The sequence below is a fragment of the Dipteris shenzhenensis genome, chromosome 31 (genome assembly GCF_047967505.1).
Source record: "Dipteris shenzhenensis isolate YYH24624 ecotype China chromosome 31, Dip_SZ_1.0, whole genome shotgun sequence".
Classification (NCBI taxonomy): domain Eukaryota; kingdom Viridiplantae; phylum Streptophyta; class Polypodiopsida; order Gleicheniales; family Dipteridaceae; genus Dipteris; species Dipteris shenzhenensis.
Window position 1 is genome coordinate 36,399,635 of NC_141626.1, and position 72,089 is coordinate 36,471,723.

Genomic DNA, 72,089 nt, shown 5'->3' on the forward strand with positions numbered 1-72,089 from the left:
TGTCACCTTTTGAAGGGAGGGCTAACCCTTTTCCTTTAAGCACTCTCCCTCTCTTTACATGAAAGACTCTTGGGCCCATAGGGTGCCAAGGGATATTGCTATTCTTTCCATCTCTCCCTACTAGCAGAAATAGCGCCTGTGTTAACCATATTAGAGCCTTGGGGCACTAACTCAATATGTAATATGTTACTACCGTCGTCTAAAATCTAGGGTATGGGGGGACAAGGTCCATATTATATAATATGCATGGATTTCCTTTAGAAAATTCAAATATGCAAGGGAAAAATATGAAAATTTCATTTTCCCCCTCCCACAAAATATAAGGTATATACCTTGAAAAATATGCAAGATTTTAAGATTTGTACATATTTTTCATGATATGTGAGGCCCAAGGGGGGGGTATTTTGGATGAGGGGGGGTTAAAAAAAAAATACACTAAAATTTGAAAACCCATCTCCTTTCAAATTAATGTAACTTTTTCATGTGTTACCTAAATTTCAAGATGTAAAGACATATTTGAAGCTCTTTTAGTGTACAACACAACCATGTTAATTTGAATAATTTCTACTCATGGCATATTATTAAACTCATCTCATACTCAAGATCTTGATAGTTTTTCTTATTAAATGGAGTTAGCACCCCAGGATTAGAGCACTTGGGACAAACCTAGAATGAGGAGGTGTTTTGTGACTGGCTCCCTAATAGCGCTTGTGTTAGCCTCGTGCCTCCAAGGCTTAGGCTATTTGAGACTCAAACTCTCTGAACTCCTCCAAGCCTTAAGCCATTTGTGGCTCAAACTCCATGTACGAGGCTCAAAACTTAGAGTGGCGAGGCTTAAATCTCACGAGACACTTAACCGTAGCTCAGCTGGAACATACAACTTGGCAGCTGGAACATATAACTTGGCAGCTGGTGGAACATATAATTTGTGCAGGTTGCTTGCAATCTTTGGCCTTGGGGTATTTGGGGCTAAAACAACCTGAGCTTGTACTATGCTCCTTCCATGGCTATAACCGTTGAAGTAAATCATGAAGCCTAATCACCTCTAATCGCTGATTACCCTATATTCAATGACTATACTTTGTGGACGTTAACATGCATTAATAGGGCACAGAAATCCACACTATTTTCGATTTAGCATGCATAACAATATTCCAGTGATGCAATGGAAGCACTAAGTGGATGGAGATCATTTATGGAGTGAGCCATATGCTTTGTTACAAAGAATAACTCCATTAGAGGAAACTTGATTTGTTATTGCAAAGAACAAAGCACTTGACATAGATGAAATGAAAGGCTTAACTATTTAATACTTCAAAAGTATGACATAAAAATATCATGAGCAGGCAATAAAGAATGGGGAGATAATCAAGTCAATTGGGGCACTTGTCAAATCTTTACCAAAACAAGAAAATTTAATGAGCAATATTGAATACTCTGAATCTTTTTGTCCAGAAGAAGCTATGGCACCAAGATCCACATTGGATACAAATATGTCGATAGATGAGGAAGAAGCTGAGCAATGCCTTTTACCTCAGAAATATTGTGGTAGGAAGGGGGTTAAACCCTTACCAGAGTTTATACCATTTGATGAGATTGAAGAGGCTATGCTTGTTGCAGTGTGGGCATGTGATGCAGATTCAAAGTTAGATGAACAAGGTGGACCAATTTGGGTGGCAAAGGTTGCTCAGGTAGCAAGGGATCATAAGGTAATGCCTGTAATGTTCACAGCTTTATCGTATGAACCAAAGCCTTTGAAAAGTCTCCTAAAAGAATACATAGTGAAATAATTGTATGAGGGTTGCTTACAAAAGAAAAGTGAAGGAATTCCAAATAAGGAGGGCTTGATAGAGATGGAAGTGAGTAGCGTTATTCATTACTAGAAATCAAGGACTGGAAGTTACAAAAAGAATCATGTTTATGATGGCTCAGTAGCTTTACCTTTGTTGCCATCTTGAAAGCATGTGGCAACACAACTTTGGATACCATTCTCAAATTCACAAGGTTGCTTTTGAGATCCCATGTTGAGACTCAGCGAAGCGGGTCTTTAGCCCATCGTAGATGGGTCAGGTTACTCATCTCGAAAAAGTGTGCTTGCAAACTGCCTCCATAAACTCCTAGAGCATTTTCAATCACGCTTTCATTGATGATAATCTTATGATCTTGATAGACTAGTTGCCCCTCCTTCACGTTCACCTCTTGTACCAACCTGGTGAAGTTTTGGAGAGCATCCAAATTGGGCTTTTGAAGAGCGAGAGAGGAACTCCCATATGTCAAGATTTCAAGATCAAGGGAGGAGAGGCTCTCGCACTGTGCTGTAGAGGGGGAGAAAAGATTGTGTGAGAGCTATGTGAGGAGCTCCCGGACTGTGCAGGGTCCATTACGAGAGGGGATAGAAGTTGCAGGAAGAGTGCAAGGGAGATAGAAATAGTCATGAGGGATAGAAGATGAAACAATGAAGGAAATGGAATAGGGGAGGCTTGAGTTTGCAGTCCAATTGCAAGGGAGAAAGAAATGGTTGAGAGGGATAGAAACACAAGTCATAAAAAATGACAACAAAATCATGCAAATTGCAAGTCAACTCCATTTTTGGAAAAAAGCCCAAAAAATGTGCATTTTTTCAAAATTAGAGGGACGAAATATACACTTCATGTCAAAGATTTTTAAAAAGTAGTACTTTTATGAAAAAAGAATGCATAAAATATTACTTTCATTTTACTGAAAAACCCAAAAATGTCTAGTATTATCAATTGAAAAAAGTGTTCTCTTCTTTAATTTGAAAAACACGACAAATTACAAAGAAGAAGAAACTCCTTCATTCAACTAAGAGAGTCGTTAGAGATTTTGCTTTAAAATACCAATTGTTTTTCATACAAGTGCCCATATATTTTTAACTCAAATCCATATACAAGAATTTCTACATCCTTTAAATCAAGCATGTCCACACATTGATGAATTCCTTTTTTTTTTTAAAATCTCGTTGCTTAAGCACCTTTAGATGATATGTTCCTTTAAGTCCATTGGTTGAAAGAATTTTTTAGGAAATCCACTTCTGCATCTCAGGGCTATTGAGGATACAAAACTTATTGAATTTCTCCATTTGCTCTTCGCTCACTCTTCTTTCAATCCCTTTTCCTTGGGGGACCTCGCCAATGATGCGATCATCATTTTTGTTGTGCCAAGCTTGCGGCATATCAGGATCCGTGGATGCAAGAAACTCTGTGATATATACTAATGACTCTTGCACAAGCCATCCCTCTGCCATGCTTGCTTCCGGTCTTGCTCTTTGTCTTACAAACCCCTTTAAAGTTTTCATAAACCACTCGAGAAAAAACATCCATCGATTATGAACGGTACCTGCTATAGCCACCTCATCAACTATGTGCACAAGCAAGTGGACTTGAGTTGTCATAATGCTTGAGGGAAAGTGCTAATTTATAAAATGATGCTACTTTAAGTTCTAATACAATTTGATGAAACATTTTAGTGCATTGTCTAACAAAACAACTTTTCTTTTTTATACACAGTTAATTAAATGGTTGAATTTTAATACATTTTGACATTAAGATGGGTAGGTATATATGAAGTCCACGACCATAGAAGAGGTTTATTCAAAGCAAGGATGTCTTGAATAAACAAGGATGTCTCTAGATTTAGATAGAAGCCCAATGATCCAAAAGGTCAAATTATAAACAGTCTTAATTAGTACAGTTTATTATTTACTATGTTTCGGTCTATTGGTTCGGTTGAGAGCTCTAGCCTTTGCAAAAATATATCTTTTAGTTTAAAAATGCTACATTTGGAAGCATGAGTATGCTAGCAATTGTATTTTTGAAAAATTCATGAAGTTTTGGATTTTGGAATCCACTATGTTGAGACAAGCATGAACATAATAATTTTTTGTCAACAGAACAAAAATTCCATATGAAAAAAGATGAATTTTGATTTATGAATGAACAAAAATGTCATTGAAAAAACTTCATCACGTAAAACTTTCATTGATGAAAAATTTCCGTGGGCGGGAATTTTTTTGTGTCAACGAAAATTTCAATCCGCTGACAGAATTTTTTTCTATCAATGAATTTTGGGATTCCATAAATTTTTTCCGTCGATGGAATTTTTTTCTGTTGATGATTTTTTTTCCATTGATGGAAATTTCAATCCGTCAACAGAAAATTTTTCCCGTCGATGAATTTTAGGATTCTTGGGATTCTAGAATCCCGTTGGATTCTGAAATCCCAAAATTCATCGATGGAAATAAATTTCCGTGGACGAAAATTTTTCGTCCATGAAAGTTTTACGTGATGAAAATTTTTTCCTTCTACTAGAATGACATTTGCATTCATTCATGTTATAAATTTTCCTTTTTTCGGATGAAAAGTTTGTTTCATTGACAAAAATTTTTATTCCTTCAACTTTATCACAACAAAATGGATTTCAGAATCTAGATTTACATCATTTTTAAAAAGGACAATTGTTTTCATCTTCATGATTCATATTTAGATCAAAATAAAGTAAACCACTAAATTGTACTACTCACAATCGTCTAAAATTTGAGCGTTAAGATATTTGATTTTCTTTCTACATCTATCGAATTATTTTCTTTCAACAAGCCTCTTCTTTATCTATGGACGACATATACCTACTTATCTTAACACCACATATATTCTTTAATTCAATGACAAGGATGAACTTCAATGATTGGGATGAAGTTTTCATAGAAGAAAAAGCACATTTTTGTAATTCTAAGTAAATAATGTATTATGCTTTACTTAGACATGCATGAATTATTAGTAGTTTCAAAGAATATTAGATTGTATCATTGATCTTGTTTTTTTCAATTTGTCATTTGATGTGAAAAGTAGAAACTTTTTCATCTTTCAATTAGCAATGTGTACATTTTTCAAAAGAAGTTTGAAACTATGCTTATTTTGTAAAAGTTATGAAAATAGTTCTCATTAATGTCTCCAAAAGATTGTAAAATTGATCAATATTTAAGACTAGTGAAAACTCATAATAGCCTGTTGCAAACGACAACTCATGACTCATTGTCATTTTTCATGACTTGCTATTAGAAGATGAAACACTAAAGGAAATGGAATAGTGAAGGCTTGAGTTTGTAGTCCGATTGCAAGGGAGAACGAAACGGTCAAGAGGGATAGAAGACAAAATAGTTAAGGGAATGGAATAGAAGTTTTTAGCCCGACTACACTGTCCAAGTGAGAGCCACCGTGGTGGTTGTAGGCTGACTACACTGTCAAGATGAGAGCCACCATGGTGGTTGCATGGTAACGAGTGATTAGAGATGGTGGGATCTACGATTCCTAGCCACGTCTATGATGGCAGCTAAGACCCACCGGACTGGCAATTAATTATTAGCCATCGCAATGGCCCGTGCTTACTCACCTTCGAGTTACCACCACTAAGCTTGCATGCATGCTCAGGGGGTTCACCTTTAAAAATTTTAGTGTACCATGTGCATTCAAAAGGACGGGTATTTTAATCCAAAATTTTTAAATTTTAATAAATTAATTAGTTAATTAGATTCATAGATTAGTAAACTAATTAGATGAATTATTTTGACTTGTTAATCAGTTAGGTTAGTCAATAAGTTCAATTAGACATTATTATGATTAATGTATTTAATTAAAACCTAATTATGTAAATTTAATTTAATTAGGTTTAATTAATTAGTTAATTAGATTAATTATATTAATTAAAATAATTTAATTAATTGATTAATTATTTGAATTTCATTAACTAGATTACTTAATTATTTAATTGATTTCCTTAGTTTAATTTATTGAATTAACTTATTTAATTAAAATGTAATTACTTAAATTTAATTTAATTAGGCAGATTAGTTTGATTTAGCTTGATTTGTTTAGGTTACTAATTAATTAAGATTAATTAAAATTTTATTAATTAGATTAGTTTGATTTAGTTAAATTAATTTGATAAATTAACTATACTAATTAATTAATTAATTAATTACATTAATATAAGCAATTGATAATTAGATTCATTAAGTAGATCAAGTTATCTATTTAGTTAGATTAATTACTCTAATTAGATTAATTAAGCATGCTTCCTTAGAAGGTGTGGCTTGAGCCACACCTTTATTTAAATAGTTCTAATTCCAAGAAAAGAAATCAAAATCTTTTTATTTTAAATTGAAAACAATCTAACATATGGCATACACCATATGTTGTTTTAGAGAAAGCTTCCTTTGAAGGTGTGGCTTAAACCATACCTCCATTTAAATATTTCTAAATTTGAGAAAAAAATTCAAAATAATAGCAAAATTTGAGGGTTTTTAACAGAACTACAAGAACAGGAGGGGCTTATTAATTCAAGTTTTGGAAAAAATCATTTCGTTCATAAGTAAAGAGGGGTATTTTTATTGTGGAAGAAATTTTAGTTGAGGGTTTTTTTTAATACCCTTTGAGCGCACGTGATACATAGGGTTTCTTAGTAGTGCACCCCCCGAGCATGTATGATTACTATACGAGTGCAGTAAATTACCAATCACCAGGCTTGCATGCTCAAGAGAGTACTAGAGTGCATGGTAATGAGGGACAAGAGGTGATTAGGCTTCATTATGTACTTTTGTGGGGATTACTTCCTGGTGGTGGTGGCTCTCATCAGCCACGTTTGTCATGGCTATGATTCCACCGGACCGGCAGTTAAAATTACCAGCCATCGCTCACCCACCAACGGTCTTAAGCATGCATGATCACTATGAGTGCAATAAAAATTACCACTCACCGGGCTTGCATTCTCACTAGAGTATTAGAGTGCATGGTAATGAGTGATTATAGCCATGTTTGTCTTGGCTACGATTGCACTGGGTTGGTAGTTAAAATTATCAACCATCACCCATCACGAGGCTTAAGCATGCTTAATCACTATGAGTGCAGTAAAAATTACAAGTCACAGCGATCGCATGCCTAGTAGAGAACTAGAGTACATGGTAATGAGTGATTAGAGCTTCATGATTTACCTTTGTGGGAATTACTGCTCGATGGTGGTGGCTCTCATCAGCCATGTCTGTGGTAGCTAAGATTCCATCGGGCTAGCAGTTAATTACTAGCCACCACCGGAGTGGCTTGCTCACCCACCACATGGCGTCTGCTTCATGATTACCAGGCCGTCATCTGGGCTGGTGTCTAAGATTCCACCGTGGTGGCTTGCAATTAATATGGATGGAACCCCAAGCTCCAGCCACCATGGTGGCTTGAACTTTATAATATATAAGATCTGTGGCATTTGGCATTTTACTATGTTGCTCCCCACACCCCTCCTCCAGCTCATTTCCACCCCTGCTCTACTTTCCTCCATGCTCCCTCCAACAACTCTCGTCACTCATCTGCTCCCCTGCTCATTTGTTGCTCACCCACTCATCTTCACCATGCATACTACCACTGCCCCTCGGTGCTTTAGGATCCCGATGTTATCTACCTTCTCATAAAAGGTGATTGAGTTGCACTCACCTCGAGTAGAAATGCTAGCACCAGTGGAGACCATTCATTCCATAGTTGATTCCCCCACATCTGCATGTCACCACCTTAGATGACATGCTCATAGAGGGCCTCTTTATGGCTGTGCTATATGGGTTCCCCCTAGATGTCGATGAAGGCCTCAATATTTTCAAAGAAGAGTACTCTCAACTTGTTGGGGGGGCCATAATCTGTGAGTCGTGGCAATATGCATGGTCTTCGGCCTCTCCATCGTATCCTCCTTTGGTTCCCTAAAAGTTTTTCTTGCAACAAGTTAGATTGGAAAAAAATTGAGTTGTACTTCTACTTATAATACAGACTAAATTCTTTTGGGATTAACAAGGCTACATGCAAGCTTTCTAAAGTGTTAATGTCTTTTTCAAGCTATGTATAACAAAGTAGCATTGACTATGTAATGTTTCCATGGAATCTATTGTTTCTCTCGGGAAGGTGAATTGCCGAATGCTCGTCGAATGAAAGGATGTGCATGACAATGTAATAGTCCAACTTTCCAGATGTTTATTTTTTCTATGTTGTCAAATGCAATTGCTTTTACCAAATCGTGGGTGGTATCTTGCAACTCTTTGTGAGCACAATCTAAAATGACCCATGATCTTATCACATCTTGAGAATAACTTATTAATATTTCTTCAAAAATCTAATGCATGGTTAGTTGAATAGGTATGCTCTAATTATAGAAAAGCACTTGGTTTAATCTCCATGACCCAAGAAAGTAATAATCTAAAGTCCAAAATTTTGAATGGAGCCTTATTGAAAAGTGAATCCATTAAAAGGCACTAGAAAGCTTGAGGTTTAAAAGTCTTTAACCATCATGCGTGTTGCAAAGTGAAAATTCCAAAAACTAAATACCCGTCTCATAGAGAAATACCGTAACAAATACCTCCAAAGAAACTACTCACTAGAATAAACCTAGAAGGGTGAGTAACTCTAAGTGTAGGTCTTTAATGCTTCATTGGCTTCTAAGAGATGGAGAACTCCCCAAGATAGTGCCTAATCATTTTAGGCCAGAACCATTCATCTACATAGTAGAAACAACCAGCACAAGTTACATAACCTTCCCTACATAGGGATATACTAATAACTTACCTTGATTTCCTCATGGTTGGATGTCATATTACAAAATATTTGGACTCAAAGAGGGATGTTATGGTTGGATGTCATAACTTACCTCGATTTCCTCATGGTTGGATGTCATATTACAAAAGATTTGGACTCAAAGAGGGACCCTTTAGAGAATTACTAAAATATTAGAGGGCTGGATAAGGGAATATGTAATCATCATCAAGGAGATTATGCCATGTGGACTTCTTTGTAATAGAGGCTAGGGTAAACTCCATTTTTTTCACAAAAGTCCTAAAAAAACATCATTGGTGCTTCACAACAAAAAATTTTCTTTGATAGGCCTAGCCTCAACATATCACGCCCCCTTATTTCCTCCCATCCAAACTATCGCCTAACTAGAACTATGCTCACATTCTCCAATTCAACCATTTGGCCCATAACTTTGACTTGGAACCAAATCTGTTGATTTATCTCTTTTCTCTCTACTTATCTCTTTCTCTCTCTCATAGATCGAGGGTGTGACCTATCTCTATGTGAAAGGAGTAGGAACACCAAGCCAAATTATCTGCACATGAATGTGTTATGATTTTTGTATCTTCACCTCATCTTCACTGTCCTTTTGTAGTATGTAGAACCAACTTCACAAGAGGGGACACATACTTTCAAGGTAATAAAGTGATTTCACCTTGAAATTAGATAAATTTAAATTTGTTTCTTCTCACAATTCTCTCTTGGAGAGAGCAAAGCATATGCAATGTGGGTGGGTAGGATTTGAGGAAGCAGTGTGGAGGGAAGTTACCAACCAACGAGGGGCCACAATGGGGGAAACAATTCAACAAGTAAGAGGGAGTTATGGATGTAGGGCCAAGCATAGGCAATAGAAGATCGTAGAGGAAGCAATAGTGGATGAGAGTGTGAGTGCAACAACACCTCCCTTGATTGTTGTTGTTGCACATTTGTGAATCCTTTTACATCGATAATGCTATGAATCTGCAAGTTTGAGGCAAGTCTTATTGTGAATGAGGCATCTTGTACTATAGCAACATTCACATTACTCTGAAATTCTTGAAAGCTCGTGGCAATAGACCTAAATTGGCTTCAAGTTGGAGTAGCTATTTCTACATGTTGAGATAACTATTCCTACGTGTTGAGAAAAAGAGAACGTGCAATCATCATTCCTATAATGGTCAAGCTTTGTAGATTGGAATGATAAACTTAAAATTATGTTTCATGGACTCCCTAATTTGGAACAAAGATTGGTGTAAACAATATGCAGGTGCGAGAAGGAAAGATGCCATAAAGACAGCAAAAAGGACACATTCATGGACAGTCCACTCCAAGTTGCAAAATATGATGGATATCTTTGCTTGATGCAAATGATGAAATAAACCCACTCGTTAAAGACATGATGCTCTTCCATAAAGAGGATAATTTAATCAAGCTTATCCTATTGACAAATTCCTTAGACTTTTTTACCACTTTTGTACAAGGGATATTTTTTGTGCCATGTGTCCCTAGTAGAATTCGCATGCCTTATCAGAAGGCCAATAAGGAATTTTCTTTGGAGTGGTCTAGATGGCTCAGCAAACATAAGAGCCTTACCACGTGGGAGGGAGGCCTCAATAAAATAGATCCATATTTACAGAGCAAAGATTTATCATGCAAGATTGTGGTCAAAGGACTCTTCCCACCAAGACAGGAACCTTGATGGATTTTTTCATTAGATGCACACAGTTCTACTCACCTTCCATAGGTGGAGATTGGATAGAGAGTACCGGGTGTATTTTTACCTTAGCCCATCCCAAGGTTCCATCCTCCCCTCTTATGGATACTCTCCTAAAAGCTTGGGCCAACTTCAACAGTACTCTTCTGAGAGTCCCTCCTTCTCTAGAAGAGATTGATAGAAAACTCATCATGTGAAACAATAGTATACTTACTGAGCACGGTAGACCACTTGGCCTTCTCATTATATGCAGTGGTCCACATGGGATAGAGGTCATGCTTGCTCTATGGGCTCTTATGAAGGTCTTCAAAAGGCTCCCAGATGATTGCAGATTTTAGTTAGTAAGTTACCTCAAAGGGAATCTAGGGAGAATTCAGTAAATTCATGTAGCCATACCCTTGGATTGGGTTCTTCTAGATGATAGGCCATTCTCTTTGGATACTTGGCTAGGGGCCTTTACGAGAATAGGAATCCCACTTGAAGTCATAGTACTTTTATGTTCTAATAGGGATGCCTTTGTCTTTGATGTTCATTCTTAGGATGAGCTATACAAATCTACAAAAGGTATACTTGTGCATTTTCCAATTCAGTCTGTCAGGATTGCAGGACACCTATGGAGCAATGTTTCTTGGCTTCAGGATGGTATCTAGACCCTATCCTATGTCACATTCCCTTGGGATCATGAGAGTTTGGCTCTGTGGAGATGTGCCCATACAATACTTGCCGAGGAGTGGGAATGGATTGAGGGCACTGAGTGAACAACCTTCCCTTCCTTTGATAGATAGTTAGTAATGTTAGGAAGTTTTAGCTTGGCCTGAGAGGCTAGAAGCCCAACAGAGCTCCTCATTAGGAGAATTATCAAATTCCAACTAATTTGCAAAAATCTTTTCGGAAGAAACTCTGAAAATCTCTCTAGAATGGATAAATGACTCTTTTCTTTTGTCTTTCTATTCATGGAGGGATTGTAGCAACCATTGGAGATCCAGGCTCGAAGTACACTCCACATGTAATCATTTTCTTTCTATTGAGCAACCTATTCAACATTGCTTATGGGATTGGAACCCAGCGACGATAAGTTGGCCTGGGATTGCTAAATAAATAAAGCATTGATCTCTAGTGGCAAGTCTATTCAACATTGCTTATGGGCCTACAGACAGGCAAGGATCATTTGATTAGGGTTCTCCTCTTTTCATGACTAGGGACTTAGTAGCTTGTCTCTCTCTTTCTAGGCCTCAATCGAGTATTTAGAGATCCAGATACACAGAGGCAAGATGGTTCATAGGTCCACCCTGCACACACATTGGCCAACATTTGGATAGATACAGTATATACTTTGGTGGCCATTTAGGGGAGCATGCAGGGGTCATTATGGGCAGCATCTATCAGCATGACTTTTTTTTAAAGAGTGGAGTGGTTCCCTATTCAAGGTTGAGGTGGAACTTTTAGCCTCCACCATGTATTTTCTCTAGCTCTTTTACACAAGCTTGATTTTTTACACGATCTTGATTTGACCCTATCATGGTATTCATTTCTTCATACCTCGCATGATGTAACTTTTCACCAAGCATGCTCTCGGAGTTTCTTTCATACCTAATAGAAATCCTTTCTTTTTTTAATAAAAGAATATGCACATCTTAAGTTGGTCGCACTCATGGAAACAACTCAGGAAATAACTAGATTCGGGCAAGTAGCTGTATTGACTGGAGAATATGTTTTAATTTAATTTTGTAATTCTAGCATATAACTACACGTTTTGATTTCAGTAATTTAAATAATGCACATAGCACTTTGCATTCAGCATATAGCATTTGGCATTATGCACATAGTACTTTACATTTAGCATATAAACACATATTTATATGGGGGAGAGTTGGCATACTTCGTCTCCAAAAATCATAAAACCAAGGAGTTCACCCTTTCTTAGGGTTCATTTTAATTTGCATTTATCACAAAGAAATTTGAGTTTTGCACATAGCAATTTGAATTTGGCACATAGCACTTTGCATTTAACTTATAGTACTTTGCATTTAGCACATAACCACACATTTGTGTGAGGGGAGATTTGGCATGTTTCCTCTCCAAAAATTATAAGACCAAGGAACGTGCCCTTCCTTCGGTTCAGTTTAATTTTCATTTAGCACATAGCAATTTGAATTTTGTATATAGCAATTTGAATTTGGCACATAGCACTTTGCATTTGTCTTAGAGTGCTTTGCATTTAGCACATAACCACAGAGTTGTGTATGGGGAGAGTTGGTACACTTCCTCTCCAAAAATTATAAGACCAAGGAACTTGCGGTTTCATATAGATTTGCATTTAGCACATAGCAATTTGCATATAGCATATAGCAATTTGAATTTGGCACATAGCACTTTGCAGTCGGCAATCAGCATAGAGAATTTTGCATTTGCATTCAACAAATAGCACTTTGCATTCATAATATATGCAATTGGCTAGTCTACTCAATTAAAAGAAAAACCAATTGTATGGAAGAAAAATTTACCTTTTCAGCAATTGAGAATCATGGGAAGATGAGGATCACAATTTAATTGTCAACATAGCAAAGAACAATTAGTGAGAACTAATGGTTCTTCAACTCGTTGTCCCTTCATGTAATGTTGTTACTCTTGAGCTGCATTTTATAGGTCCTTCATCTTATTCCCTTGCTCATAAATGGCTTGCATTTATAGGTCCTTCATCTTATTCCCTTGCTCATAAATGGCTTGCAATGTATCCTAGATGCTTTCTAGCCGATGGTCACTCTTAACGACACCGATTAAAAGATTTAAACTATTCATGCAGCCTTTCTGCTTCTCGAAGACCCTGTAATGTTGGCGGATACTACACAATGACTTGCCCTAGGTGACCCTCCTTTCCGTGTGATGATTTTGGCCCATCCAAAGTATGAGAAATATCTTAATTTATACAAGGATGAAGGAAGGGGAAAGTGCAAAGGGTTGAATGTAGAATCAAGTCAGAAGAAAGGAAATATGAAATGCTAGTAGAGGTGCATACGATATGAGAATGCATGATTCGCAGAAAAAGAGGTACGAACCGTTTGCATGGTTCTGGTACGAGCAGGCACCAGATTGTAATTGAGCACCTCCTCGGTGGGATCAAGTGCAGTGATGGTGTCAAGAGGCTTCCCTTTTTTCTGAATAGTAAATTCAAAAACTCGGTAAAATGGCCGAAAACACCCGATGAAACTCCAAATCTCCCATTAGCAGCTAGGGATTGCTGGTAGATTTGTGTTGGATTTCGTTGCCAATACTACCTCTACTACCAATACTACTTGTGTTGGATTTCGTTGCCAACACTACCTGTACTTGAGTTCGAATCAAATTACTCAAATGCTTAGACTCCCAAATTGTTCCCATCGATCCCTACCATAGTATTTCTTTGCTTGACCACCTCCAGAAACGGCCAGATTACAAGGCCTCGCTTTTGAAGAAACGCAGATCTTGAAATTCCTCGCGGCTAAGGCTCTTTCGAATGATGGGGACGAGGGAGAGCTTGACCTCATCGTGAAGTGGCTTGTCGACCAGGAGGATCGAATGAGGAGCTTCTATTACGAAGGACTTCAAGCGGAGGGCTTGTCTGATGTAATTTGGCATGTGGTTTTAGATGCTCCATTTGTGGTCGCAATCCTGCATTTCTTCTACAAGGAACATTCTAAACGGTCGAAAGACGACCAAGATCGACAACACAGAGAGAATGTTTAGAAACCTAGCCGCCTACGAAAGTCACATGGGAGACAAAGTGGATGTGTTTTCGTATTTCATTTTATGGATTACTTGATCGGTACTCTAGATGATGTAGATCTGCTAGTGGGAAAGAAGATCATTAGGGAGCAACAAGCACGTTGCGGGGATGTGGAACGAGCTATGTAGCTGGAACATGGTGTCCATGCTCTCGCAAAAGCATAGCGAAGTGGGTCAAACGCCGGTATCTCGCAAAACCGTGGTGGTTGGCGCTTTCTTTGATTTTCGCCTTACTTCGGCTGGTCATGACGTTCGTGATAATCTTGTATACCATTCTGATCTACTATGTCAAGGAATTGCAACGATGGCACTCATCGAATCAACACATATTGGTCGCGTAATATCCGATTCATATTGTCGCCGATGATAACTTTCAGCAAAATCTCTCTCAAATCTGGCTACAATTAGCAAAATCTGACAGTGTCTTGCTAAATCTCAAACTTCGTGTTGATGTCGTGGACCATTTTGACCTACTATAAGGAGATCCATGAAGCAGACTGAGATGCTTTACATTTTAATACTGGGATGAAATACTTCTATCCTCGCTAATGGAAAGAGTCTAGAAAGAGATGTAGCAAAATGGAAAGATGTGCATCCAACGAAGAAGACAAAAGATGGAGATCTCTAGCACAACGATGGAGATAGCAGTTTCTTGCGTATGGAGACGAAACGGTATGCTGTGAGATAGGGATTTTCTTGTCATTAATAAAATTACAATTAATATTTAAAATAAAAACACGTGGCTCAAGCAGAAGGAACTATTTCATTTCATGGCACAATGCTACTTGCCTAAAAAATATATCTTAGTGCCCCAAAATTGTATATATCTTAGTGCCCCAAAATTGTATATATTTTTTCTTTGAGAGGTGTTTAAGGTGCCTTTCATTTTAGTAATACAAGTAAATATGTCTAGGCTTCATTTTCTTGAAAGAATTCTGAAACAAGAATAACCGCAGAGCAGCCAACTATCCATTAGATTGGGATTAAGGAAGACACTAAAATTTTGAAAGCATAATGGTTTTAAAGGTAAAATACAAGTCTTGAATCTTTTACATATACGTCAGTAAACACTTGTCGGCTACTCATGCTTCTTCTCACACTGCTAGTGTGTAGAGAAAAACTCTCTACGTAGAGTGACTTTCCTTGTTTTCTTTTACCTTGGGATTTCAAGGGTCACTAAAGGTAAACGAGAGAGTTGGGTTTTCCCAATAAAGCAAGGGGTATCTTCGAAGAAACTTCATGAAATTTTTTTCAAGGCACAATGTATTTCTTCAGAGTTAAATCCATTCTCTGTCACAACAATGTTTGGGCTTTCTAATGGCACCACATCATCCTTTTGATAGCTGTGACTACCACGTAAAAGCCTATCACATCCACCTTCAACAGCATCCTTCAAAATTACCGTTCTGTGAACCCCTGAGAGCAGCTGCTCGTAGTCTGTATCTCCAGTTTCCCCTACAAAAACAAATGAACTACGCATATCTGTTCCCCATCGAACAAACAAATACCTGCAAGAGAGAGCACGATTACATAACTCGAGAATGTTAAGAATAACAGTATCCATCTTGGGTTCAATAGAAAGCATGCATATATTTATGGTTCCCATGGTACCTTAGAGCCTGTGCCCGCGACGCCAGCAGCGGAAGAATATGCAACTTTGATTCATTCCTGCAGTAGATTGCATGGCACCTTAATCCACGCATTCTCAGTTTCTTGCGAAGTTCTTCCACGTTTGGAACCTGACCCACAAGCCAAAAGCTGGATGCTTGTCATCGTCTGCAAATAATTAGGATTACAGTTACACAGATTCACGGACATCGCAGTTAAACCCATTGCTTACTTTTGTGGGATCTTTGACTTGATAGGCAAGACAGTGGGAATTTGAGTTCTTCTGGTCCTCGATGAGCACATTTTCTCCCCTGTAACTTGTCTTCTCTCCTCCATCAACGTTCAATAGTCTAGCCATGGTCTTTTTTAAGCCATCCCCACCCCATCTGTACTCAATGTGTGTACTATAGTCTGGATCTGGAAAAAACTGTGCTTCCAATGTACCTGGGTAATAAAGTTCACTCCCACTACTACAAACCAGTGCATCAAAATCATTTTGTAACCCACCTGAATTCAGTACGTCTAAGGATTCCTTTAATGACAAAGCAGTAGATAAGACAAAACCCGGTGGCCGTGATAACTGGTCATGCCGTGCAGATTTCATGATTTCCCTTATTTTCAGCACTAAAGTAACACCGGGTCTTCCTGAGGAGCTGTAGGAGTCAACAGCTATCACAATTATCTTTCCCCTCTTCCGAAAAACTGGAACTTTGGTAACTATATTGCCACTACTCAAAGAAGACCTTTCAATATTAGTAGATTTCTTAAAATCGTTCTGCTCAACTGGTGCCTCCTTCCTAATTTTCTCTAGTTCATGCTTCAAGTTTGATGCAGAAATGCTGCTGTGTCGCATGGCCTTCTGTATTTCAAGGTTTTCAAACAAATCACTTCCTGGTATCTTATCATCAATAGAAAGCCGCAAAGAAATATCATGGACGTCTCTTAAGGAGTCTCCTTGTGATTCCTCGTCCATTTGACCAGTGATGCCAGCTTGATCCTGCCAGTGAGGATGTCTCATCCTGCAAAGGGCAATGCGAGACAGGTAAGTGCGGCAATGCTGCGGCCAGGAGAAAAAGTGTATGTTTTTCAGTCCATTTTGCCTGCATTCTGCCCATAAGTTCCTATCTGAAACCAATCTCAGCAAAGCATCTGATATAGCCTGCTGATCATGAGGGTCTACCAGCAAGCCATTACCCAACACCTGAAATGTAAAATGAACCATGAGAAAGAACTAGATATGTTGCAGAATATGTTAGTAAAGCAAGGAATGAAAAGACACTGATGATGAGATTGAATATCCTAGGACTGTTTTAAGGATTTACTACATACTCTGTGGATATGTTGCAGAATATGTTAGTAAAGCAAGGAATGAAAAGACACTGATGATGAGATTGAATATCCTAGGACTGTTTTAAGGATTTACTACATACTCTGTGGATGTCTACTGGACCTCCATTTTGGGTTGCAACTATCGGTAAACCATGAGCAGCTGCCTGCAATGAAAACATAAGGTTAACCTTTTTACAAAAATTAACTGAGATGAAAGGCAATATGTGAATGGACAGTGATGCTGTATCACCTCAATGAGGGTGAGACCAAATGGTTCCACCAAAGCAGGGTTAATGAACACGCCCTGCTCAACAATCACAGCATGATTTCAGTTCATGGAGCTGCAGAAATGCCCATTTTCCCCTCCATTCCTTCTGCTCAAAGAGAGGAAACTGTAACTACATACCTTGGTTCTCGCAGCAAGGCGATATATGTCAGGCACATCTGACTGCTTGTGATGCTTGGGATATGCCACTACTCCATAGAGATCATACTTATCAACAAGCTTCAGGATGGTAGTAAGAACAACCGCATTTCCTCCTGACATTTCATCAATATCATGGCGGTTGCCCATGATTAATGTCTGTGAACAACAGGGCTAACAAATGTCAGGAAAGAAAAAAGAAAGCTTTCTTGTGCTCTCTACCTGAGGGAAAAACATCTAAAACTGTACTCCAAAATCCAGAACAATCACTAACCAGGTTGGCCAGATCCCTGAGTGGCTTGCACTCACCAAAAGCTTTCACTAGTGCGGTTATATTCTTTTTGGGGTCTGGGCGAGCAAGCGCTAGAATCATTGGTTTATGTGGATTGTTTAAAAATCGTCTGATCTGAAAAACGAAGCACCTATTAATTAGACTTTCTTTTCATCCCAATTCCTTTGAAGATGCTTAAACAAGCGCTAGAATCATTGGTTCATGTGGATTGTTTAAAAATCATCTGATCTGAAAAAGGAAGCATCTATTAATTAGATTTTCTTTCCATCCCAATTCCTTTGAAGATGCTTAAACAAAAGAAGATATCGTTACCTCTGACCAGATGGGAGGTTCTGTTTGCGGTGACACTGGGTCTCCACTAGATATGCTTGATTCAAAATCAATGTCTCCAGCTTCTCCAGAATCTGGGGCAAGAACATGACTGAAGTCCATCCCTGGGGGGATTACCTACAACAAAAGACAAATCACATAAGCTGTGCTATTTTGTACTCCTCTACTGGAGACAGCAGAAAGCATTCATAATTAACTCACCACCATGCGTGGCATGTACCGTCCATGGCAGCTCACACCCCGTCTTGTTCTTGCCCTCATAATTTTTTCGAGTTTCACATCAAAACCATCATATAATCCCCACTGCTCCTCAATTTCCTGGTGTGTACTCGTGATAACAAGCTCAGCGGCATCAAGTGAGAGTTCTTCTCCTTCAATGCGCCGCATGATCCTGTAAGTGGAATTGATGTCTTGTTTGGATTGACAGCCCTGCTTAAGCAGCTGCTCCATCTTGTTCCGACCAAGAGAGTGCCCAGTGAATACCATAGGAACATTCAATGCACCCGATAGTAGAGAAGCAATGTCCCCTGCATCAGCATAGTGACCATGGATAACGTAGGGCCAAACATGGCGTTCCCCACCATTGATTTGATCTCCCAGCACCTTCGCCATGTTGAATATATGTTTCAAAGAACCATCTACAAATTCTTGAATGTGGGGCCATAGTAATTCTTTGGGAATGTATGCATCACGTGGTCCACATGGAATACGTACAATGTAAGCCCCACTACTTTCACCCTCGCCACTTACATCTGCATCATCAGGTGTGTGTATAAGCATTTCTGTTGGTTCACCATAACTCCAATCCACATCTGGTGATGCAATTTGTCGTGTCAATAAATCCACTCGGTAGACCTCCGGCATCATTGCCAATGCCCTGGCCAATTCTACAACATACTTCACCTGTGACCAATTATTATGATCCTGCTGAGAAAGGATGGAGCTACAGCAAAGACCATTTAACATGAATTTATAGTTGTTTTTGTTGCATACCTGACCACCAGTATCTGAATCTCTACCCAGCTCCATATTCTCACCCCGAACAAGGCCATGCAAACTGGAGGAAAGTAGAATGCTATTACATATATGTCTACCTCCACAGTGATAAATTCACAACTGAAGACTATACAACACACAGATTTGTGACCCAATGTCTGTGCCTCTTTTTGTTATTAGTGTATGCAAAAAGGGAATAATGCTGAGGCCCGCATTTCCTGCCTCCTTTCTTTTATACAAACTAGAGAGTTCAAGAGATACGGTAAAAATTTGGTAATTGCCCTCCATTGCTCTTACAATAGAAAGCCCAATGGCATACTTTTTCAATTGGGATGAGAGTCTAGAATGTTCTGTTAAAATCAGTTCCTGGATCATAAGCAGATAGCAAAGAATATGTAAAAATAAAAATTGATGTTGAACATATTTTAGCACACAATAAGGGTCTAATTTTACAATGCACATGCGGATTCATAGTCAAACAGTTTAGTGCTGAAGGACCATTCCCTTTCCACCACATAGCATTTCAAAATTGGAGCTATCATTACTAGTCCAATATATAGTCCATACATTCACCCTTCCAAGTTAAGCACTTGACAGTCAAAAACTGAGGCAGATTGTATTATGCACTTCGATCGAGAAAGTATATTTGCCAATGCCTGGACGAACATATACATAACTTGAAACATTTCTTGATCACATGGCGGAAAAGCACAAAAACTTGCAAAATTGAGCAGCGCTAATAAATCAAATCAAATAATATGAAGAGCCCCTACGGTAAAATGAGTCCACCGAGACAGTCAAGAGAGACAAACCATCTGATTAACAAGACACCAGGCTGGTTAGATATGATGGTTTTCCACTTTCTGCGCCTACCCGAAACCTATTACGTTGTCAACGTTATACAAATTCTTTTGCTTGATCTATTAGTGTAGCCACCAAAAATATACGAAGTTGTAGATGAGTTCGTATACAGCTATCACATTGCTGTTGATTACCAACACAGCTAACAAGACTCCAGGTATGTTGCTTTAAAATCTTGACTAGGAGCAGCAGCATAATTCACGGAACAATCAGTACGGTTCTTGTAAATAAGAAACTGGATTGGCCCATTATTGGCACATGTCATCGTATTCTTTCAGACCACAGTTAAATCAAAGCTGCAAAATTGTCTTCCACGTACAAGTTTTGGGAAATATTGAATCGAAAGCATGTGGCAAAATTTGTAAGATGATACAGATAGAGCATATATAATACCTTATTAAAACTATATACAAACATTTGGTTCTTTCCGGCTCCTCATTTGGCATTTCAATATCTGAATAGTTTCTGGACAACTTTAAGCCGGTCAACATGGACTCTGTATCCAACTTCTCCCCTTCCGATAGTTCTTCTGCCAGTTCTTCTGTGGCATCTCTACGGCCTTGTTCCCGTTCCGCACGACGGCAAGCCAACCTTTGCATATCTTCCGGCCATTCAAGCTGCATCACACAATTGCAGTATGGGCATATATTTCAGTCTGGAAATAAATCACCGCAACTTGCGTGGAGCTTATGTCACATCAACATGAGAACAGATCAATGAAACGGATGTAAGACAGAGTTCAGCCTTCACTATATTGAAATTGGCTGCAGTGAAAAGACTCAAAATACAACTCATTGTCCATTCGCTCCACGGTTGCGAAAAAGTTCTCAATATGATACTTACGTCACAGTAACAAAACGAAACCATCAGCTCAAATTATAAGAAAAGTCGGTTAGAAATCTCGTGCCGTTACAGAGACTCGGAGACAATTGAAAACATGAAACATCTACAGACATCAGCTTACTAATATGCAAAAAGTAGTAACTCAAGCAACATTCCTCGTGCCAGGTAATCTGATCGACCAAAGGTTACGCGCAGTCCACAAACTTAAAAAACAGACCTGTTTCTTTCTGCGAGTCAAGTGCCAGATTCTCCAACACAGATTCTCCATCCGGGTGTTTCGCTCCTGAGAATTCCTCATCGCAGTGGCCTGAAATCATTCTTAGAAATTATTCTTGACGCTCCACAGGACGCATCTGAAACGTCATAGCTTGGGTAGCGTAGAGGCACAGACGTTGTAATTGACTTCTAACAAGCTTGCATACCTTCATCCATGTGCGATGAAGATCACGCTCATCGTAGCCAGTGACTACCTCCTTGACAAAATATTTCGTGGGACTGAAGCTGCAGCGTTCGCGCAAAGCTATTGGCGAGCGATTCTCGTCAATTCCAGCTCCAGAGTCGAGGATGGCCTCAAGGTATCCATTGATCCATTCGTTACCAGCCATGGTGGCAGTGCTATTCCTTAAACTGCAGTCGAGTCTATGAGTAGAGGAATGGTTATTGAAAACTGTGACAATATTCAAGCAAAGCTTGCTTCGCCGATACTCCTAGCAAGCTTTGCCAGCCTCCATCCAGAAGCTCTGTCAGTGTACTATATTGGCTTGTCAATGTAGAAAAACGTGTTGTTGCGGAAGGAGGGTGGCAAAAGCGAGCAAGCTTTTGGCTAAAAGAAGAGGCTACCCATGAAAGCCGCTCCAGGTTGGTGCACCCAATTCGTAAAGGAGCTTGCGCTCTAGCCAGCTCTCTTTTCCACGCTAGTTTCTGTTCAATCAGTCCGCTCCACCACCCACAGGCTCCAGCTTTTCAACCCAGCACGCAATGCCCTCGCTCTTTGTTTCAATCATCCGCCTCCAGCTTTCACATCATCACATGCATCCCCTCGCACTCTCACTTAACCGTCATCGAATCTCCGCCCACACAAACTCAACGGTAGCTCGGGCATCCCACCTACGCGCAGCCAATATTCCACGTCTCTTTGAACCCAGGCTTTTCAATCGCACACATATGGGCTACGGCATGAAAGACTGCGGCTTTTTACGGAAACACAAGAGTTCCCGTGGAGATCCCCCGCTCGCTCGCTCAATCAATCAGCGCGCTGATACTGGCGAGCAGGCTTTTCACGCACGGAGGAAAATTCCCTTGCTCCGCTAGTCAGTCAGCGCGCTGCAAGCTGCAGCATCAAAAGGACGCGCTCTTCAAATCCATTCAGCGTTGAAGACAAGCTTCAAAACAAATAATCAATTCAGAGTTGCATAATAACTTCAAACTAGATCGGAACTAAATCATGAGTTAATGTCAGAGCGTGATGTTATTTAAGAAGTATTAATTCTTAAATAGAAAATCACACCGAACCTCCTTATTTATCATGACCTTCGTACTTGAGGACAATGAATCCTTTCTTCTCTTTGGAAAAACCAGAAATCAAAGGCTCCTCAAGGAGGCTAAAAGAAAGATGTTTCTTCTTCGCTCCCTCACTAGGTACAATCGTCTTGCACCTACTTACTTTTCAGTAAGTGAATTCTTAACTAGGCTTGTGGCAAGTAGCCTTTTCGTCATGGAGCACATAACCTATTTTGTTAGGTTTTTAAAGGGAAAAAGAGAATGAGTAAAATTGTGGACATGAAACACGACATAGAGTCCATTAGGACCCAATCCTTCCTGCAAAGGTCATGGGTGATGATTTATTATCGAGTTGGCGATGTCTGTAGTGTCTGTGCCTCCAAAAGTGGCGCATCCTTTTGTCGACTTTTACTAATGCACGCGCGCTGGTAGGATAATTGCAATCTGCAGCACTGATGGAGCACACAACAAATTACAAGAAAGCATCATGTCTTGATGCGTGGAAGTTGAAACCTTTACGAAGATAGTGATGTGGTTTAATCCCATAAATACTTGGGTAAAGTAGATGGTAGTTGTGAACACTACAAATTGTGATTACGGCACACAAATACGACAAATTGTGATAATTCCACTTGAACGTGGCACAAGGCTTTTATTCATAAAGTATCTTCTTTAAGGACTTTCCTTTAGCAAATCCATGAACAAATTATTGTACAATCATCTCTTTACTATGATTCTTTTCAAGAATATAAGGGAACTATTATATCAATGGGAGAGCAACACACTGTCTCTTTTAAAGGTATCACTGGGACAAAAAATTTGTATGTGTTTCAAGGTACCAGATATTGTGCATGGAAGACAAAGATGAAATTGGTCCTTCAAAGTGACAAGCTTTTGGGCATTGTCAAAGGCAAAAGTCAACGTCCTGTTCAACCAATTGATGAAAATGGAAATCCACTTGAGCTAAGGATATTTATAATGCTTGGATAAAGGCAACTGCAGAATGGAAAGAAAAAGATCAAGCTGCTCGAGGATTAACTCTATATGCTCTCAAGGATTCAATTTTGATGGATGCAAAAAGTCTACAACATTCGCATGAGGTTTGGAATTATTTAGAAAAAACTTTTCTTAGGAGGACTACTCAAGAAGTGCTTCATCTTTGAAATTATCTGTCAAATTTGGATTATAAAATTACTAACTCTCTTGATGACTAGTGCATCGAGAAGTTCAAATCTATTTTGGAGCAAATGTCTACTGCAAGTCCACATGTTCCAAAGGATCAATTTTGGATAGTATCACAACAACACAAAGTAACTATAGACGCACTTGGTAGACATGCAAAATAGCGGGTGCGTCTATAGGCGTTGCTTGAGTAGAGGAATTACAAGCGCGTCTACAACTCGTCTATTTGCGCGTTTAAATAGCGCGTCTATTTGCACGTTTAAACTGAGAAAATACAGGCCCATCTAACATCGCGTTTATCAGCGCGTCTATTTGCGCATGTATTAACACGTCTATTTACGCGTTTAAACTGAGAAAATATTGGCCCGTCTAACGTAACGTTTATCAGCGCGTCTATTTGCGCGTGTATTAGCGCATTTATTTACGCATTTACACTGGGAATCAGACGCGTATTTAGACGCGTATATAGACGCAAACCAGAGAATACAGAAAGAACACCTATTTTATTAATTTTGGACTTTTTCTGTGTTTTTGGATGAAGCCCAAAAATCCTTCCCAAATGAAAAGTTTACTTTGTGAAAATATTCTTCCCAAATCAAAATTTTACTTTTTGAAAATATTCTTCCCAAATGAAAAGTTCACTTTGTGGCACTATCATATTCACATAAAAATATTATTTTTTCAATCTATACTTTTGCACCAACATGCAAGAATTTGAAATAATCCTATATTAGAAATTCTAGCTATATTTAAGTTATTTGTTAATTTAATTATTTTTAATATTTTTCCTTGACGTTTTTCCTTGACGTGATAAATTTATAAATCCATGAAAGCAGACTTAAATATTTCATGAAAATAACATTGTCACTCGCAATATGCACAAAATTTTTAAAACTTTTAATAAATAGAAAAAAGACATGATGCCATAAGACCCAAGTTTTGTATTGAACCAAAGAGGTATAATAGCAATTATAGCTATTATTATATGATTACATTGAGAGACTTTGCTCTCAGCTAGAGTCTTTATATCCAAAATGATATAGATTGAACATATGTTTACAATTTAAATTGTTGCTCTTAAAGAGCCTCAATTCGTGCCATCTACATAATTTGACTCCCCATTGTCTTATTGCTCAATGTCACGACAGTCCCTTGCCAGGTGCCATCTGCATAATTTGACTCCCACTTGTCTTGCCAAGCCTTGCCCCTTGGGTGCATTGACTCCCCATTGTCTTATTGCTCAATGTGATAGTCCCTTGCCAAGTGCCATCTGCATTAACTCCCTATTGTCTTGCCAAGCCTTGACCCTTGGGTGACATCCAGTGCAAAATATAGGTGCCATCTACATTAACTCCCACTTGTCTTGCCAAGCCTTGCCCCTTGGGTGCATTGACTCCCCATTGTCTTATTGCTCAATGTGATAGTCCCTTGCCAGGTGCCATCTGCATTAACTCCCTATTGTCTTGCCAAGCCTTGACCCTTGGGTGACATCCAGTGCATATTTTGACTCTCATTTGACACAGGAGGTGATGACTCTGATTATAATTGTCTTGAATTGGCTTCTTGCCTAGTACCCAAATAAAATCCTTCAATGGACTTCAATACAAAGCTTTAATCATGGACATTCTTCATTTGCACTGTCTCCTTCTACTTCCTCCATGGCGAGCATCCTTAAAAATTCGTGTATATGCAAAATAGTTTGCTGTGGTATTTTTATTTTTCCTTCTACCTCATATCCCATGCGCTTCTTTGATTTCTTTGCCCTTGAATTCCAAGACACTATGATTGTCTCCATCGAAACTTGAGAGACCGCTTCATCATTTGGGACCCACTCCTTCATTATACAATGTGTTGTTATCCATATTCTCCTTCTTGCCCTTTGGCTCATACCATACCGCTGTAAATGTTGTAGCTCTCCCTTGGTCATCTCTTTGCACATCAACTACTTTTGCAACCCAAAACTTCACATTCTCATATTCATCATCCGATGGCCAAACCACAATAAAACAATCGACCTCTATATCTACTTGTGGCATAAACTCTCTCTTCTTCGGTCCACAATATGGATGTGGGAGTAATGATACAAATTCATTTTCAAAGACTGGAGCTGGGCACAAATTGTTATGAACATTTGGCCAAAACATATTGCATTCTTCCTTGACATCCTTTGAGCCTCGCATGCTCTCAAGGTCCTTTATTAAATTTCGTGTCTTGTTAATTACAGTGGTAGTGTGTTCTCTCCAAGTAGGCTTCGAATCAAGATATCTTCGGAGCATTTCCTCTTTGTATGTAATAAATGCTTTTAATCCTTCTATTTCACAGTTAGACCTCTCATTGAATTCTTGTATAGGAGCCCATGTTGGATACCTTTCCTTGCTGGGAATTGAAGTTAAGAGACTGTAAGGTTCTTCACGTTCCCATTTTGTATCATGAGAATACTGTTGCCATTGCATTACGGGTTTTTCATCTTTTTAAAAAAAATGAAAGTAGTGTGGATTGGTATGACCTGTCAATGCATCACCACCCGTTTGTATGAAAGGTAGAATGAAGCTCTTCCAATCATACATTCTTTCGAGCCTCTCACATACTGTACTTCCCTTACGACCACCAACTTGCCTGCCACATCTTCTTACCAAGTCATCTATTGTCTCCACATCCTTGCATTTAAGCTCCCTTGAGACTGTGCTAAAAACCTGATCGATATCCTCATGTGTATGCCCAACATACAAAAATCCACATTCGACCTCATTGAAGATTTGATGAGCAACTAGCATGGAGCAGAATGCAAACATGAGTACATTCTTATTTTCTCGCCAGCAATTATCAGCTTGTATTCTCAAAGTCGGTGGTAGGCGACCTTTTTCTGCATGTACATTGCAAATTGGCTTCATAATAGATGTTACAACTTGATTGCTATCATGTAGATGCAAGGAATCAATCCATATATTTGCAAAGAACTTAATTCCATGCACTAACACTCCACATAGATGTGTCCTTAGAAAGTGCTTTCCTTGTAATTTAGGTGGAGTGGCAACAAAACAAGGCAATGTTGTTGTATTCTGATCCATGCCATCTACAATAAGGCACATGTAGTCATCAGGATGCAAAATAGCTTGCTCCTTCCAAAATGCATATTTTTATCCGGAATGTTGAATAAGGTCATGATGAGATTTTTGTTTTTTTTTGTATAATTCCCTTTGATTTGGACATCACTACTACACACGGATCCTATTGCGACGTTTACGTACCGACGTTTAGCGCCCGCTTAGCGCTAATCATCGATATAAAAAGTGGGTTTCGTAAATCGTCGCTATATAGCGACTGTTGCTGAAAGTCGCTATATAGTGACACTGAGACAAAATATTATAGCGACGTTTTTACAGAGAGGTTTTTTTTTTTTTAAAGGCCTTAAAAGTTAGTTTTTTCCAATGACAAATTTTTTTAAATTTTCATACATGTTTGAGCTCATAGAGAATAAAAAAATGAGAGCATGTACATCAAGCCTTTGAAGCTCATATATTCATGTCCAAGTTTGAGATGAGAAAAATCAAATAAGAGCATTTACATCAACTGTTTCATCTTGAGCCAAGTCTAAGGCGCCAAGCAAGTCTATCTCCAACTCTATACCGAGTTGATCTCCTATATCATCATCGTACTCTAGCATCGTACGTTCACCTAAAGGTATTTGATCATCTTCTTCAATAAAGCTTAAGTGTGGTGATTGATCTTGATGATTGTTGTCTTCTTCGTCAATATCGTGATCTCCATCCTCCTCCCGTGCGATGTCATTACGCGCATCTTCCTCTTGGCTCATATGGTGATCTACATCTTCTTCGCTAGATTCATCAATTGGATCCGGCATTGGTAGTGGCATCTCCATATCCACATCTCGATCTTCAAAAATTTACTTACTTCGTGGTGCAACTTGGATCACGTACCACCATCTTGGATCAGAACGATCCGGATGAAAAACCACCTATATTGAAGATGGGTGCCAAATGTCGTCAATTATATATATATCAATGGACTTTAAAAACGAAATCTTCAACTAATTAAATCATTAGTATGCACCTGCTCTGCACCTGCTCACAGTGCTCGGGAAGAACAAAAGTATCACTTTCATTGGTCCAATGTTTGGTGGAGTCTATTGCAAAGAGACCGCTACTATCTTTTCTCACTGTCGCATGGGGACCGTTGTAAGTAGTTCTAAACCATTTTACATCAAGAATGAAAATAGTAAATCGTCTGAAATCAATTTCATAGATGTCGCGTATGGTTCCACAATAATCCAACTGTGAGGAGAGAAGATTGGTATCCGAAGCACTTGCTCGGCTATCTTGTGTGAAGTTAGCCATGACTCCACAATCATACGTGACTCTCTTTGAATCGATGTGTTCCACGTGAAAATGTCATCCATATGACCATAATGCACTGTACTTTTTGTACTGTAAAAGAGCATCATTAAAACAATGAAGATGCACCTATTTTATAGCATATATTGCCACAAATAATTACTTAATTACGTCAAGAGATAAGAAACTTACATGCACCATACATCCAGATGATAACTCTCGCTCGCGCTCGTTTATTGTCTCTCCATCACGTTCGGCTTTAGGTAGAGCCAGTTGTAGCCAATCAAGTGACATGTGAGTAGGGAGAAGAGCCAGATCTCGTGGAGATGGTTGTGATCGCCTGTACATTACTCTGAATCTCGTCCTTGCATTTATTCTTTCTGCTTTGGCCACTTCATATCTCTCAATCCACTTCTGCATCTCAGGGCTATTGAGGATACAAAACTTATTGAATTTCTCCATTTGCTCTTCGCTCATCTTTCTTTCAATCCCTTTTCCTTGGGGAACCTCGCCAACGATGCGATCATCATCCTTGTTGTGCCAAGCTTGCGGCATATCAAGATCTGTGGATGCAAGAAACTCTATGATATATACTAATGACTCTTGCACAAGCCATCCCTCTGCCATGCTTGCTTCCAGTCTTGCTCTTTGTCTTACAAACCCCTTTAAAGTTTTCATAAACCGCTCGAGAAAAAAGATCCATCGACTATGAATGGTACCTGCTATAGCCACCTCATCAACTATGTGCACAAGCAAGTGGACTTGAGTTGTCATAATGCTCGAGGGAAAGTGCTTCTCAAGCAAGCATATGGCTTTGATGGATTCCACCCTAGCCTTCTCGATGCTCGATATAGAGATCTCTTTTTGAGATATCCACCTATTTCACATGTCCATGCATATGTAAGATATTTGAGATATCCACCTATTTCACATGTCCATGAAGAAAATACATAATGCGATTTGATAGTAAGCATACCTCACAATACCACAGATCTTGAATATAGCATTTCTAACATCTTCTTGTAAGCACCCTTTTATTGTAATTGGGAGGATGAACTATCAAAGCAACAATGAAGTCATGTCAACAATATAACATAATAATAATTACGCTAACGCATCACTATTATCGGTACACTAATTCTACTTAGAATACCTGTAAGACCTTGTGCCAATCATGGGACTTGAGCCACTAAGCTTATTGTCCTTTGAAAATGCTCCTTTCAAGCAACGCATGTACCCTATCGGTGTTTGAAAAGAGGCAATGTCTGCCTTGACCGCTGCCTCCTCCCTCGTAGAGAGGATCCACGTTGCTTTCGGGAGGACAACTTTTCCCGAAGCATGCACTTGGGGCCACAAATGAGACATCCTATTCATAGCACGCAAGTCTTCTCGCACTCCTCTCGAGTCCTTGGAACCAACCAAGTGTGCTCAAATAGTAGCCCCCACATTCTTGAAGATATGCATGGGATCCAAGAGATGATTGATTTGTAACTGACCCCAATAAGGAAGCTCGTGAAGATTGATAGCCTCTTCATACGAGGAGGAGGTTCCTCTCCATTCGGCCTCCAAGGTTGAATCCAATCACTTGCCTTCAAATATGATGGTGGTGGATCAAGTTGACCTCCACGTGCGAGATGGTCGAGCGGAAGGTATCGAGCATGACCTTCATAAACATTTTTCCTCATATGTTTGGAGTAGCGTGCAAGCGATTTCAGAGCCGGTCCACAAACAGGACAGGCATGGTACCCACTTGTAACAAGTCTTGCACGCGTGCATGAATGTGTTAGTACAAGACATGCATGCAAAAGAGAGTAAAAAAAGCATAATCCCTCATTGTACATGTAAAGACACAACCACGTACCTGCGCACTCTCCATATCTTGGGTAGTCATGCATGGTCCACATCAAGATACCCCTGACCAAAATATCATTGGTATGTCTAGGAGCTCTGGAAATATCAGAGACCTGCACTCCTCTCCATAATATCTGTAACTCCTCTATCAAAGGTGCCATGTACACATCCATGTTTTTTGCCTTGTACTTTCCTGGCACAAGTAGTGCAAGCATGAGGTGTCCCTGTTTTATTGTTAGCCATGGTGGGATATTGTAATTCGCCATGACTATGGGCCATGTCGACCAAGATGTCAAGCGTAACCCGAAAGGATTCACGCCGTCCATGGCTAGCCCAAGATGTAAGTTGCATGGCTCCCTCGCAAAGTCCGGCCACTGATTATCTATGTGCTTCCAAGCTGCACAATCTGTGGGAATCCTCAATGTGTCATCAGTGGACCGACGAGATGCATGCCATGTCATCAACTCCACTATGGATTTGCATCGAAACATGTGTTGTATTCTTGCAATGATGGGAAAGTGTCTCAAGACCTTTACCGGTATTCGCTCACCCTGCAAGTCATCTCTATATCGTTGTTCCCCACACTTTGGACAACTAGCCAAATCTCCATGCTCACGACGAAAGAGAATACAATCATTACGGCAAGCATGGATGGTATCATAATCCATACCCACCGTTGTTAGCATCTTTTTCGCTTCATCTCTTGATGCGGGCATGGTATTTGGTGCAGGCAACATCTTCTGAGCAACCTATGACAAAGACAGTATCCAAATGATGATTCTCAAAACAAATAATATACAAATAATGAGTCAAATTAATGCAAGGGCTAACCTCATTAAGGCTAAGACACTTGTATCCGACCACCCATATTGTACTTGTAGATTCAAGATTGAGAGACAAGCACGTAGTTTAGACATCCTAGCACCCTCGTACAATTGTGTTGATTGCAACTCTCGCATTTTGACCTCAGACTCTGACATCACGTGTACATGGGATGTAGTGCCCCTAAAAATGCTATCCATCATGTCGACCATACCCTCGTTGTCATCCGAGAGACTATAGTCTTGCTGAAAGTGAGAAGGTATATGTGTACCCTCGTCACCCTCCTCATCCTGTTTTAAGATTTCGTGTAAATATAAGATCTTCTATTTCCTGGTATACAATAAGATTGCGAACTTAAATAGCTTTGACTTACCGATGATCCATCAACATGTGCAACACCAACGGGGGGTACTGGTTCCGGTTCCTCCCCATACATCCGCAAGTGGCGCATGATAATACGACGTTGATGTCGTACTTCTCGCTTGCAATGAGTACAATGACAGTATAACCTTTCCGTAAGCCACTTCATGCTCCCGGGCGTTGGCGCATCATCGGACAAGCTTCCACTCGTCCCTTCCATCTACACTTATAAAATCACAACATAAGCATGAGGAGGACATATTGACAATTATAAAAAAGCATGTTTGAGCTTCTCTTGATGCCACATCAAAAAAATGACAGTAAGCGTCGCTATATAGCGACGCTTTCCTCTGTTCCGTCGCTATATAGTGACGTTTTTAATTAAAAATGTCGCTATATAGCGACGGATTAGCGTCGCTATATAGCGACGCTATGTGTTAAAACCCGAAACGCTAAACGTGTGGCGTTTTGTTCATACCATTCCCTAATCTCTCAAGTAAGCAACCCAGAATCTCCTCCCACCTATTTTCGATGACCTCCCACCTATTCCAAGCAACCTCCCACTCTATTTTCCACTCCTCACCCTTCTCCTACCTCTTGTACTCCCTCTCTATCCTTTTCCCTCTTTGGTTTCTTGAAAGAAAGTTCTTCAAGAGGTGAGTTTGTTTCAACAATGTAGGTTGTTTGTTTGTTAGCTTTAGTTTTGTGAGTGTTTCTTCTTGTATTGCTAAACCTGTAAACTAGTTTTCATGCTTGTTTTGAAAGGATTGAAACAAAAAACAAGATTTCAAGAAAGAAAGAAAACTCACCTCTTTTTTCTGTATTTCTCTTCCTTCTCTTTGTCCTTGTCTCCTCAATCTCCTCCTTTCCTTGTCTCCTCAATCTCCTCCCTTTAAGAAGTTGCTTTTGTAATCTCCTCCTTCCACTAACATCTTATTTGAAAAAATGGGTTGTTTTCTCTCTTTTGTAGGGCCAGTCCACTACACTGAGCGGGACATACTATTTCAGGTAAGTGCTTCCTCTTTTTTCCATTTATTATTTTTGTTATTTGCATTGGCCTGCAGCTAGCGCTTAAGGCGCTAGCTGCAGTGATGGACGTAGGAACCCTCTCTTCCCCTCCCACTCTTTCCTTCTTCCCCCTTCTCTTATTCTCTTTTTTCCCCCTTCTCTTTTTTCCCTCTTCTCTTATTCTCTCTTTCCCCCTTCTCTATTTCCCCCTCATCTCTTTTCCCTTCTCTCTTTCCTTTCCCTCTTATTCTCTATTTCCTTTCCCTCTTATTCTCTTATGCTTATGCTTCTCTCATTCCCCCTTCTCTCTTTCCCCTTCTCTATTTTCCCCTTCTCTCATTCGCATAAGCTCATACTCATGCATGAGCATAAGCATAATATTCTCTTATGCTTATGCTTCTCTCATTCCCCCTTCTCTATTTCCCCCTTCTCTCATTCGCATAAGCTCATGCTCATGCATGAGCATAAGCATGAGCTTATGCTTATGCTAATGCTTAAGCATAAGCATAAGCATAAGCATAATATTCTCTGAGCATGAGCATAAGCATGAGCTTATGCTTATGCTAATGCTTAAGCATAAGCATAATATTCTCTTATGCTTATGCTTCTCTCATTCCCCCTTCTCTCTTTCCCCCTTCTCTATTTCCCCCTTCTCTCATTCGCATAAGCTCATGCTCATGCATGACTAATGATTATGCTTATGCTAATGCTTAAGCATAAGCATAAGCTCATGCTTATGCTCATGCATGAGCATGAGCTTATGCTTAAGTTTCCCCCTTCTTTATTTCTCTCTTTCAACATAAGCTTATGCATAAGCATGAGCTTATGCGGAAATAGAGAATGAGAGAAGCTTATGCTTCTCTCATTCTCTATTTCCGCATAAGCTCATTCTCTATTTATTTATGCATGAGCTTATGCTTATGCATTCTCATTCTCTATTTCCGCATAAGCTCATCTCTATTTCCACATGAGCTCATGCGGGAATAGAGAATGAGAGAAGCTTATGCGGAAACTCATTCTCTATTTCCGCATAAGCTCCTTCTCTATTTCCGCGCATGAGCTCATGCGGGAATAGAGAATGAGAGAAGCTTATGCGGAAACTCATTCTCTATTTCCGAATAAGCTCCTTCTCTATTTCCGCATGAGCATAAGCTCATGCTTATGCTCATGCATGAGCATGAGCTTATGCTTAAGTTTCCGCATAAGCTCATGCTTATGCATGAGCTTATGCGAAAATAGAGAATGAGAGAAGCTTATGCGGAAACTCATTCTCTATTTCCGCATAAGCTCCTAGTTCTCTATTTCCCACTCTATTTCCCCCTTCTCTCATTTCCCCCTCATCTCTTTCCCCCTTCTCTCATTCGCATAAGCTTTCCCCCTTCTTTATTTCTCTATTTCCGCACAAGCTTTCTCTTATGCATGAGCTTATGCGAAGATAGAGAATGAGAGAAGCTTATGCGGAAACTCATTCTCTATTTCCGCATAAGCTTCTCTCATTCTCTATTTCCGCATAAGCTCCTTCTCTATTTCCGCATGAGCATAAGCATGAGCTTATGCTTATGCTTATGCTTATGCAAGCATAAGCATAAGCTCATGCTTATGCTCATGCATGAGCATGAGCTTATGCTTAAGTTATTTCCGCATGAGCATAAGCTCATGCTTATGCTCATGCATGAGCATGAGCTTATGCTTGAGTTTCCACATATGCTCATGCTTATGCATGAGCTTATGCGGAAATAGAGAATGAGAGAAGCTTATGCGGAAACTCATTCTCTATTTCCGCATAAGCTCCTTCTCTACTTCCGCATGAGCATAAGCTCATGCTTATGCTCATGCATGAGCATGAGCTTATGCTTAAGTTGCCGCATAAGCTCATGCTTATGCATGAATGCGGAAATAGAGAATGAGAGAAGCTTATGTGGAAACTCATTCTCTATTTCCGCATAAGCTCCTTCTCTATTTCCGCATGAGCTTATGCTTATGCTTATGCATAAGCATAAGCTCATGCTTATGCTTATGCATGAGCATGAGCTTATGCTTAAGTTTCCGCATAAGCTTTTGCTTATGCATGAGCTTATGCGGAAATAGAGAATGAGAGAAGCTCATGCGGATCTCATTCTCTATTTCTGCATAAGCTCATTCTCTATTTCCCACTCTATTTCCCTCTTCTCTCATTTCCCCCTCATCTCTTTCCCCCTTCTCTCATTCGCATAAACTTTCCCCCTTCTTTATTTCTCTATTTCCCACTCTATTTCCCTCTTCTCTCACTTCCCCCTCATCTCTTTCCCCCTTCTCTCATTCGCATAAGCTTTCCCCCTTCTTTATTTCTCTATTTCCGCACAAGCTTTCTCTTATGCATGAGCTTATGCGGAAATAGAGAATGAGAGAAGCTTCTCTCATTCTCTATTTCCGCATAAGCTCATTCTCTATTTCCGCATAAGCTTATGCTTATGCATGAGCTTATGCGGAAATAGAGAATGAGAGAAGCATAAGCATGAGCTCATGCTTATGCATGAGCTTATGCAGAAATAGAGAATGAGAGAAGCTTATGCGGAAACTCATTCTCTATTTCCGCATAAGCTCCTTCTCTATTTCCGCATAAGCTCATGCTTATGCATGAGCTTATGCGGAAATAGAGAATGAGAGAAGCTTATGCGGAAACTCATTCTATTTCCGCATAAGCTCCTTCTCTATTTCCGCATGAGCATAAGCATGAGCTTATGCAGAAACTCATTCTCTATTTCCGCATAAGCTCCTTCTCTATTTCCGCATGAGCATGAGCTTATGCTTAAGTTTCCGCATAAGCTCATGCTTATGCATGAGCTTATGCCGAAATAGAGAATGAGAGAAGCTTATGCGGAAACTCATTCTATTTCCGCATAAGCTCCTTCTCTATTTCCGCATGAGCATAAGCATGAGCTTATGCTTATGCTTATGCTTATGCATGAGCTTATGCTTATGCTTATGCTTATGCATAAGCATAAGCATAAGCTCATGCTTATGCTTAAGTTTCCGCATAAGCTTATGCTTATGCATGAGCTTATGCAAAAATAGAGAATGAGAGGAGCTTATGCTTCTCTCATTCTCTATTTCCGCATAAGCTCATTCTCCATTTCCCACTCTATTTCCCCCTTCTCTCATTTCCCCCTTCTCTCCTTCTCTATTTTTGCATAAGCTCATGCTTATGCTTATGCGGAAATAGAGAAGGAGAGAAGCATAATAGAGAATGAGAGAAGCTTATGCTTCTCTCCTTCTCTATTTCCACATAAGCTCATTCTCTATTTCTGCATAAGCTTATGCTTATGCTTCTCTCATTCCCCCTCATCTCTTTCCCCCTTCTCTCATTCGCATAAGCTTTCCCCCTTCTTTATTTCTCTATTTCCGCACAAGCTTTCTCTTATGCATGAGCTTATGCAGAAATAGAGAACAAGAGAAGCTTCTCTCATTCTCTATTTCCGCATAAGCTCGTGCATAAGCATAAGCTTCATGCTTATGCTTCTCTCATTCTCTATTTCCGCATAAGCTCATTCTCTATTTCGGCATAAGCTTATGCTTATGCTTCTCTCATTCCCCCTCATCTCTTTCCCCTTCTCTATTTCCCCCTTCTCTCATTCTCTATTTCCGCATAAGCATAAGCATGAGCTTATTCTCTCTAACTCTTATTCTCTATTTCCCTTTTCTTCCTCTTCTCTTTCCTTTCCCTCTTCTTTCCTTTCCATCTTCTTTCCCTCTTTCCTTTCCCTCTTCTTTCCTTTCCCTCTTCTTTCTTCTTGCCTATGCCTATGCCTATGCTTATGTTTGTTTTTTTGTTTTCTGTTTTCGTGTTTGTGTCTATGTTAGACATGGGATCACGTCGCTCATCTGACGAGTACGGATAGCCTCGCAGGAGGAGAGCTCACGATCTATATGCTCCAGAGGACTTTGATTCCTCTCAAGCGACTACCCCGATGACTACCCCTGGTCCGAATCCTCTCGGACCTAGCACTACGACTACCCCTGTTCCGACTCCTCTTCCATGTAGCACTGCGACTACCCCTCGAGGAACTCCTTTGCTAGCCGCGCATGGCTTTGTCGGGAGTCCCGACGAGTTTGTAGCGCAGATGAGCGATGAGGAGGCAGCGAGATTCTTCTCTCTGCTCTCTCAGAGAACCTCAGCAATTCCTTCCCCTACACCGACGGGTGGACATACTGCCCAGCCATCCCCTCGCGCCCCTTCGACCGCGGGATCATCACTTGTGCATGCCTCTCGCAAGGGAAGGAAGAGTAGGACGGGCGGCTCATGTTGTGTTGACTCGGGAGATGTAGATGAGTCAGCACACTCACGCTCCTTTAGGTCTCCACTTGGTCCGGAGACACAGTATCAGTCAGGTCCCTTTCCCTCTCCTAGTCCCACTACTACTCCTCGCTCCGAAAGCGCTCGCATAGCTTCCACTCCTTCAGACTCTGCTACCATCAGTCCCCCTTACTCATCAGGGGATCTCTTCTATCAAATCACATCTGCCGGAGAGATAATAGAAGATAAAAGGGCAAAGCAGTGATGGCCACCATGAGGAGGTTGATGAGTCATCACTTCAAGAGCGGCATAAATACCGATTGGCGGTATCAAGATGCCCAAAAGAACAGGCAGTGATCGATGAGTTAAAACAAAGATACCCTAATCCGCCAAATGTGGAGTTTAATGACAATTATATGTGAGAGCGCATGGGTTTGGTCCTGAAGCATCGTAGATCAACCTTGCGTACTTCCATCACAAAGGGGTTGGCTAAACCCAGCTGGGCAGACAAAGCTGATTGGAAGTACTTCAAGAAGCAACATAGGGACCATCCCGAAATGTTCGAGGGTCAGAGGAGGGTTGCGAAGAGACGGCTGGACGTCGTAGGTACTTCGCACTTTGGTGCAGGCGGACAGTATGCATTCGAGGCAATCGTGGTAAGTCTACTTCTTCTCATTTAATGTATTGTTCTATTTGTTTTACTTACATATTACATGCACTTTAGCTAACTTTAACTCTCGTATATTGGATCCACAGCAAGCTGCGATGGGCCGTCTTCCTACAGATGCAGAGACGCGATGCGCATTTCGGATAGGAACAAAGCTGTGGTTCATTGAGCAAGAGGCAATGGGAGCGATGGTCAATTGGGCTGAGGTGGCTGCTCGCTCGGTATAAGTTTACTCATACTTGTAATCTCACTTTTTAATTTAAGTTCCAATCTAATTTTCGATTTATATGGTTCACTCTTAGGGTCAAAGCTCAAGCGTCCCATCATCGGAGGCGAGCGATCAACAGGGCCAAGGATCAGACACAAGTGGCGACGACGAGGAAGAAGACGCAGGTGTCGAGGACCAAGGAACAGGCCAACAAGACGAAGATGATTCAGATTCGGATGAGTAGTAGTGGTAGTAGCATTTTATATATCCGCTCGTTTGAGCAATCTTGTATCACCCTTTCGAAAGGGTAATTTTGTTACAAACACTGTTGTATATGTCCGACATGTATATGCATTTGTTACTCATCATTTCACAAGAACAATTTTGTATCGCCTTGCAAGCAAGGGAAATTTTGTTATAAAAAACTTTCTTTTGTAATTATAAAAAAAAAAAAGGATTAGTGGGGCTAAACAGGGCCAAAAGGAAGCCCTGTTTAGCCCCACTAACCCTTTTTTTTTACTTCTGTTAATCATCGCTATATAGCGACGTTTACCAATGTCGCTATATAGCGACGATTAACAGTGTTGCTATATAGCGACGTTTGCATCGTCGCTATATAGCGACATTTGCCAGTGTCGCTATATAGCGACGCTTTATAGCGACGGTCCTTTTCCGACGCTTTTAGCGACACTTATAGCGACGTTTGTGCCCGTGAAAAAAAAAAATTTAATGTAAAAAGCGTCGGTATTTCTGTCGAAAAATGGCCTATGCCTTGTAGTGCATGTTGCACTCTCAATCGCTCACTTTAAATCATCACAGACATTGCACTTTGACATTTTTTGCGTCCTTGGGATTTTAACATATCCAAAGTTCTTCTTCCAAAGAGTATACAAAGTATGAGAAGAAGCTATGGCATCCCCTCTTTATCTTTGCTTTTCTGCAATAGAGTCAAATACTTCGAGCTTTGTCAAGCCCATTGGAAGGTGCATTTCAGTGATCGCGTCACTGTTAGGGAGTTTGGTAGATATATGGGGTTGAGGTAAAGCATTTTCATGTATGAAGTCTTGCAAAATTGCTGCTGCCCTAACAGTTGAGATTCTTGATTTGGACCTTCCTCTATTACCGTGAATGCTAAATTTGTTGCCACCCTTTTCCTTGGTGACTAAATCCCAATATGTACCATGGGATAATCCAGTAATATTGTGATATGCCTTATTGCAAATCCTTTTTCCATTTACGAGAGGTTTTACCTTTTGTCTTGAACTTAGCCTTTTATTGCCATTCTGAAGAAAGCAAGAGAGACTTGTGAGAAGGTATTCATTTCTTTCGCTTCCTCTTCTTTGCCACACGTGTCCTCTACATTCCCTAATGTTTGCAAGATCAATGAAGCGCATACATCTTCGCTTGCAACATAGATATCCCAATGCATTTAACATTTCTCCTCCTTCATTACTCTCTTCCTCTTTGGTTGCTTTTGTGGATCTGCTTGGATTCGCTTTCTCTTCATGCATATGTATGACCGTTTTCGTTCCTCGTGCACGTTGTTATCTGTATTTATGCACTTCTTCTCCTCACATTTGTTTGTAACCAAGCATCCATGATTGGTCGTTGCATCCTTGGCCATATCACAATCAAAATTAAATATTGAATAATCCTCTGTTGATCTCATCCTCGTTTTTAACATACTCTTAGGACCATTCAATGAATTCAATATTCTACGAGAGTATTGAGAACCTTGAAACTCTTCCACTCCTAAGAGAACATCACTCATTGGGACATCTTGCATGGCTTTCACAAATCCACAAGCTTGATTGACTCCAGGTTTGTTAATATGCATGAACTCATCCACACTTGATAAGACATCGCTATTGAAACCTTTGCCCTTCTCACTATGCAAGAATTCATCGACCCCAGATAAGGCTTCGCTTCTAAAATCATTTTGTTTCTCGAAACCAATGAACTCATCCACTCCAGATAAGATGTCACTTCTATAATTGAGTACATTGAAATCATCCACATTTGAAGTGATAGAGCCTGGCACATGGCATGCTTTTTAGGTCCTTTGATATTGTAGTATACCTTGTCTTTATCATTGAAAACCACGTGCCTCTTTCTCATGTTTAAAAATTGCATCAGTGACTTTTAGAATCATCATCTGTGCAAATGACCATTGCTCCACTTGTTCAAATCCCAATACTTCACCTTCTGCTACAGTTTTATTTGCAAATGATCTCATTTGTAAAATGTCCCCTATAGTAAAATCCAAGGTGGTGCACTTTGTATTCTTGATAATGTCTATTGCATAAGTCTCATCTTTGTCCCATGCTATAAATGATTTGTTGGATGTATTGTAGGGCATAACATCTCCAAGTGTTTCCATATCTCCACATTTATACTTTAACTCAACATGTGCGCTAAGAATCTTTGATACAATAACTGCCACCTTATCTTCGCCAAGTCTTCGAAAGTGGCAAACTGAATTGGGATCACTATCATGGATCGTAGCAAATGCAACTACTTCTCTTTTGCTTTATGGTTGTGTCAATTGAATCAAGTTGTAGGGGCAATAGAATTTTAGTATTTCCCATTGGAAATCGTGGGAAATCCAAATCTTCATTTCTTTTTTTTTTTGTAGCAAGTTTTTCGATGTTTGTGTTTGGATTTCTCTTTAGGACAAAGGGAAAACTACTATGTTCATAGAAATGTATTTGTCGACAAAGGCTTCTATGTCATTATTTGTCTGTATTCCAAAAGTAGGTGCTTCATTAATCCATAGTAGACCATGGTCATGTTGACTACCTCTATTCTAGAACTTTGTGACAAAGAGGAAGTCCTTGATTTTTCCTAGAATATTTGAATCTTGTTTTATTAATGATTTAAGTGCTTGAAATCGATGCACATAATATTGAGCCGTAGTGATTAGATCTGAACAAATAAGGTTTCTTATCTCAATGTTAGGATTTGGACATTGATCCATTGAGACATTTGTAGGATTTAATGTTTTTTAACACTTTAGCAGTGGATCCCATAGTTTCTCGACGAATGATAATGTTATAAAGAATGTTGGGGGGTCTAATTGTCTCAACATAGCGAATATGTTTTTCTTGAGGTGGAATTTGTAGTCAGTTGAAGTGCAAAGGTGTGTGAAATCTTGATATCCTATGTTTGATTAGAGTAACTTTTCAATGTTTGTGTCCAAAAGAGCATCTTTGACTTGGAGTGTCCTACCTAAAGTTTGAGTTTTTCGCATGCGGACCCAAGAAGAGGAGAGAATTTGTTTGACTAGTATCTTCATTGTCTTGAAAGAAAGGTTGTCAATGCAATTTGCAAAACGTCTATCCACGTTTGTTAGCTCCCAACATGCAATTGTTTGGTACGAAGTTCACTCTGGAATGTTGTATTTTCTAGGATTGCTAAAGAAAAGCTTTGGGAAGCCTAATTCTTCACTAAGTGGGGAGAATCCCTCTGATAGAGCGATTGCAATTGTCTGATTTTCAAAATCAACAACTTGTTGACTTGTGTATATCCCATGTACTAAGGTATCTGTTTAAATGTCTTCTGCGAGATTGTTGTCATATTCAATGTCATTGTCGCCTTCTTAAATGTCTTTTGATTGAATGTTTCTTACATGATCTTCCCAATGAGTATTTATGGAAACATTGTTTTCTTTGTACAATGGAGTTTCCAACAATTCCTTCAATGTAAGCATTGTAAATGTAGGACGAATGATTCCACTCATATAGCTATGCTTGTATGAAAGTTTTCTTTTTATCGCAACAGCAATAGTGTCATTCTCATTCACAAATCTTGGAAGAACGTGTTGAGCTCTATCTACAACTACAAAGACGTTTGGCAACACTCCCATGGAGTCCAAATTGGCCTTCATAAGTTAACTCTCGAATTTGGGCAAATGGAATTCTAATGGAAACCAAACGTGCTTCAATTTCATTCAATTTCTTAGTGTAATATTGAATATTGGCCATTTGCATATTCTTTGTAGAAATAATTGGGATTTTTTGAATTTTCACTTCTTTATTACATGGAGAACATAAGAAGTTGGTCAATGAATTAGAGAGGGTAATATTTATTCCATTTGCTTGGAGGAAGACTCTAGTATTTTCCTTCAATTTTAACATTTTTGCACAAAATGTCAATGTTCCACAACATATGCATGGATAGCTTGGAGTGTCTTCAATTCTCTTATTATATTTTTCTATGAGTGACGTTTGTTTTCTCTTTCTTTTGTGTTGCAAAGGAAGTTCTTGATTATCCATATTTATTTTTTGCACAACTTTATCCATACTATGGTTTCTAGCAAGTACTACTTTTTTGATCTTGTAAATTTTGTTTACAATAGCTTGCATAATGTAAGTTCCTTGCATTTTATTGTCATGAAATATAGTTGCAATGACTTTTGCACACAATGTTGGGTTTTTATAAAATAGTTATTGCAATTCTAAATTATCTTGTTCATTCCATATGTTGTATTTCCTCTTTCCTTGCAAGTGAATCAATGGAGTTATTGTGCAAGGTGATTTTGATTCATCCAATAGTAAGGCATTTGATTCATTGCGTATGCATTTTCCTATTGTAATTCTCTTTGATAATTTCATTCCATCAAAGCAAAGCAAAGCAAAGTGAATGTTGCTCCCAAAGCTTCATGGATACATTGGAGGATGTTAACTACAATTGCATGAGATGTTGAAGAGCATGTAAGCACATCATCAATATTTTCTATTGTTAATGTTGCATCTCTAGAATTTCCTACTAACATATGCCATGTAGTACTACTTGTCCAACCACAAATTAGAACATTTGTGTTTGGTGGGTTGCTTAAGAGAAAGCCATTATTATTTCCCAAATATTTTGATCCAAGCAAATGTTGTAGATCCATTACTATATCAACGTAAATAAGAAGTAAGAAAGATGTTGCTTAAGACAAATAGACATTGCATGTTAAGACACTTGGATGGAAAGAGCTCAACATTTTGGCATTATATTGAAAGCAAAATAAATACATCAAGCTTTGCCTCAAATACAATTACAAATCCGGAGGTATTTATTGTGAAACTTCTACTAGGCTTTGTACTTCTTAGCTTTCCATGAGCCATCATTAGATCTTGTTCATGAATATAGCTCAAGAAATGGACAGCCTAATGAAAGAACAATGTCAACGTAAGGGCCGTGGATGTGGACAGGAACTTGCTCACCACCTCGACAGACAATGTTTCCAGTCAAGCAAGGAACTTGTGGCGCAATAGTCTTTGGACCCTTGCAAATTAAGTAATAAGGTCGAAGGGGATTACGGCTAACTCAGCTACCTCCACATGACTCGCAAACATACTCGAGCAAGTCTGCATTGATGTTGGTGAAGTGAAGAACCCCAAAAACCTAAAACACAAGGAAAATTTAGTTTGCTATGGACTTTGATCAAGTGTTGCCAAAAAAATATTTTGGTTGAAATAATAACCTATGTACCATAACCAAGCCTCCCTACTTGGGCCACAAATGCATTCTTGAGGCTTCTTTGATTGTACCATCAGGCATCTCTGCCAAGATGGTGAAATCAAAGACACAAATGGTTCCCTTTGCCTTGAGGAAGGAAATGTTCACCGACACATACATAACCACACCTTCTTCATTGAATTCTTGCACAAGTTGAGTAAGGATGGTTTTTCTTTTAGTCACAAAGGACAACTACAAGATGGAAAACAAAAGTATCAAATAACTCTACTTTCTGAGTTTTGAAAAACAAAACAAGCACCAATCAAAGATACTAATAACTTACTACAGCTCTATCTTCATCTCTTGGACCATCTGCCACTATGATTTGGTCAGCCATGCCTTCATCACTTGCTACTTCGATAATAACAATTGCAATTAATACCTATTTCGTTAATTTTGGACTAGTGCACTGTCCAAATTTGTTTTGTGAGATAATTTTGGATAAAGCATTTAAAAAAAAGAGGCTCTTATAAAACAAAACTTTGAGTCAAAAAGTAAGATTTTAAAAAATCAAATTAGAAAAAATGACGTGACATGTTATTAAAACTACAGTACATTAAAAAAAGAGGACTTCAGGTTGTTAAAAGAGACAAAAAGTAAGATTTTAAAAAATCAAATTAGGAAAAAATCTAGAGTACATTTAAAAAAAAGCATGACACATTTGTACAAGAAGTAGATCATATAACTCAAAGCCATATGGTGTTAAAAAACACCTTCCATTAGCTCAGCCTAGAAGATGTCATCTTTGTCTCTCTTGTCTATTACAACTTTACATTAGAGAACTAAAAAGTCTTTGTGGAACTGTAGTTTCATTTCGTGTCTATTACAGTTACTTTAGAAAACACATAAGTCTATGGAATTAAATTTCATAGTTACTTTAAATTTCTATGGAATTAAATTTCCATCACTTGACTATTAAGTCATTAGAGAGAGCATATGTCCTCGAAAGTGCCTACTATGGCATTAGCTTCATGAAAACAAGCAGACTTTAAACTTGCAGGCCATGCGTAACCAGGGCTGGCATCGCAAATATCCTCACAGACTCTTCTCACAACTTGTTTCGAATCTTCCGCCGACTTGTAAGCATTCAACAACTCTTCTTTTCTCTCTTGGCTTTCCTCATCTTCACCATTTTTTTCAATATAGCTTCTAGCCACCGCCATATCCTGTACGAAAATTTAACTCGTTCGCATAAGAAGTACGTGATTAAAAGAAGCGAAAAAGAAAGCTAAGGATATTCACCTCTTCTGCTGAGTTCAAATCAAGCAGCCATGTGCGTAACATATCCTCCTCCAATGATTTTCCCTTCATTGGTCCATACAAAAGAGATCTAAGATAGAATTTGAGTTCAATAAATGAAGTCGGGTAGTAACTAGTCATTGTCTTAGAGGGAAAGTGGGAGAAGGAGAGTGAGGGAGCGATAGCAAGGGATGCACAGTGAGCTGCCCCTCCTTCAAGAGTGATAGAACGTGAGGGAAGACGTAAAGCGAAAGACGAATACAAGTTAATCAGAAGGACGAGGATGTCAAAAATAAGAGAGTGTTTATGGAAGGACTACGATGGAAGAATACAAGTGCACTAAGGCACGATGTGTTCGCTATGATAAGGATAAGGGTTGGAATAAAGTGAGAGAAGCATTGGAAATGCTCTACTTTAAGTGAGTGGAGACTGTCCAACTGAATAAAATTTTGCAGAGCATTGGGAATGCTGTACTTTAAGTGAGTGGAGCATTGGGAATTGATACTTTTCCATGAAATATATTACAAATATTACATCATCACATATTCATATCAAAATTCTCATCACAGAAGGTTATATTTCCTAATAATCACATCATCACACATTCATATCATAAAATTGTGTGCATGAAATAAATATATAAATATCATGACTAAATGCCACTTAAGTAATAAGTCAGAAATTGGTGTATAATCAACAAAAACTACATCATGATACATACATTGCAACAAATAAATGTCAACCATAATATTCATGGAGTAAACAACATCATGGGAATATGCTCCTCATGCATTTATACAAACACAACATCATACATGCATCACAACTCTTCTGATGCTTCTAATGGAGACTGTGGCAACTCTTTTGATGCTTCCAATGGAGGCTGTGGTGCTCTAGATGTACAGTCAATCTCTACTTCTTCTGTAGTATGTAGTGCTTTCGGAGTAGACTCAATATCCTCTTCCTTAAATGCAAGAGGAGGCTGTGGCAACTCTTCTGATGCTTCCAGTGGAGGCTGTGGTGCTGTAGGTGTACACTGAGTCTCTACTTCTTCTATAGTGTGCAGTGCTTTCACAGTAGACTCAGTCTCCTCTTCCTTAAATGCAAGCTCTGATATTGCTTCAGTTGCACGTTGTATTCTAATGGCAGCAATTAGGTCTCGAATGATTTCAGCCCTAAACAATTGTATATCCTCCTCTGAATATTTGAGCTCCAAAGAGTCTTTCGATGAGATCTGTGGCCTAAGTGAGAAAATGTCTTTAAAAATCAACATGCAGTTGTAGGCAACTCTCCACCCACAACTATGCCCATCTTCTTGCTCTACTACTAAATGCTTTTGGAAGTCTAGCGAGTCTTTGTACTGTCCTGTTTCTCTGATAGCAGATACCAACTTCTCAATCAACCTGCTCATCATGACATATTAAAAAAACTCAGTGTGTCTATTACATAAGGTACATAATATAAAAGTAACAATAGATTAATGGAATACTTACGTTTGCACTGAGCCATGAAAGCCTGCAATCGAGTTAACAAACCAACAATAGTTGTCTTCGAGGTCCCAAACGACCAGACTCCAATGTTCCCTACACGAATAATTAAGAACCATTATTATTTAACACAATGTTGCCAGTATAAGATGAAAATAAAGGTTGCCATGATACTTACATCTCGTGATATGCCATAAATAGGACTCGCATGCCATGTAAATGTAAAGGCTGTAACCATTTACAAACATCGGCTATCATCTTTCTGCTTTCGCTAAGTATAGGAGAAAGGAGGGAATCCAACATATACACACGGTTTTGTATGGCTCTACCAAATCGTGAGATAACTATACTGCACCAACAAATAAATGAATATTAGCTTATTAGATTTAATCAAAATATTGAATTATCAAGCAGAGAAAAAGTTTGTATCAAACCTGAGAATGGCCATCATAACGTTGTTATTGACCTCATTTGAAGCTCTAGTCTCCCCCAAATTCAAGATACTGAGGTCTATGTTGAATCATAACCCTAACATTAAAAGAGCTTCCCAATTCTTCCAATGAAGCCATGTTTGTAGAGTTGAGGTCTTCTATCCCCTTTGACTCTTTGACGACATTCATTTTGCACTCCTCTAAGCCATTATCTATTTGTCTTGTGGGAGGGTCCATAATGTCGCCCTTAATGATTGCTCGAATGGTACATGTTATAAATGCATAGAGATGCAAATCCGTATATGTTGACAGTGTGGTGTCATTTTGTATCTCAAAAATTTGATCAAGTACCAAAAAGCAACTGTAGCCCACCCTCCATCCACAATTATAGATGTGGCTATCCTCTTGATGTGATACCTGACATGTTATATACTCTATTTGTTGTGCCAAGTCACATTGCCGCATTACTGTGTCGATAGTACCTACTAACTTTCGAGCTGATCTGCACATCAAAACATATAACAACAGTGAATATGTGCATTGCATATCAATCTACATGTCAAGAAGTGACAACAAGTGTAGTCTATACTTACTCTAACACAGTGCTATGGACGGATGTCATTGAGTTGGCAAAGAAGCACTTCTTAGCAAAGATGTCCACGACTACTAGACTCCAATGTGAGCTGCATTATCAATAAAGAATAATTACTGTGTTTGAGACAATCCTAGCAATGCAATAGAAAAAACAAGTAGGGTTTGATGCTTCTCTCATAATATGCTGTAAAAATAACTCGTGCCTCATTCATAGGAACGTGCTTCAACCACTTGCAAACATCCTCTATGGTTTCTTCTTTGTTGCTAAGCACTTCCGAAATATGAGGATCGAGCATATATGAAACGCTTTGTATATTTTGCGGAAAATTTGCTATAACATTACTATATTTAAAAAAAAAGTATTAGCTTCTTGGGTTTAATCAAAATAAGCAAAGTATAAAGCCAAGGAAAAGGCTGCATCAAACCTGAGGATGGTTGTAATGACTTTGACATTAACCTCTTTCTTAGGATTCAAGAGGATTGAAATCTCTTCTTCACCAAATTCAAAAAAATGAGGTTGTTGTCGAATTAACAACATAGCGGTGAATGAACTTCCAATCTGCTCCAATAGATTCATATTTTCATGACTCATCTTATTGAGAGAGTAGTCTACATCGTATTCTTCTTCACTTGCTATGTCTTCTACATCCTCCTTCTACTATAAAAATATAAAAAAGTTATGCGATGTACACATCCCAAATAAAGGCTTAAACAAGCAGATAAGGTTTCATACATGCTTTCATTGGAGTGAGTCTCTCCTCCTCTTGGAGCAAAAATTTAAAAAGTAAGGTTTCATACATGCTTTCATTAGAGTGAGTCTCTCCTCCTCTTGGAGGAAAATTTTAAAAAGTTATGAGATTTACACATCCCAAATAAAAATAAAGGTTTAAATAATCATAGAAGTATAAAGATAGCATGCTTTCATTAGACTCAGTCTCTTCTCCTCTTGGAGGAAAATATAAAAAAGTTATGAGATTTACACATCCCACTTAAAGGCTTGAACAAGCATACAAGTATAAAGATAAGGTTTTATACATGCTGCAATGTAGTCATATTTTCAGGTTGTTTCCCAATGGTAGCAATTAGATGTTGAATACTCTCAGCCCGAAACGCTAGCAGATCGGCTTCTGTATATGATTCCATTTTGACTGGTAACTCCAAATCAAAAATCTCTCTAAGAAACAACATGCAGTTGTAGGCAACTCTCCACCCATAGCTGTGCCCATCTTTTTGCTCCATTGGCAGACATCTTTTGAATTCTACTTGGTCTTGTTGCTCCGTGGTTGTTCAGATAGCAGATACTAGCCGATATACAGCACTGTCCATCATGACATATTAAATATATTAATATGTCATGATCATCAGATACAAAATAAGAAAGTAACAAAAATATTAAGAGAATAATTACCTTGGGGAGTTGGCATGATAGCCTTCCATTGAATTCACAAACCACAAACGGTTGAGTTCAAGGTCCCAAGCGATCAGACTCCAATGTGAGCTACACGACCAGAATAAAAATGATTATTGTTTTACACAAACTTGCCAAAGAAATAGTAAAAATAAGGTTAGAGTTGATACTTACTCCTCATGATAAGGCATAAAGATGACTCGCACCCCATCTAAATTCAAAGGGCTTAACCAGGTACAGACATCTTCTATAGTCTTTTGAGGAGAGCTAAGAATAGAAGAAAGGAGAGCATCGAGCATGTAGACACGATGTTGCATTGCACTAGGAAGCTGAGAAATAACTACACTGCACCAAGAAATAAACAAACGTTAGCTCATAGAATTGATTTGCATTCTGCACTAGGAAACTGATATATATAACTACACTGTAAACAAATAAACAAATGTTAGCTCATTAAAGTAGCAACAAATAAACAAACATTACCTGAGAATGGCCAGGATAACATTGTCATTAACCTCTTTTAAAGGATTGGAGAGGATTGAAACCTCCTCTCTACCAAAGCTCAAATATTGAGGTTCTCCTTTCAAAATGATCCTAACTTCAAATAAGCTCTCCATTTTATCCAATGTAGCTAAATTTGTAGAATGGGTCTCTGTCATAGCTTGTATTCTATGTTTGCGGTCATTCTGCTTTTCCATGGTGTCTTTAGGGCTCTTGTGCTCATGGGATTTTTCAATCAAATTTAGAGGTGGTTGCATTGCTGAAGTAGAAGGGAGTGCCTCCATATTGACTTCATCCATTTCTTCTCCCTCTATTGCCTGTAAACAAATATGAGAGATTAGATTCATTATCTTTAATTTTAAATCTTATTTAAAAAATTGTATTTAGTTGAGAAATAGAGAGTTCATATCGCTAAGTATGGTCGTAGTGGCCTTTTTTCATAACCCTGCAAGCCATAATTATCAAAGAAGGCATCATCATCTTTGTCTTCATCCACCAACGGTCTCTCTCTGAACGGGTCATGTAAGTCCATCTTTTCATCATCATCAACTGGGACATTATGATCTTCAAGGTAATCATCCATGTCATCAGTGTCCTTGTGGTCTATCTCTTTTTCATAGCCTGTGGTTAGATCTACTTGAAGTTGAAAATAAGCCATGAAATGCTTGTTTTCAATAATATTTGTGGAGTTGCCTTTTCTGAGGAGATCCTCAAATAAATAACCCATCCTGCACAAGGTGACCTCCCAACCTGTCGGTAGCAAATTCTCCATCATGGTAAGCAAGACACACCCACTTTTTGCAGGACTTCCATAGTTGTTTTTTTGATAATGTATGGACCTGGGAATATCTTGCTCTTCCTCTTATGTTCTTTTGTAAGGAGTGATCAGGGTTGGGACTCCGCATACACAAAAAGAATGATTCAAGAGATTGAATCGCTATGCCACATTCTCTCTTGCCTCTCTTTGCTGCATAAACACCACTATAGATCTTCAAATCTGATGAATATGCTCGCTTTAGAGTAACCTGCATGGCTTCTTTGTCTTTTTTATCAACAAAAATGACAATGTTGCAAATTTCCACTTTGCTAATGGTGGTATATACTATTCTATCAATGAAGTTATGGATATCATCGCTAGAAACTTCATTGATAAAGAATAGTTGTGGCTTATCCCCACGGCCACTAGGACCCCCCCCGCCCCCTCCATCCCCTCCCTCCCTTGCTCCCTCCATCCCCTCCCCCCTCCATCCCCTCGCTCCCTCCATCCCCTCCCTCCCTCGACCCCCCTTGCCCCTCCCCTCCCTCCCCTCCCCTCCCTCCCCTCCCTGGCGTCCTGGTGGCCGTGGCTGCCAGGACCCCCCCTGCCCCCCTCCATCCCCTCCCTCCCTCGCTCCCTCCATCCTCCCCCTCCATCCCCTTCCTAGCGGCCACGGCCGCCAGGACTCCCCCCCCCCCTCCATCCCCTCCCTCCCTTGCTCCCTCCATTTCCTCCCCCCTCCATCCCCTCCCCCCTTGGAGGCCATGGCTACGAGAACCCCCCCCCGCCCCTAGCAATACCCTCCCTCCCTCGACCCCCCCCGCCCCTCCCTCCCCTCCCTCCCGTCCTGGCAGCTGCGGTGCCCGGACCCCCCCTTCCATCCCCTCCCTGGCGTCTTGGCGGTGGCAGTCGCCAGGACCCCCCTCCCCCCCCTCCATCCCCTCCTTCCTTGCACCCCCCCTCCATCCCCTCCCTCCCTAGACCCCTGCCCCCCCTCCCTCCCCTCCCTCCCGTCCTGGTCGCCGCTGCTGCGAGGAACCCCCCAAACCCCCCCCTCCATCCCCTCCCTCCCTCGACCCCCCCTGCCCCTCCTTCCCTCGACCCCCCCCCGGCTCCTCCCTCCCTCTTGGGCTCCTCCCTCTCATCCCCCTCCACTTCCCTCTTCCTCCTGGAGGCCGTGGCCTCCAAGGCTTCTCTCCTTCTCTCTAAACTTTCTCTCTCTCTCTAGTTCCTCTCTCTCTTTCTTTCTTTCTCTCTCTTTCAATTTTTTTAAAAAAATCTAGATAAAGAATTAATCAAAAAAATTTACAAGTACTTGGAAAAAGTTTGTAAGTTTGCTCTTTCTTGCTTTCTTGCTCTTCCTTCCTTGCTTTCTTGCTCGTCCTTGCTTTCTTGCTTTCTTGCTTCAATGAATGAAATGAGGGGAGAATGAATGAAGAAGGAAGACTATATATAAGAAAAATTAGGTTTTCCTCCTCCTCTCCTATAATTGGCTTTCCATTCCTCCCCTCTCTCCTATTGGCTTTTCATTTCTCCCCTCTCCCATTGGCTCCCATTACTCCCCCTCTCCCATTGGACCCCCATCCCTCATCCATTAGCCCTCCCCCCATCCATCCATTTCTTCTTCCTCCCCATTGCCACCACTCCCATCCCACATTTCCACCATGTCCCATACTCCTCCCATTTCCCAAAATCCCATATTTCCCCATCTCACCCTCCTCTTTTTCATCCCCTATTAACTCCCCTCACTCATTTCACTCCCTTATTATCCTACTCCCCTATTACCTCGCCCTCTCCCATTCCATTCTTCCCTCCCCACTCTCACTTCCACTTCCCATTACTCACTTGCCATTTGAAAACTATTAATATATTATTATACTATTTTTTATACTTATTATCATACACCCCTATTACTTCCCTCTCCCATTCCACTCCTCCCTCCTCACTCCCACTTCCACTTCCCATTACTCACTTGCTATACACATTTGCAAACTATTAATATATTATTATATGATTTTTTATACTATTTGCAAACTTACATGTGGGCAAAATCACAGGTGTCAAAGCGATCCTATTGTGGTCATACAACAACTGTGCTTTTATTCAAGGGCGTATTTATCCTCAACACCTATTTCATTAATTTTGGACTCTTGCACTGTCCAAATTCATTTTGTGAGATAATTTTGGATAAAACATTTCAAAAAAAGAGGCTTTTATCAAACAAAACATTGAGTCAAAAAGGAAGATTTTAAAAAATCAAATTAGAAAAAATGACGTGAGATGTTAAAAATAGAGTACATCACATTGTTAAAAGAGACAAAAAAGTAAGATTTTAAAAAATCAAATTAGAAAAAATGGTGTGACATGTTATGAAAACTAGAGTACATTTCAAAAAGAGCACATCACATTTGTAAAGAAGTAGATCATATTACTCAAAGCCATATGGTGTCAAAAAACACCTTAATACAGTCTCTCTTAACATCATCTTAACATCACATTTGTACAAGAAGTAGATCATATTACTCAAAGCCATATGGTGTCAAAAAACACCTTAATACAAAGCCATATGGTGTCAAAAAACACCTTAATACAAAGCCATATGGTGTCAAAAAACACCTTAATACAGTCTCTCTTATCTAAGTCTAGGAGATCTCATCATTGGTCTCTCTTATCTTCTCAACAACCCAATCTTTCACTGCCTCCACAGCTGTATCCTCAACATAATTACATGCGAAGAATAAATTTAAGCAATCACAAATTGTTTCTTTATAATTTCTCTGAGAGGCTCTTATTGTTCTCTCAGCATCCGCATCAAATCACCCATGACGAGAGCTGCGATAACGCAGGTTACTTAAAAGTCTAATAGATCTTGTCGTGCTTTTATCATACGTCTTAGAAGTCTTTCACTGTCTTCTATCTTGAGAGTCTCCTCCCTCTCTGCGTGCCTTTGTGTAGCAAATTCCTCTCTCTCCATGTGTGTCAAAGGAGAACCTTGTCGAATTCTGGCCTCTCTCTGTGCTCCTTGGTCAGCAATCCATTCTTTGAGATTGTTAATTCCGAACTCCACGTCTTCGACAATGCCAAGGACATCCATGGGTGGGGAGATGATAAAGAAAGGGAGATGGACTACGATGCAAGAAAGAAGAGAGTGTCTGCAGAAGAACTAGGATAGAAGAATACTTGGTTATCAGGATGGATGAAAGAAGACTCTGAGAGTGTTTGCGGAAGGACTAGGATAGAAGAATACAAGAAGAATACAAGTTAATGAGAAGCACTAGGATGGATGAAAGAAGAGAGTGTTTGTGGAAGAACTAGGATAGAAGAATACTTGGTTATCAGGATGGATGAAAGAAGACTCTGAGAGTGTTTGCGGAAGGACTAGGATAGAAGAATACAAGAAGAATACAAGTTAATGAGAAGCACTAGGATGGATGAAAGAAGAGAGTGTTTGTGGAAGAACTAGGATAGAAGAATACTTGGTTATCAGGATGGATGAAAGAAGACTCTGAGAGTGTTTGCGGAAGGACTAGGATAGAAGAATACAAGTTACTTAGAAGGACTAGGATGTAAGAAATAAGAGAGTGTTCGTGGAAGGACTAGGATGGAAGAATACAAGTGCACTAAGGCACGATGTGTTCACTACGATAAGGATAAGGGTTGGAATAAAGTGAGAGGCACGATGTGTTCACTATGATAAGGATAAGGGTTGGAATAAAGCGAGTGGAGATTGAATGCTCTACTTTAAGTGAGTGGAGATGATAAGGATAAGGGTTGGAATAAAATGAGAGAAGCATTGCGAATGCTCTACTTTAAGTGAGTGGAGACTGTCCAACTGAATAAAATTCTCATCACACAAGGATTTATTTCCAAATAATCACATCATCACACATTCATATCATAAAATTGTGTGCATGAAGAAATATATTACAAATATTACATCATCACATATTCATATCAAAATTCTCATCACACAAGGATTTATTTCCAAATAATCACATCATCACACATTCATATCATAAAATTGTGTGCATGAAATAATTATATTACAAATATTACATCATCACATATTCATATCAAAATTCTCATCACACAAGGATTTATTTCCAAATAATCACATCATCACACATTCATATCATAAAATTGTGTGCATAAAGAAATTATATAAATATCATGATTATGCCACTTAAGTAATAAGTCACAAATTGGTGTATAATCAACAAAAACTACAAACACAACATCATACATGCATCACAACTCTTGTGATGCTTCTAGTGGAGACTCTCGCAACTCTTCGGATGCTTCCAATGGAGGCTGTGGTGCTGCAGATGTACACTCGGTCTCTACTTCTTCTATGTAGTGCTTTCGGAGTAGACTCAGTATCCTCTTCCTTAAATGCAAGCGGAGGCGGTGGCAACTCTTCTGATGCTTCCAGTGGAGGCTGTGGTGCTGTAGGTGTACATTGGGTCTCTACTTCTTCTGTAGTGTGCAGTGATTTCATAGTAGACTCAGTCTCCTCTTCCTTAAAGGGAAGCTCTGATATTGCTTCAGTTGCACGTTGTATTCTAATGGCAGCAATTAGGTCTCGAATGATTTCAGCCCTAAACAATTGTATATCCTCCTCTGAATATTTGAGCTCCAAAGAGTCTTCCGATGAGATCTGTGGCTTAAGTGAGAAAATTTCTTTGAAAATCAACATGCAGTTGTAGGCAACTCTCCACCCACAACTATGCCCATCTTCCTGCTCTACTACTAAATGCTTTTGGAAGTCTGCCGAGTCTTTGTACTGTCCTGTTTCTCTGATAGCAGATACCAACTTCTCAATCGACCTGCTCATCGTGACATATTAAAAAAACTTAGTGTGTCTATCACATAAGGTACATAATATAGAAGTAACAACAAATTAATAGAATACTTACGTTTGCACTGAGCCATGAAAGCATGCAATCGAGTTAAGAAACCAACAATAGTTGTCTTCAAGGTTCCAAACCACCAGACTCCAATGTTCCCTACACGAATAATTAAGAACCATTATTATTTAACACAATGTTGCCAGTATAAGATGAAAATAAAGGTTGCCATGATACTTACATCTCATGATATGCCATAAATAGGACTCGCACACCATGTAAATGTAAAGGCTGTAATAATTTACAAACATCGGCTATTGTCTTTCTGCTATCGCTAAGTATAGGAGAAAGGAGGGAATCCAACATATACACACGATTTTGTACGACTCTACCAAATCGTGAGATAACTATACTGCACCAACAAATAAATGAATACTAGCTTATTAGATTTAATCAAAATATTGAATTATCAAGTAGAGAAAAAGTTTGTATCAAACCTGAGAATGGCCATCATAACGTTGTTATTGACCTCATTTGAAGCTCTAGAGAGAATTGAAATCTCCTCTCCCCCAAATTCAAGATACTGAGGTCTATGTTGAATCATAACCCTAACATTAAAAGAGCTTCCCAATTCTTTTAATGAAGCCATGTTTGTAGAGTTGAGGTCTTCTATCCTCTTTGACTCTTTGATGGCATTCATTTCGCAATCAATGATTGCTCGAATGGTACATGTTATAAATGCATAGAGATGCAAATCCGTATATGTTGATAGTGTGGTGTCATTTTGTATCTCAAAAATTTGACCAAGTACCAAAAAGCAATTGTAGCCCACCCTCCATCCACAATTATAGATGTGGCTATTCTCTTGATGTGATACCTGACATGTTATATACTCTATTTGTTGTGCCAAGTCACATTGCCGCATTACTATGTCGATAGCATCTACTAATTTTCGAGCTGATCTGCATATCAAAACATATAACAACAGTGAATATGTGCATTGCATATCAATCTACATGTCAAGAAGTGACAACAAGTGTAGTCTATACTTACTCTAACACATTGCCATGGACGAATGTCATTGAGTTGGCAAAGAAGCACTTATTTGCAAGGATGTCCACGACTACCAGACTCCAATGTGAGCTGCATTATCAATAAAGAATAATTACTGTGTTTGAGACAATTCTAGCAATGCAATAGAAAAAACAAGTAGGGTTTGATGCTTACTTCTCATAATATGCTGTAAAAATAACTCGTGCGTCATTCATAGGAACGTGCTTCAACCACTTGCAAACATTCTCTATGGTTTCTTCTTTGTTGCTAAGCACTTCCGAAATACGAGGATCGAGCATATATGAAACGCTTTGTATATTTTGCGGAAAATTTGCTATAACATTACTATATTAAAAAAAAAAGTATTAGCTTCTTGGGTTTAATCAAAATAAGCAAAGTATAAAGCCAAGGAAAAGGCTGCATCAAACCTGAGGATGGTTGTAATGACTTTGACATTAACCTCATTCTTAGGATTCAAGAGGATTGAAATCTCTTCTTCACCAAATTCAAAAAAATGAGGTTGTTGTCGAATACTTCAATAGGACGAAATATGATAGAAGTGTAGTCGGCATATCTGTCCCTCACCACCTTGAGGCTTGTCATACTTTCTTCCCGCTCTTGGGTTCCCCTAGGCACAACTGCACTCAAAGAAGTATAAAAGTTTGTGAGTGTGTCGGCGTCTGCTTTTGTGACCTTTCGCTTCTCTCTCTCTCTCTTTTCCTCTCTCCTCTCCCCACGTTTCATTCTGATAAACATCTCTCTCTCTCTCTCTCTCTCTCTCTCCCTCTCTCTCTCTCCCTCTCTCTCTTTCCCTCTCTCACTCTTTCTCTCTCTCCCTCTCTCTCTTTCTCTCTCTCTCCCTCTCTCTCCCTACTCTCTCCCTCCCTCAAGCAGCCACGGCCCCCAAGAGACCCGCTTCTCTCTCTTAATCTCTCTCCCCCTCTCTCCTCTCTCTTTCTTTCCCTCCCTACTCTTCTCTCTCATTTAAAAATATAATATAAAAGATGTAAATATATAAAACTCTCTTTACTTTCTCTCTCTCTCTCTCTCTCTCTCTCGACTCCTAAATCTCTTTGTAGCCATAGTCAAGACACCTCATTCTCTCTCTTAATCTCTCTCTCTCTCTCTTTGACAACTCTTAAGTATTTTTCTCTCTATCCTCATCCCACTTATTCTCTTTCTCCCTCTCCCTCCCTCTAGCACAGAAGTTTCATTCCTCTCTCTCTCTCCCTCTCTCTCCCTCTCTCTCTCTCTCTCTCTCTCTCTCTAAGTCTCCCTCTTCTCTTCTCTCTCTCTCTCTCTTTTCATCTCTCCTCTCGCCACGTTTCATTCTGATAAACATCTCTCTCTCTCCCTCTCTCTCCCTCTCTCTCTTTCCCTCTCTCTCTCTTTCTCTCTCTCCCTCTCTCTCTTTCTCTCTCTCTCCCTCTCTCTCCCTACTCTCTCCCTCCCTCAAGCAGCCACGGCCCCCAAGAGACCCGCTTCTCTCTCTTAATCTCTCTCCCCCTCTCTCCTCTCTCTTTCTTTCCCTCCCTACTCTTCTCTCTCATTTAAGAAGCCCCTCTTCTCTGTGTGAATCTCTCTCTCTCTCTCTCTCTCCCTCTCTCCCTCTCCTCTCTCATTTAAGGAGCCCCTCTTCTCTCTCTTAATTTCTCTCTTTCCCTCCCTCCCTATTCTCTCATTTCTCAAATTTACAAACTCAAATATAAATAAAAAACTAATTAAAATAGAACTCAAAAACTCAAATAAGAAACTAATTTAAAAAGAATTGTAATGCCTTCTAAAAGACCACCCTCCTCAAAAACTTTAAGAATAAACTAATTGAAAAAGAATTATAAGTAAAGAAAAAGAATTACAATACGAATTTTAAGAAATAGAACTCAAAAACCTTAACAAGAAACTAATTGAAAAGAATTGTAAGTAAAGAAAAAGAATTACAAGACGAATAAAAAAGAATGCAAGTACCTGGAAAAAGTGAAAAAAGTAAGGCTCTGCTTATCCTTTCTCTTCCGCTCTTGGTTGCTTCAATGAAATGAGGAGAGAGTTGAAACTAGCCCACTCCTCCTACGCATAAATTTGAATTTTCAAAAAAGAGAGGGAAATTTGAATTCATTATAAATTTGAATTCAAATTTGTGTTCAACATTCTTCTTATACTTTCTTCTCATACGTTCCTTTTGAATTTAAATTTGTGTTCAACATTCTTCTTGATACTTTCTTCAACATTCTTCTCGATTCTCGTAAGTCCTTTTCATTCTTCTCGTAAGTCAAATCTAATTTGTCGTTCTTGCTCGTGATAGTAAGTCAAATCCTCCTCTCCCCTCTCTCTCCTTCTGCTCCCTCCTCTCCTCTCCCTCTCTCTCTCCTCTCTCTCCTTCCTCTCCCCTCCCTCCCTCCCTCCATCCATCCCTCGACCCAGCCCTCTCCTCCCTTCCCCTTCCCTCCCCTCCCTCTGCCGCCAAAACTCCTCCCTCGACCCTTCCCTTCCCCTCCCCCCCCCTCCTTCCGCCAAAATCCCCCAGTCGACCCCTCCCCTCCCGCTACCCTTCCCCCTCTCCCGTCGCCTAACCCCTTCCTCCCCTACCCCTTTTTCCCCCTACCCCCTTTTAACCCTCCCCCCTTTTCCCCACCCCCCTTCGCGACCCCCCCAACTCTCCCACCCTCTTCCCCACTCCCCCTTCCCCAGGCTGGCTGCCGCGGCCGCCAGCCCCCTCCCCTCCTCTCAACCCCTCCCACCCCTTTGCCCCCCTCTCAACCCTCCCCCCCCTCCTTGGTGCCCCCCCCGAGCCCTCCCTCCCTTTCCCCTCGGGCTGGCGGCCGCGGCCGCCAGCCCCCCCCTCCTCTCAACCCCTCCCACCCCCTTGCCCCCCTCTCAACCCTCCCCCCCCCTCCTTGGTGACCCGCCCGAGCCCTCCCTCCCTTTCCCCCCGGGCTGGCGGCCGTGGCCGCCAGCCCCCTCCCCTCCTCTCAACCCCTCCCACCCCCTTGCCCTCTCAACCCTTCCCCCCCCTCCTTCCCGACCCCGCCCCCTCCCCCCTTTCCCACCCACCCTTCCGCAGGCTGGCGGCCGCCAGCCCCCTCCCCTCCTCTCAACCCCTCCCACCCCCTTCACCCCTCCCACCCCCTCTCCGGGCTGGCGGCTGTGGCCGCCAGCCCCCTCCCCCTCTCAGCACTCCCCCCTTCTTCACCCTTCCCCCTCCCCCTCTCAGCGCTCCCCCCTTCCCCACCCCCCCCTTCGCGACCCCCAACCCCTCCCACCCCCTTTCCTCCCACCCAACCCCCACCCCGGGCTGGCGACCGCGGCCACCAGCCCCCCCTCTTCACACTCCCCCCCTTCGCAACCCCCCAGCCCTCCCCCTCCCTCTTCCCCACACCCCCCCTTCCCCCGCGTTGGCGGCCACGGCCGCCAGCCCCCCCCCTCTCAGCCCCTCCCACCCAACCCCCTCCCCGGGCTGGCGGCCGCGGCCGCTAGCCCCCCCTCTTACCCTCTTCAGCCTTTCCCACCCCCCCTTGCCCCGGGCTGGCGGCCGCGGCCGCCAGCCCCCCCTCCTCTCACCCCCTTTCCTCCCACCCAACCCCTCCTCGGGCTGGCGGCCGCGGCCGCCAGCCCCCCCCCTCTTCACCCTCCCCCCCCTTCGCTACCCCCCAGCCCTCCCCCTCCCTCTTCCCCACACCCCCCCTTCCCCCAGCTGGCGGCCGCCAGCCCCCCCCTCTCAACACCTCCCACCACCCCCCACCCACCCCCCTCCTTTACCCTTTCCCACCCCCCCTTGCCCCGGGCTGGTGGCCGCGGCCGCCAGCCCCCCCCCTCTTCACCCTCCCCCCCCTTCGCTACCCCCTAGCCCTGCCCCTCCCTCTTCCCCACACCGCCCCTTCCCTCGGGCTGGCGGCCGCGAGCCCGGGGCCGCCACCCCCCCCCTCTTCACCCTCCCCCCCCTTCGCTACCCCCCAGCCCTGCCCCTCCCTCTTCCCCACACCGCCCCTTCCCTCGGGCTAGCGGCCGCGGCCGCCAGCCCCCCCCTCTCAACACCTCCCACCACCCCCCACCCACCCCCCTCCCCGCCCCCCCTCTCAGCCGCTCCCACCCAACCCCCGAGCTGGCGGCCGCGGCCGCCAGCCCCCCCTCCCACCCCCTTCGCTCCCATCCCCTTCCCTCCCACCCACCTCCCTCCTCGCCCCGCCCCCGCGGCCGCCAGTCGCTCCTCCTACCCCTCTCACCCCTCCCACCCAACCCTCTCCCCGCTCCCAAGCTGGCGGCACGGCCGCCAGCCCCTCCTCCCACCTGCTTCCCTCCCAGCCCTCCCTCCCACCCGCCGCACCAGCCCCCCGTCCCACCCGCTTCCCTCCCAGCCCTCCCTCCCACCCGCTTCCCTCCCACCCACCTCCCTCTTTGCCCCGAGCTGGCGGCTGCTGCCGCCAACCCCCTTCCTCCCCTCCAAGCCGCCAGCGCCCCCTTCCCCCTCCCCCCTTCCTCCTTCCATGGGAGATAGAGTCTCCCTTCCCCCCCTCCCTCCTCCTTTCCTTCCTCTACTCAGCCCCACCCTCTGCCTCCCTTCCTCGTCCCTTCCCTCCATCCTCTTCTTCTCCTCCCCTGAACCTTTCTCTCTCTAGTTCCTCTCTCTTCAAATTTTAAAAAAGAAACTAGAAAAATTAATCAAAAAAGTTTGCAAGTACCTGGAAAAAGTTTGTAAGTTTGCTCTTTCTTGCTTTCTTGCTCTTCCTTCCTTGCTGTCTTGATCATCCTTGCTTTCTTGCTTCAGTGAATGAAATGAGGGGAGAATGAATGAAGAAGGAAGACTATATATAAGAAAAATTAGGTTTTCCTCCTCTCCTATTGGCTTTCCATTCCTCCCCTCTCTCCTATTGGCTTTTCATTTATCTCCTCTCCCATTGGCTCCCATTACTCCCCCTCTCCTATTGGACCCCCATCCCTCATCCATTAGCCCTCCTCCCATCCATCCATTTCTTCTTCCTCCCCATTGCCACCACTCCCATCCCACATTTCCACCACATCCCATACTCCTCCCATTTCCCAAAATCCCATATTTCCCCATCTCACCCTCCTCTTTTTCATCCCCTATTAACTCCCTCACTCATTTCACTCCCTTATTAGCCTACTCCCCTATTACCTTCCCCTCTCCCATTCCATTCTTCCCTCCCCACTCTCACTTCCACTTCCCATTACTCACTTGCCATTTGAAAACTATTAATATATTATTATACTATTTTTTATACTTATTATCATACACCCTTATTACTTCCCTATCCTATTCCACTCCTCCCTCCTCATTCCCACTTCCACTTCCCATTACTCACATGCTATACACATTTGCAAACTATTAATATATTATTATATGATTTTTTATACTATTTGTAAACTTACATATGGGCAAAATCACAGGTGTCAAAGCCATCCTATTGTGGTCATACAACAACTGTGCTTTTATTCAAGGGCATATTTATCCTCATCAACAAGCTTATTTACTCAAGGTATGAAGTGCATAATTTGTGCACTAGGTGTTTACTTTATGTCAAAATTGTTTGATACACACACACACAAATACATATACCGAGAATTTTCTAATATTATCGCATCTACATTTCTCCGATGGGCACAAAACTTTGTACACTCCTCAACCTAGGTCTTATTGACTTGCATACAAAGTGGTGCACCCATCTCATAAGTACTTGTTCGGATAACACACCTCCAAACGTATTTTATGACGATTGTGCATAACACTAGCAACAAAATGGTGTATCATGTGAGACCGACTATGCAAAGCATATCCAATGGACACAAGACTTTACACGTTCCTCAACCTAGGCAGTATTGACTTGTGTGCAAAGTGGCATCCCCATCCGATAAGTACTTGTTTGAAAAATACACCTACGATCGTGTTTTTTGACAATTGTGCATGACACTAAGGCAACAACGGTGTTTTATGCTTGATCGACAATGCAAAGCGTATCCGATGGGCACAATACTTTGCACACACCTTTAACTAGGTAGAATTGACTTACATGCAAAGTGGCACGCCCATCCCATAAGTGCTTGATCGTATAACATACCTAGCAGCATGTTTTTTGACGGATGTGCATGACACTAGAGTAAAAATAGTATTTAATGCTCGATCGACCATGCAAAGGATATCCGATGGGCACAAAACTTTTCGTACGCCTCAACCTAGGTGATATTGAAATGTTCTCAATGAGGCACACCCATCCGATAAGTACTTGGTCAGATAACACACCTAATGGCGTGTTTTTTTGCGGATGTGCATATCATTAGGAAAAAAATGGTGTATAATGCATGATCGACCATGCAAATCATATCCGATGGTGACAATACTTTGCACGCACCTCAACGTAGTTAAAACGGACTTGCGTGAAAAGTGGAGCCCCCATCTGATAAGTACTTATTTGAATAACACACCTATGGCCGTGTTTTTATATGGTTGTGCATGACACTAAGGCAAAAACAGTGTGTTATGCTTGATCGACAATGCAAAGCATACCCGATGGGCACGATACTTTGCACACACCTTCAACTAGGTGGAATTGACTTACATGCAAAGTGGCACGCCCATCGCATAAGTGCTTGATCAGATAACACACCTAGCAGCGTGTTTTTTTACGGATGTGCATGGCACTAAGGCAAAAATGGAATTTAATGCTCGATCGACCATGCAAAGCATATCCGATGGGCACGATACTTTGCACAAACCTTTAACTAGGTGTAATTGACTTACATGCAAAGTGGCATTCCCATCGCATAAGTGCTTGATCGGATAACACACCTAGTAGCGTGTTTTTTTACGGATGTGCATGGCACTAAGGCAAAAATGGTATTTAATGCTCGATCGACCATGCAAAGCATATCCGATGGGCATAATACTTTTCCTATACCTCAACCTAGGTGGTATTAAAATGTTGTCAAATAGGCACACCCATCCGATAAGTGCTTGGTCAGATAACATACCCAAGGGCGTGTTTTTTTGCGGATGTGCATACCACTAGGGAAGAAACGGTGTATAATGCGTGATCGACCATGCAAATCATATCCGATGGTGACAATACTTTGCACACACCTCAACCTAGTTGAAACGGACTTGCGTGCAAACCGGAGCCCCGATCCGATAAGTACTAGTTTGAATAACACATCTAGGACTGCGTTTTTTGACGAAGGTGCATGACACTAAGACAAAAACGGTGTTTTATGCTTGATCTACAATACAAAGCATATCCGATGGGCACAATACTTTGCATACACCTTCAACTAGGTAGAATCGACTTACATGCAAAGTGGCACGCTCATCCCATAAGTGCTTGATCGGATAACATACCTAGCAGCGTGTTTTTTGACGGATGTGCATGACACTAGAGCAAAAATAGAATTTAATGCTCGATCGACCATGCAAAGGATATCTGATGGGCACAAAACATTTGGTACGCCTCAACCTAGGTGGTATTGAAATGTTCTCAATGAGGCACACCCATCCAATAAGTACTTGGTCAGATAACACACCTAATGGCGTGTTTTTTTACGAATGTGCATATCATTAGGGAAAAAATGGTGTATAATGCGTAATCGACCATGCAAATCATATCCGATGGTGACAATACTTTGCACGCACCTCAAAGTAGTTAAAACGGACTTGCGTGCAAAGTGGAGCCCCCATCTGATAAGTACTTATTTGAATAACACACCTGTGGCCGTGTTTTTATATGGTTGTGCATGACACTAAGGCAGAAACGGTGTGTTATGCTTGATCGACAATGCAAAGCATATCCGATGGGCAAGATACTTTGCACACACCTTCAACTAGGTGGAATTGAATTACATGCAAAGTGGCATTCCCATCGCATAAGTGCTTGATCGGATAACACACCTAACAGTGTGTTTTTTTACGGATGTGCATGGCACTAAGGCAAAAATGGTATTTAATGCTCGATCAACCATGCAAAGCATATCCGATGGGCATAATACTTTTCCTATACCTCAACTTAGGTGGTATTAAAATGTTTTCAAAGAGCCACACCCATCCAATAAGTATTTGGTCAGATAACATACCTAAGGGCGTGTTTTTTTGCAGATGTGCATACCACTAGGGAAAAAACGGTGTATAATGCGTGATCGACCATGCAAATCATATTCGATGGTGACAATACTTTGCACACACCTCAACCTAGTTGAAACAGACTTGCGTGCAAACTGGAGCCCCCATCCGATAAGTACTAGTTTGAATAACACACCTAGGACCGTGTTTTTTCATGGTTGTGCATGACACCAAGGCAAAAACGGCGTTTTATGCTTAATCGACAATGCAAAGCATATCCGATGGGCACAATACTTTGCACACACCTTCAACTAGGTGGAATTGACTTATATGAAAAGTGGCACGCCCATCGCATAAGTGCTTGATCAGATAACACACGTAGAAGTGTGTTTTTTTACGGATGTGCATGGCACTAAGACAAAAATGGTATTTAATGCTCGATCGACCATGCAAAGCATATCCGATTGGCACAATACTTTGCACACACCTTCAACTAGGTGGAATTGACTTACATGCAAAGTGGCATTCCCATCGCATAAGTGCTTGATCAGATAACACACCTAGCAACGTGTTTTTTTACGGATGTGCATGGCACTAAGGCAACAATGGTATTTAATGCTCGATCGACCATGCAAAGCATATCCGATGGGCATAATACTTTTCCTATACCTCAACATAGGTGGTATTAAAATGTTTTCAAAGAGGCACACCCATCCGATAAGTACATGGTCAGATAACATACCTAAGGGCGTGTTTTTTTGCGGATGTGCATACCACTAGGGAAAAAATGGTGTATAATGTGTGATTGACCATGCAAATCATATCCGATGGTGAAAATACTTTGCACACACCTCAACCTAGTTGAAACGGACTTGCGTGCAAACTGGAGCCCCCATCCGATAAGTACTAGTTTGAATAACACACCTAGGACCGTGTTTTTTCATGGTTGTGCATGACACCAAGGCAAAAACGTTGTTTTATGCTTGATCGACAATGCAAAGCATATCCGATGGGCACAATACTTTGCACACACCTTCAACTAGGTGGAATCGACTTATATGCAAAGTGGCATGCACATCCCATAAGTTCTTGATCGGATAACATACCTAGCACTGTGTTTTTTGACGGATGTGCATGACACGAGCAAAAATAGTATTTAATGCTCGATCGACCATGCAAAGGATATCCGATGGGCACAAAGCTTTTTGTACGCGTCAACCTGGGTGGTATTGAAATGTTCTCAATGAGGCACACCCATCCGATAAGTACTTGGTCAGATAACACACCTAATGGCGTGTTACGGATGTGCATATCATTAGGGAGAAAATGGTGTATAATGCGTGATCGACCATGCAAATCATATCCGATGGTGACAATACTTTGCACACACCTCAACGTAGTTAAAACGGACTTGCGTGCAAAGTCGAGCCCCCATCTGATAAGTACTTATTTGAATAACACACCTATGGCCGTGTTTTTATATGGTTGTGCATGACACTACAGCAAAAACGGTGTGTTATGCTTGATCGACAATGCAAAGCATATCCGATGGACACAATACTTTGCCCACACCTTCAACTAGGTGGAATTGACTTACATGCAAAGTGGCATGCCCATCGCATAAGTGCTTGATCAGATAACACACCTAGCAGCGTGTTTTTTTACGGATGTGCATGGCACTAAGGCAAAAATGGTATTTAATGCTCGATCGACCATGCAAAGCATATCCGATGGGCACGATACTTTGAACACACCTTTAACTAGGTGGAATTGACTTACATGCAAAGTGGCACGCCCATCCCATAAGTGCTTGATTGGATAACATACCTAGCAGTGTGTTTTTTGACGGATGTGCATGACACTACAGCAAAAATAGTATTTAATGGTCGATCGACCATGCAGAGCATATCCGATGGGCACAATACTTTGCACACATCTTCAAATAGGTGGAATTGACTTACATGCAAAGTGGCACGCCCATCGCATAAGTGCTTGATCAGATAACACACATAGCAGTGTGTTTTTTTACGGATGTGCATGGCACTAAGGCAAAAATGGTATTTAATGCTCGATCGACCATGCAAAGCATATCCGATGGGCACGATACTTTGCACACACTTTCAACTAGGTGGAATTGACTTAGATGCAAAGTGGCATTCCCATCGCATAAGTGCTTGATCAGATAACACACCTAGCAGCGTGTTTTTTTACGGATGTGCATGGCACTAAGGCAAAAATGGTATTTAATGCTCGATCGAGCATGCAAAGCATATCCGATGGGCATAATACTTTTTCTATACCTCAACCTAGGTGGTATTAAAATGTTGTCAAAGAGGCACACCACTTGGTCAGATAACATACCTAAGGGCATGTTTTTTTGCGGATGTGCATACCACTAGGAAAAAAACGGTGTATAATGCGTGATCGACCATGCAAATCATATCCGATGGTGACAATACTTTGCACACACCTCAACTTAGTGGAAACGGACTTGCGTGCAAACTGGAGCCCCCATCCGATAGGACCGTGTTTTTTCATGGTTGTGCATGACACCAAGGCAAAAACGGTGTTTTATGCTTGATCGACAATGCAAAGCATATCCGATGGGCACAATACTTTGCACACACCTTCAACTAGGTGGAATCGACTTACATGCAAAGTGGCACGCCCATCCCATAAGTTCTTGATCGGATAACATACCTAGCAGCGTGTTTTTTGACGGATGTGCATGACACTAGAGCAAAAATAGTATTTAATGCTCGATCGAGCATGGAAAGCATATCCGATGGGCACAAAACTTTTCGTATGCCTCAACCTAGGTGGTATTGAAATGTTCGCAATGAGGCACACGCTTTCGATAAGTAATTGGTCAGATAACACACCTAGCAGCGTGTTTTTTTACGAATGTGCATGGCACTAAGGCAAAAATGGTATTTAATGCTCGATCCACCATGCAAAGCATATCCGATGGGTACGATACTTTGCACACACCTTCAACTAGGTGGAATAGACTTATATGCAAAGCGGCATGCGTATCCCATAAGTGCTTGATCGGATAACATACCTAGCAGCGTGTTTTTTGACAGATGTGCATGACACTAGAGCAAAAGTATATTTAATGCTCGATCGACCATGCAAATGATATCCGATGGGCACAAAACTTTTCGTACGCCTTAACCTAGGTGGTATTCAAATGTTCTCAATGAGGCACACCCATTCGATAAGTACTTGGTCAGATAACACACCTAATGGCATGTTTTTTTGTGGATGTGCATATCATTAGGAAAAAAATGGTGTATAATGCGTGATCGACGATGCAAATCATATCCGATGGTGACAATACTTTGCACGCACCTCAATGTAGTTAAAACGGACTTGCGTGCAAAGTGGAGCCCCCATCTGATAAGTACTTATTTGAATAACACACCTATGGCCGTGTTTTTATATGGTTGTGCATGACACTAAGGCAAAAATGGTGTGTTATGCTTGATCGACAATGCAAAGCATATCCGATGGGCACAATACTTTGCACACACCTTCAAATAGGTGGAATTGACTTACATGCAAAGTGGCACGCCCATCGCATAAGTGCTTGATTAGATAACACACCTAGCAACGTGTTTTTTTACGGATGTGCATGGCACTAAGGCAAAAATGGTATTTAATGCTCGATCAACCATGCAAAGCATATTCGATGGGCATGATACTTTGCACACACCTTCAACTAGGTGGAATTGACTTACATGCAAAGTGGAATTCCCATCGCATAAGTGCTTGATCGGATAACACACCTAGCAGCGTGTTTTTTTACGGATGTGCATGGCACTAAGGTGCAAATGGTATTTAATGCTCGATCGACCATGCAAAGCATATCCGATGGGCACGATACTTTGCACACACCTTAAACCAGGTGGAATTGACTTACATGCAAAGTGGCACGTCCATCACATAAGTGCTTGACTGGATAACACACCTAGCAGCGTGTTTTTTACGGATGTGCATGGCACTAAGGCAAAAATGGTATTTAATGCTCGATTGACCATGCAAAGCATATCCGATGGGCACGATACTTTGCACACACCTTCAACTAGTTTGAATAGACTTACATGCAAAGTGGCACGCCCATCCCATAAGTGCTTGATCGGATAACATACCTAGGAGCGTGTTTTTTGACGGATGTGCATGACACTAGAGTAAAAAAAGTATTTAATGCTCGATCGACTATGCAAATGATATCCGATGGGCACAAAACTTTTCATACGCCTCAATGTTCTCAATGAGGCACACCCATCCGATAAGTACTTGGTCAGATAACACACCTAATGATGTGTTTTTTTGCGGATGTGTATATCATTAGGGAAAAAATGGTGTATAATGTGTGATCGACCATGCAAATCATATCCGATGGTGACAATACGTTGCATGCACCTCAATGTAGTTGAAACAAACTTGCGTGCAAAGTGGAGCCCCCATCTGATAAGTACTTATTTGAATAACACACCTATGGCCGTGTTTTTATATGGTTGTGCATGACTCTAAGGCAGAAACAGTGTGTTATGCTTGATCGACAATGCAAAGCATATCCGATGAACACAATACTTTGCACACACCTTCAACGAGGTGTAATTAACTTACATGCAAAGTGGCACGCCCATCGCATAAGTGCTTGATCAGATAACACACCTAGCAGTGTGTTTTTTTACGGATGTGCATGGCACTAAGGCAAAAATGGTATTTAATGCTCGATCAACCATGCAAAGCATATCAGATGGGCACGATACTTTGCACACACCTTCAACTAGGTGGAATTGACTTACATGCAAAGTGGCATTCCCATCGCATAAGTTCTTGATCGGATAACACACCTAGCAGCATGTTTTTTTACAGATGTGCATGGCACTAAGGCAAAAATGGTATTTAATGCTCGATCGACCATGCAAAGCATATCCGATGGGCATAATACTTTTCCTATACCTCAACCTAGGTGGTATTAAAATGTTGTCAAAGAGGCACACCCATCCGATAAGTACTTGGTCAGATAACATACCTAAGGGCGTGTTTTTTTGCGGATGTGCATACCACTAGGGAAAAAACGGTGTATAATGCGTGATCGACCATGCAAATCATATCTGATGGTGACAATACTGTGCACACACCTCAACCTAGTTGAAAAAAAACTTGCGTGCAAACTAGAGCCACCATCCGATAAGTACTAGTTTGAATAACACATCTAGGATTGCATTTTTTGACGAATGTGCATGACACTAAGACAAAAACGGTGTTTTATGCTTGATCGACAATGCAAAGCATATCCGATGGGCACAATACTTTGCACACACCTTCAACTAGGTAGAATCAACTTACATGCAAAGTGGCACGCCCATCCCATAAGTGCTTGATCGGATAACATACCTAGCAGCGTGTTTTTTGACGGATGTGCATGACACTAGAGTAAAAATAGTATTTAATGCTCGATTGACCATGCAAAGGATATCCGATGGGCACAAAACTTTTTGTACACCTCAACCTAGGTGGTATTGAAATGTTCTCAATGAGGCACACCCATCCAATAAGTACTTGGTCAGATAACACACCTAATGGCGTGTTTTTTGCGAATGTGCATATCATTAGGGAAAAAATGGTGTATAATGCGTGATCGACCATGCAAATCATATCCGATGGTGACAATACTTTGCACGCACCTCAACGTAGTTAAAACAGACTTGCGTGCAAAGTGGAGCCCCCATCTGATAAGTACTTATTTGAATAACACACCTATGGCCGTGTTTTTATATGGTTGTGCATGACAGTAAGGCAGAAACAGTGTGTTATGCTTGATCGACAATGCAAAGCATATTGGATGGGCACAATACTTTGCACACACCTTCAACCAGGTGGAATTGACTTACATGCAAAGTGGCATTCCCATCGCATAAGTGCTTGATCGGATAACACACCTAGCAGCGTGTTTTGTTTACGGATGTGCATGACACGAGCAAAAATAGTATTTAATGCTCGATGGACCATGCAAAGCATATCCGATGGGCACAACACTTTTTGTACACCTCAACTAGGTGGAATTGACTTACATGCAAAGTGGCACGCGCATCCCATTAGTGCTTGATTGGATAACATACCTAGTAGGCTCATGTTTTTTTACGGATGTGCATGACACTAGAGCAAAAATAGTATTTAATGCTTGATTGACCATGCAAAGGATAACTTGGCATGTCCATCTGATGAGTACTTGTCCGGATAACTTCTCCCACCAATAAATTAAGTACTAATTAAAAATTATAATAAATGAGGAGATTATTAAAAAGAGACTAATATTTATGTAATTGTTGCTACTGCAGCTTGCTTGCGAAGGACTCTCACAAAGGAGATGGCTATAGATTTTGTTCCAGGGATGGATGTGATTTTATGTAGCAAAAGAGAAGTAGTTGCATTTGCTACAATCCATGATAGTGATCCCAATTCACTTTGCCACTTTCGAAGACTTGGCGAAGATAAGGTGGCAGTTACTGTATCAAAGATTCTTAGCGCACATGTTGAGCTAAAGTATAAATGTGGAGATATGGAAACACTTGGAGATGTTATGCCCTACAATACATCCAACAAATCATTTATAGCATGGGACAAAGATGAGACTTATGCAACAGACATTATCAAGAATACAAAGTGCACCACCTTGGATTTTACTATAGGGGACATTTTATAAATGAGATCATTTGCAAATAAGATTGTAGCAGAAGGTGAAGTATTGGGATTTGAACAAGTGGAGCAATGGTCATTTGCACAGATGAGGATTCTAAAAGTCACTGATGATGGTATGGTTGATAACATAACATCCTTATGTGATCCCTACTATGAGGTAGGTAAGAATATGAGATGGAGCATGCAATTTTTAAACATGAGAAAGAGGCACGTGGTTTTCAATGATAAAGACAACGTATACTACAATATCAAGGGACCTAAAAAGCGTGCCCATGTGCCAGGCTCTATCACTTCAAATGTGGATGATTTCAATATACTCAATTATAGAAGTGACATCTTATCTGGAGTGGATGAGTTCATTGGTTCCAAGAAACAAAATGATTTTAGAAGCGAAGCCTTATCTGGGGTGGATGAATTCTTGCATAGTGAGAAGGGCAAAGGTTTCAATAGCGATGTCTTGTCAAGTGTGGATGAGTTCATGCATATTAACAAACCTGGTGTCAATCAAGGTTGTGGATTTGTGAAAGCCATGCAAGATGTCCCAATGAGTGATGTTCTCTCAGGAGTGGAAGAGTTTCAAGGTTCTCAATACTCTCGTAGAATATTGAATTCATTGAATGGTCCTAAGAGTATGTTAAAAACGAGGATGAGATCAACAGAGGATTATTCAGTATTTAACTTTGATTGTGATATGAACAAGGATGCAACGACCAATCATGGATGCTTGGTTACAAACAAATGTGAGGAGAAGAAGTGCATAAATACAGATAACAACATGCACGAGGAACGAAAACCGTCATACATATGCATGAAGAGAAAGAGAATCCAGGCAGATCCACAAAAGCAACCAAAGAGGAAGAGAGTAATGAAGGAGGAGAACATGTTAAATGCATTGGGATATCTATGTTGCAAGCGAAGATGTATGCGCTTCATTGATCTTGCAAACATCAGGGAATGTAGAGGACATGTGTGGCAAAGAAGGGGAAGCGAAAGAAATGAATACCTTCTCACAAGTCTCTCTTGCTTTCTTCAGAATGGCAATAAAAGGCTAAGTTCAAGACAAAAGGTAAAACCTCTCGTAAATGGAAAAAGGATTTGCAATAAGGCATATCGCAATATTACTGGATTATCCCATGGTACATATTGGGATTTAGTCACCAAGGCAAAGGGTGGCAACAAATTTAGCATTCATGGTAATAGAGGAAGGTCCAAATCAAGAATCTCAACTGTCAGGGCAGCAGCAATTTTGCAAGACTTCATACATGAAAATGCTTTACCTCAACCCCATATATCTACCAAACTCCCTAACAGTGACGCGATCACTGAAATGCACCTTCCAATGGGCTTGACAAAGCTCGAAGTATTTGACTCTATTGCAGAAAAGCAAAGGCAAAGAGGGGATGCCGTAGCTGCTTCTCATACTTTGTATACTCTTCGGAAGAAGAACTTTGGATATGCTAAAATCCCAAGGAGGCAAAAAATGTCAAAGTGCAATGTCTGTGATGATTTAAAGCGAGCGATTGAGAGTGCAACATGTCCAAATCAAAGGGAATTATACAAAAAGAACTGAAAATCTCATCATGACCTTATTCGACATTTAAGACAAAAATATGCATTTTGGAAGGAGCAAGCTATTTCGCATCCTGATGACTACATGTGTCTTATTGTAGATGGCATGGATCAGAATACAACAACATTTCCTCGTTTTGTTGCTTGATCGACAATGCAAAGCATATCCGATGGGCACAATACTTTGCACACACCTTCAACTAGGTGGAATTGACTTACATGCAAAGTGGCATTCCCATCGCATAAGTACTTGATCGGATAACACACCTAGCAGCGTGTTTTTTTACAGATGTGCATGACACTAAGGCAAAAATGGTATTTAATGCTCGATCGACCATGCAAAGCACCTTCAACTAGGTGGAATCGACTTACATGCAAAGTGGCACACCCATCCCATAATTACTTGATCGGATAACATACCTAGCATCATGTTTTTTTACGGATATGCATGACACTAGAGCAAAAATAGTATTTAATGCTCGATCGACCATGGAAAGGATAACTTGGCGTGTCCATCTGATGAGTACTTGATCGGATAACTTCTCCCACCAATAAATTAAGTACTAATTAAAAATTATAATAAATGAGTAGATTATTAAGAAGAGACTAATATTTATGTAATTGTTGCTATTGCAGCTTGCTTGCGAAGGACTCTCACAATTCAGGAGATGGCTATAGATTTTGTTCCAGGGATGGATGTGATTTTATGTAGCAAAAGAGAAGTAGTTGCATTTGCTACAGTCCATGATAGTGATCCCAATTCACATGTTATGCCCTACAATACATCCAACAAATCATTTATAGCATGGGACAAAGATGAGACTTATGCAACAGACATTATCAAGAATACAAAGTGCACCACCTTGGATTTTACTATAGGGGACATTTTATAAATGAGATCATTTGCAAATAAGATTGTAGCAGAAGGTGAAGTATTGGGATTTGAACAAGT

At 40.7% G+C, this 72,089-nt stretch overlaps 1 protein-coding gene across 1 annotated transcript; it reads right to left on the reverse strand.

Annotated features, from left to right (window-relative positions):
- Window positions 1–15,134: 15,134 nt before the first annotated feature.
- Window positions 15,135–21,452, reverse strand: LOC147881405 (putative sucrose-phosphate synthase 2). The gene is made up of 13 exons (XM_087369988.1): window positions 21,173–21,452; window positions 20,968–21,057; window positions 20,301–20,524; window positions 19,044–19,107; window positions 18,252–18,953; window positions 18,033–18,167; window positions 17,703–17,834; window positions 17,411–17,587; window positions 17,255–17,308; window positions 17,106–17,168; window positions 15,908–16,876; window positions 15,679–15,806; window positions 15,135–15,575 (listed from the first exon to the last, which is right to left on the reverse strand). Exons 1-13 carry the CDS (start codon window positions 21,353–21,355, stop codon window positions 15,305–15,307), a joined length of 3,192 nt encoding a protein of 1,063 aa, XP_087226114.1. The 5' UTR covers window positions 21,356–21,452; the 3' UTR covers window positions 15,135–15,304.
- Window positions 21,453–72,089: the final 50,637 nt, after the last annotated feature.

Excerpts from the sequence above, each read along its gene's own strand:
- LOC147881405 (XM_087369988.1), bottom strand. The coding sequence starts at position 21,355 with ATGGCTGGTAACGAATGGATCAATGGATACCTTGAGGCCATCCTCGAC. Across the intron at positions 18,168-18,251 it reads GGTACATGCCACGCATGGTG|GTAATCCCCCCAGGGATGGA; the intron begins GTGAGTTAATTA and ends CTTTTGTTGTAG. Across the intron at positions 17,588-17,702 it reads TCAGGGATCTGGCCAACCTG|ACATTAATCATGGGCAACCG; the intron begins GTTAGTGATTGT and ends TGTTGTTCACAG.